General features: G+C 33.3%; 1 protein-coding gene across 1 annotated transcript; it reads left to right on the top strand.

Annotated features, from left to right (window-relative positions):
- The first annotated feature begins 43,144 nt into the window (after positions 1–43,144).
- On the top strand, positions 43,145–58,329 carry LOC118183886 (TWiK family of potassium channels protein 18-like). Its single transcript, XM_035353495.2, has 3 exons — positions 43,145–44,283; positions 52,532–52,749; positions 55,997–58,329. Exons 1-3 carry the CDS (start codon positions 43,746–43,748, stop codon positions 56,861–56,863), a joined length of 1,623 nt encoding a protein of 540 aa, XP_035209386.1. The 5' UTR covers positions 43,145–43,745; the 3' UTR covers positions 56,864–58,329.
- Positions 58,330–72,089: the final 13,760 nt, after the last annotated feature.

Here is a 72,089-nt window from a genome sequence, read left to right as displayed (position 1 = left end):
CTGAAAAGAAATGTAAAAAGAAAACAAAGTTGTTTAAATTGTGCGCGTAATAAATTTAGTAATGTTGCAGGATAATCCACACCTTTCACAGCCAACGAAATACATGCTAGAATGCATTTCAGACAGTGTTCCTGGTCTGTGCACAGAAGTAAAGAAGTGTTTCAGTGTTACTTTAGTACTTTAACAGTGTATAGCTTTCTTTGGAATTTTTACTTTTTTTTCCCCTTGTCTTCTTTTTGAAAAGGCTAAGTAAATATACATTTTTTACGAACAGATGTAATTTTTATCGCTAAAAGCACTAATTTTTTTAAAAGATAATTATTCTTACAACTGATTCCAGCATAAAACAAAAGTTTAAAGAACTACCGTTCGAATAAGTTTGTCAGAAGAATAGTGAAATCTATCAAAACGAGCTATTCATATTTTTACTTCGTTTACATAGTTTCATACTTGTGTTATAAGGCTTAGAAGGTGCCACGAAGGCATGCCTTCTCAGCGTTCTTTCGTGGTGTAGTGGTCTGCACGCTGGACGCGTATTCCAGAGGTCCGTGGTTCCATTCCCGGCGAGGGCACTGCTCATTTTTCAGGTCTCCTACTTCGAAATAACTTAATGTCTCCACAGTGCAAGGAAGGTTTTGCACATTACTCTGCAACAAAATCCATGTAAAGAAATCAACTTGAATCGTCATTCAGGTTTCTAACATCCTGCCTGACATTAAAAGAATTTATAATAAGATGACCTTAACACATTGAAGTCATTTACAACTAAAAGTGTTTTAATTTTTTTTATATTATTCCTTTCATTTATTTAGTTTTATGTGCCATTTTTTGTAAAATTTATAGTTTCACCTTTTGGTGTGAGAATTTATAGAGTTTCACCTTTTGGTGTGAGAATTTATAGAGTTTCACCTTTTGGTGTGAGAATTTATAGAGTTTCACCTTTTGGTGTGAGAATTTATAGAGTCTCACTTTTTTTTTTTTTTTTTTTTTTTTTTTTTGGCTAAGCCTAGGCTCTGGAAAAACCAAGAGTATTGACGCTATATCTTATAAGGAAACAGAGAACTTAAGAAGAGTGTAAAAACCCCTTTGTTAAGTACTCATGTAGTTAACAGAAAGCACTCCTTGTGCTTGCGAAATCAGCCAACATTTATGGCGTGATTCTAAAAATAGAATTTCAAATTAAAACTAAATTAAGACGCATGTTAACTAAAGGCTATGCATAAATGATTAACGCGCAAGTTATGTATCTCACGTGACACCGGCGTGACAAGCATACCGGTGTGACAATATATAACTACACTTATGTCATACACCGGCGTGACAAGCACTGTTTGCAAGAATAAGGCAACACAGATTAAAGAAGACACATTACTGTTATAAAATTTCAACCAGTAACATGGCCTTTAGCGGGCGGAACACGCTCTGTTTAAGCAAACTAAAACCTCACTTTAAATACTCTCTTTTTCTATCTCATCTGAATACGCGCGAACTAAAATTAGCATTCCAGCAGGAAAACGGAAAGAGAGAATGGCAGTAAAGATACTTAACATAAAATAACTGGTGGGATGAAATATATAAGTACTTTACTGTCCTAAAATCTAAATATGTTTCGTTTTTAGATATGATGTAAAACTTGGAATAAATTTTAATTGTATTTATCGCCCTGACCCTGTGTTATGTTTTCATTTGACATATGCCTGTGCATTATTTATTACAACTAAAAATCCCGAAATTATTTTAGTGTTCCTTAAAATGTTTAAAATTTAAAAAAAGTGTTCCGGGATGAGAAAAGTTTTGGAAACACTGATTCAGCTTATTATATCAAATATTTTACGACTAATTTATTGAAGTAGAGTTTTTCCATACTGTGATGCGAAAGCATACGAGCAGAGGCAATTCGCAATACTGAATTCTGGGAACATTTCTAAGCTTTCTTACCCACAGAGAATTGAGAGCTAAACTAACACATCTGAGAACATGTTTATTTGTTAAATACCAGGTAATTCTAAATTTCTGAAAATTATGTTTTTCCCATTCTTTATTTTCTCGGCTTCATTTACATTTATACTGTAGTTTATTAAACTGCACATTTCTTCCTAGAGCAAACCGAGGTTCGAATCCTTCGAACGGGCTGGCTGCGTGGGCGTTTTCGTGGTTTTCCCCATGTGTAATGTGTATACGAGCCAGTATTCCTTGGAACGTCCTCCACGAAGGCATCCCTCCCCTTAGGCAGATAGCCCTCGAAGCTTTGCCATAATCACACACACACACTTCCCGGAGAAAAACCAGCTTTTTTAAGTTATCATTTGGAAAAATTGAAAAGTTCTGTTATTTAAATACTGATAATTGGTTTACTTTATTTAGGTGCTGAAAATGAATGTCTCGTGTCTATTAGTTTTTAAGACTTTGCAGTAGAACGATTTCAGGTTATTAGCGTCCACTTACCATACAAAAGTCTAATGTGGACACCGTATGACTTCCTCGTATTGGCTTGTTCAATTATACACTTTTTTTTACTGGGGCAGTAAACTAACATTAAATATTGTTTGGTATTACAACAATAAATTGATATTAAATATTGTTAGATATTTCTTGCTCGTACTGTTGATTACAATAAAGCAGGTGGTGCATAACTAGATCTTATTACATCCCCATATAACGTTTCACAGCTACTCGTTTTTGAGTAATGTGAGATATATACATACATATATTCATATGTACGTACGTAGAGAAGTCACGAGAAAATTCCTTTTGAATTCATTTCAAATCCGTTTTGGAAAAAAGAGTCCTTTATTTCGGCGGTACGTACAAAAGTGACGAAAAAAAAATCGTCCAAATGAATTCGGATGCATATTTCCGTTTCACTTGTGATACCTAAAATTTTTCTCAATTTCAATACTTCCTTAACATTGTGCAAGGACGTAAAATGAAGATACAGTCTCCTTTCCGCAAGCCTTCGTGGTGTAACGGTAGCACACTCGGCGCGTATCCGAGAAGTCCAGGTTCGAGACCCGGTGACAGCATTGCTCATTTTTCATGTCTCCTGCTACAAAATAACCTAATGACTCTACAAGCTCTTTGAAACATAACAGCGTATACTCAGCCAAAATTTCAGAGTACTTTAAAATAATATAAATAATAGTAAAAATTAATATAACCAATAAAAAGATAGTAAGCTTAATAGTAAACATTCACTACAGTAACAAAAAGCAATACATAGAATAATTCATAATTCCGTAAATCATTTTAAAAATATTAAGCAAATAAATTACAGACGTATTTATTTGCCTTCAAATAATATATTGAAGTATTGAATTAAGCGCCTCACCTCATTTCACAATTGCTCAAAATATATACACCTTCCTTTATTCAATAGACATCTATGCAATAATCCATTTTACCTCCCGCCCCTTACCGGCATGCCAGTAGAGTGGTGTCATATTCTTCAGCGTGCCAGTGTGCTGGTCATGTGCTATAGCTTTGATGATCATGCATGCTGACACGCACACCACAGCCGACCGGAGGCATAACATTGGTCAAAAAGGTTGCGAAGAATCCTGAAGCCTGCAAACAATGCTCATTATTATTAAATACTCTGATCTTAAAAGTTATGTAAATAAGTGAGCTACAACGATATTTTATTCTCCTTACATTGGTAAATTAGAGTTTCCTGAACTTTAAAATCACTTTAATTTTATTTATTTCACTTTTCACCTCTTTAAGGGAAAACTACTACTGTACGCAGAAAAGAGATCTTTGTTACTCATTTTCAACAAGTGAGAAAAGTTAGATTAACACTCAGAATTAAAATGAAAGCATCTGATAAGAATCTGGAAAACTCAGTTACACTTAAAATGACTTTACCGATATCCGAAATCTCAAAAGCTTATGAAAAGTGCTAAACAACAGATCTAACACTTAACTCCAAAATCCCTCCATGCCTTTAGATATAATTTTCATTTTGAAGCGAAAATGAATGAAACTTCCCACTCAAGCTTGACTCTGGGAAATAATTTACCAAGTTATAACGACTAAGAAAATGGTGCCTTGGTAGGAAAATGTAATTATGGAAACTCTGAATCTCTGTTGGGACTGGAGTCGCAGCAGCTACACTTTCTGCTTCGGCTTTGCATTAATTAGAACCTAATAATGTTTCACCGCCAGTGTTAGTCGAAACATAATTGTACAGTTTATGTAATGTGCCTCTAGCGTATATAATTCTCCAAGTGCTTCAGGTTATAGATTTTGATACGCAGGTATGGTATAAGTCGCGCAAAATACGTATAAATATTGTTTTGTAAATGCCAACTGAGAATTAAGAAAAATGTTAGATAGCAGAGTTACCAACTTTCTTACTAGTTTTAATGCTTGATTTGATCTTTGCTTTGAGTAGCTTAATAGCAAGGTTTACTGTTATGTAATAGATGTAGCCAATTTCCTGTATTGGCGAGGGCTAATTTAAGATGAAAGTTGAGGGCACGGGAAGCTTAATACGCACTTTACTTAATAATATAGGAATACGTCTCGATTTAATAAACGAGGATTTTTTTTTCAAGATATTATTTATGCTTGGTTTAAATTACCTTTGTAAATAATTTTGCTGAGAAAAGAAAAAGACTAGTTATAAAATTAAGCACAAATCCGAATGTAAGAAATTCGAAATTCCCCTTTGAACACATTTCTTAGTAAAATATTTTTGTTCTTAGAAGTAATAAAATTTAATGATAGCAATCTAAAAGTTCATTCGAAGCAACAAATTCATCAAAATCTGTATTGAATATTTATGATGATGTTTTCCACAAGTCTTGAAGAAATTTATTCATTTATTAAATTTTTCCGGCAAATTCATCAAAGTAAGTTTATTGAATTATTATGATGATATTATTGAAGTCCTAAAATTTATTATCAGTCCGTTTCTTTTCAATGTGCTTAGTCCCTTTGCTATAAAAACGTATAGTCACACACTTTTCACACAAATTAGTCACACTCAAAATACACTTTTCTTGCTAATATCAGTCATTTCGGAATGCACTCCTCTTAGCACTAGTTTACAAAATTCCGTACAGAGCTTATCCTGTCGACTTTAATTGGGCATTTATGATTTAAAAGTTACACTGAGCGTCATTAATAAAACCTGAAAGTCCTTTGACGAAAGCAATAATAACAGTTGCAAATTTTCTAAAGAACATAAGTCGGACATTCTGGTATATATCATTTACTGAAGAAAAAGTGAAGTTAAAAAAAATCAAGTTACCGAGGTTATGTATTTTCTTTTATTTTAAAAATAGATGTACTATCATTTACGTTTTCAGCGGCCGAGCGGTAAAGTCGCTGAACACTGGTAGTTTGGTTCGAATCCCGCGAACGGGCTGGCTGCATGGGCATTTTCGTGGTTTTCCCCATGTGTATACGAGCCAGTTTCCCTTAGAAAGTCCTCCACAAAGGCATCCCTCCCCTTAGGTAGATAGCCCTCGTGTGCTTTGCCATAATTAAATACACACATTTACTTTTTACTTTTGAGCTACTCAAGAAGAATATACATGAAAGCAATTTACGGCAAGCGTGTTTTAATTTAATATATTTGAGCCTATATTTTCGCCCTCCGCTTCCTATTGTTTTTAACTTTTGGCATTAAGTTTGCTTTAAATATGCGTCTGCTACTTTTCGAATACTGCTACTTTTACTTCTTTACTTTAAATAAGAATCTTCTACTTTTAAATTGTTAAAAGGTAAAACGCTGGAGTGCTATACACTGGAGTCGTGAACTTACATGGGAATTAGAGTAATAAAAAACTTTTTAAATAGCTTTCTGTAACTTTATATTTGCTTCCGAAATACCTTTTTTTTTACTCAGTTTTTTTTTTTACTCAGATACTATTTTTCCTTATGAAAAAGTACTTTAGCCACATGTCAAGGGTAACATGTGTCGTTTATCACATATCATCGATTTTTAAAGCGAATCATGCGAAGAAATTTGTTCATAAGATGACAATCCACCAGAAAAGGTTTCTTAAAAAAATTATTTTGGTCTTCTGCGGAAGCTTCTGCGTTAAAGGGTTTATATTCCATAGTGATGTTTTCTCATATTCTTAGAAATATCAGGCATTTCCAAAAGTAACTTCCTACTGGAGAAGGTCGCCATGAGAAGTTTCGCTATATTTGTAACTTTATTAAAATTATTTTTAAAAAGTTCGTATTAGTTGGTTAATATGCAGCAATTAATCTTTTCGGGTTAACAAATGTTCACTAGGAAAGACATCTTGTAGAGGATTATTTAATTTTTAAATTATGCTAATAAATCCGCTCAATGTTTTATTACGTTATCATATCTGTCTATAAGAAGTGTATATGTTCATTTAAAAAATGTTTTCGAAAATATAATATTTTCACAAAAATCCCTTTTTATTACTGGAAAAATTTTATTTCCATTATGTATGCATGTATGCTGAAAACTAATATATTTTATAGTGGCGCAGGGTGTAAAATGATGAATGGAAAAATTCTCTTAAGCGCGACTGAAAATATTAAATTCATTATATATAGGTAGACCTTTATTATATAGGTATTTAGTCAGAAGGTAGACATCTAACGTTGAAAAAAGAAATAAAACTGTTATTAAATATTTATTGAAAATATCGATTTAAAACATCAATTTACCATCATGTTTATAAGCATTCCATTTTAACAGTTTATTATTTATGTTAAATAGCATTGCTTGAAATTAGTGTCGACTGACTAGAGTCACGCTAATTATCACAATTTTAACGCAGTTTACCGTAAAGACTGTATCGTAAAGTTTACCGCAGTTTACCGCATAGCATGTTCGATGGCTTTCTGTCTTGCTAATAGCGACATAATTCATATTTTGTTCTTAAAGAAAAATCGAAGAAAGAAGGTACTCTAAACAGAAATAAAAATGCATAAAAACAGTAATACACATTGATTTTAGTGTCTGACTTAAGGAGGAAAACTGTAATTGCACATAAATTCTTAAACTTCCTGTTCTTCAAAAAAAAAATCTTCTGAAAACTACTGAGTTACTTCTATTACGTATGTGTCTTTATTTTACTTAAAGAAATGTGTATAAGGATATTTAAACATGTGCCATGTGCAGCGTAATTATACGTCTTTCGGAGTCACTTGTTTTCGGGGGGGGGGGAACTCTTTAAGTGTAAATGTCTTATTTTTTCTCTGCGCGGTAAGAGGACATATTAAACACATCTCCTTTGCTTCATTTTATTTGCTTATTTTCCCCCAAGAAATATTTATCATCGGGAACCATTTATGCGTCGTTATGTATTTAAAGCTACAGATGTTAAAAAGTTTAATAAAATTATCACAAATTAAAGTGATAAAAGTATATCTGTATTCTCTGCTTGTGGTAAGGGGCACTGAATAACAGTGTGTTCTGAGGGGACTGAATAACAGTGTGTTCTGAGGGGACTGAATAACAGTGTGTTCTGAGGGGACTGAATAACAATGTGTTCCTTATGTGCTTAAGGCTTTGAAGCTCGTAGATGATTAAAACGGAATACAGAAAATAAAGAAAAGAAAAAGGAAAAAGAAACCTGGAAACAAAAATTCACAATAATAATCGGAAAAATTCTGCCTCTATTTGAAAGTAATGGAAACGTAATCAATGCATTTTTGGAACACGAAACTATCTCAACAATCTAGTTGCAAATTACGGACAAAGGTATAATTTTTATCTTTTATTATTATTATTATTCAATTTAATGTGGAACTCCAACACGAATTGTTTATTAAACTTCAGACATTATCTTATTATGTGCAATTGTAGTAAGAGTTTATGTAGTTTATTCACATGTTCACTTTACAGCGGCTAGTCAGTATTAAGAAATAGAACTATTTTAATGCTATTAAAATAACAGAATTAAATTTAAAAAATACCAGTTGCAATGTAGTTATATTATAAACTCCTTTATGAAACAAATCTTTGATTATAAGAATTTTTATTCACAGGTGCTTTCCAAGAATTAAGATTTCAAAAAGAGTACATTCATCTAACCTGAGCAGGACTTTAACAGCTAATCTTCAATTACAACATCTTATCAGGTGATCCGAAGTACAAACAGCGGACGTTAATTTAGAGTTTAAAGTATGACATAACGGCTCGCAGATTGAAGATGTCACGTAAAAATATTTGAAATGCTGTTTAGACATCAGAATTGATCACTGAATAATTTTCAAAATGAAACACTTTTATTAGCTTGAAACAGAAACCGGGAACATTCGCTACATCTGCCTTTTCTTAAAAAAATTCCAGAGAAAATGCATACTATTGATAAGCTATGCTATGCGAAAAATGCTTGCTACTGATATTTAAAATTTTTATTATTCTTTAAACTTCTGTTCCTACCAAATTAGACCTTTAGTTATCAAGTTGCTGTTTTTATATTTATTTTCTTTTCAACCGGATGCGGACATATTCTCCCTAATCCGTGCTTTATCTCATTATATCAACTTAAGTGTTCTTCTTTGATGGATCGATCATAGTCTTTCAAAAAACTCTATCACAGTTTTTCATTCTGATAATGTTTGTCAGACCAAATTGTTAGCGTAATCTTTACAGACCAAATTGTTATCATAATCTATTCATTTACATCAGTTAAGTGATAAGAGATTAGCTAATAGAGGATTCATCGACTTTCTTGCATGTGATGGAAGTTCTTTTTAATTCGAGACGAAAGCTGAGCCTTTGCTCACACGCTACCAGCTGCATGGATGAAAATATATAAAAAGAGTTTTTATGACTAATAAAATGCCTGTTTTTAGTTTTTCTGTAACAACTGTGTTTATGATCGATGTTTTTTTTTTTTTGAAAACTGTGTTTATTTTATAGAGTTTGTCTTTTTAGGTAGCGCAAACTTGACTAAAACTCTTGTAAAAACTAGTGGCGCATTATCGCTATTTCTAATAAGTACCTCAGAAACAGAGAAAGAGTATAAAGGACCCTTTTATTAACTCAAATTAATTTTGACAGCCTAAAAAACTCGTGATTAGAAAAGCCAAGAGTTATGTCTTAAATCAAAGATAATGAATTAACTAAAACTAAGAAAATACTAAGTTAGCCTAATAGCTTCACAATTGGAATAACGCGCCAGCTAGCTCTGACCTAAGATTGGCATAATAAGCCTAATGGGAAGAATTCAACGTTGCAGAATACTATTCATACAGTATTCATCTCGAGTCTAAGACTGTGAATATACTGCAGCTGATCGTATCTCCATTTTCGACTGTCTTAGTTCTCAACAACGCATCTGCAACTTTATTTCATTCTTAGGATACTTTGATACTTTGGCTGTGTACTGGTTTTCAGCAGGAAATTAGTTATCCCAGCACTAACCAGTTCCGTAAAAAATCCCATGCGGAGCTTGATGTATGCAGAAATGCAGCGATGTTCTTCAGGAGAGGTAGATATGAGAAGGTAAAAAGGAATTGAAGCACCTAAAAAAGCTTCGGTGATGAAAAGCCAGACTTTAAATGCCGGGGAAAGAAGGTGAGGTGCAGATCGCATGTTGGCTGGTCACATGATGTGAAACGACGAATCTAGAACATGTGTGGTGAAACTCGTCAACTACTTTGTGAAAGGAAGACAAAAGATGCAAAACACAGTAAAATAGGAATAAATGAACATATTCACATTGTATGCAGGCATGGAAACTGTGATGAGTAAACAGATATAAAGTGATATAAGGCTGTTTGGTTGCCTGGTCAATCAGCTATGGCCGCAAAGTATAGAGCTTCACAAATCAGAAAACAAATTATAAACAAGCAAAATATTTACATACTACGAAACCTCAAAATGCTCGTAAAATTACGCTCCATATGATGGAATAGTTAGGGAGTCGTCCTGGGCATCTTGAAGAAGGAAACAATCTTCCTTCAGTGTGAGTTTCAAAGCAGGCGTTCTGCTTTCTCATTGGTCCGTTTCGTTAGTGTGCAGTATATGCACAGCGAATGGCCACAGGAATCTTCAGCTAATACCTCATAATTTAGGATATCTGCAAAATTTGCAGGATTGTAATTTATGGTGCGATTATGTAATTATTGTTGACATAATCGTGTACAGTCTGTCCGTTGAGATTTGATATGTTGCAACCTTAATTGCAGTACTTTGCGTGTTGACGTCACCTCCTGAAATGGTAGGAGAGTCCGTATCTATTATTCATCCAGATTTTGGGCGGTGAGTCGATTATCAGGCTTGTTGCAGACCGCACAGAAAGTAACAGGGCCAAGATTTGGCCGTTTAACTAACCCTTGATGGCCTCAAAATCATACGAATTTAAATAAATTCTAAAATACGATTCTAGTGTCCGTTTCACATAGTAAGTGCTCCACCACCTCGGTGGTGAAGCCTATCGCATCGATAAAGGATGTAGTTGGCGAGCTTCAACATGCGAGTGGGATTAGCAGAGGGCTGCAATGCAGATCGGGTAACTACCCCTCTTACACCTATGAATTCTTGGCTGAAGAGTCTGCTGGTTATGCAGAAGGCATGGACTTAGCTATATCAGAAATCATAGCCACGGCAGTAATCAACTTCCCGATGACGGCGTTGGTTTCATCGAGTTTTGACTTAAACTCCTCTAGTTGAGGGAAGACAGGTGTAATATTTTGCGATTTGCTATTATTTATAACTCAGTCATCATAGGTTTCTCCTTTATTAACTAAAGATGAGTGTTGTTTAGGGTAGTAGAAAAAGTCCTTAGTGCTGGCAGTGTGTTTCAAACCACAGTGACAGGAGCGTCGGACTCGTCTTTAAGTTTTGTACAGACCCTCGATTCATGGCTTAAACCTCATTTAACACATTGAGGAGCGTATCTACACTGGTTTTGTGCATATAAGAAGTTTTGGCATTGGAAGCACTGCGTGATTCCGCGCCTACCCTAGTTAAGTTTGATCTAAATACGAAGACGCATCAGGTAGTTTACAGTTGTAGTAACTAAGCTTTGACTTATCTGTCTTAGGAAGGAGAAGTAAGAACAGCGGCATTGGAAGGATTTTGGGACTTTTCGACGAATCATTTGAACTATCTTGTTAATATGGTGTCCCTCGGCGGTCAAAACCTCTTCGATATCACTAAGATCGTTGTTAACAGATAAACTTCTGATGACACCCTTGATGTTTTTATCCGTAGTGAGCTGCTAGAAGTGAAATTTAATCTACTTACTGTGAATCAGAGCAGTAACTTTTCGGTATACATCAATATTTAATAGTTTCACATGAAATTCGAGGTCAGATTTTATCTGGGATTTAAACTCTAGAATTGTCAAGGATTTTAGTCAGATCTTTCCAGGAGTAAGCTGAATCTTTGATTACCAGGAGTAGGAGTTTAAAGCCCCGCCTTGGGTAACTATGTCACCATCACGTACATCCTCATTTGATGGAGGTCTTTCTTGGGGCACGGCCTGATCAGGGATGGCCGAAAGGTTCAGCAGGCGGAATGCTATCCTGTATTTTTCGTCCTTGCGGGGTTAAGACAGAGTACAATTCTCTAGGAATTGCTGATAATTTCTGCTGTGTTGCAACTTTCGATAGGTTCGTTTTCTTCGTCACGAAAGGCGGCAAATCTATTTCCCCTACGACGTTTGTTCCGAACAAGTTCGAAGTCCTTTTTATAGGAATCCTCATTTTTTCTGTAATCAATTACGTTTGGAGAGACTCGAGTGCACGATTACGGGAACATCTTGTGTGAGGCATCTCGTCCGCAATAAGCTTAAAGAACTGTGTTGCACGCAGAAGTATGAGATCGTCTTGTTCAAGCGTACTGTTATCCTGACGAACCTTGAGCAGCCAATTCAAATCAATATCCAGTTCGTGCAAAGGCACTGAAGATGGAGAGAATCTGCTGTCACTGTGAAAGGTAGGCTATATTGCCCACAAGGATCTTTTACAGTACCCAGAACACAGGGTTTAGAGGGTACAAACCTTCTATAATGCAGGTAAAAATAAAAATTAGTGTGTAAACAACAGCTATCCAAAGATGCAGAGCGAGCGGAGTTAGGCATCTTCACGTTCAGAAGCTAACTCCAAAAGAGCCGGTCCAAAGTCTTTCGACCTCCACACAAAGCGAGGTAAATTATATTCTCGGAATTTTATATCAAGCGAGTCATTCTTACCATTAAATGTTTTGCATCTTTTAACTGCTTCAAAGCCGTAAGATATGTGAGTATCGCAACCAGATTCGGAATATTACTTTAGAATTTCGAAAAAGTTTTCATTTGGAAGATTATTTTTTGCTCTATCGGTAAGATGAAGATAGAAAAATCTGTGCTATATATTTGTAAACAAGATATATGAGAATAATTCAACTCTAAATAAATAAATAAATAAATAAATTTTCAAATTTGAGAAAATTCCTGTTGAATATTGTGTTTGAAACAGGTGTGTGTGAAATACTGCGCGAATTTCGAGTCGATAAAAGAGGTTAAAGAATTAATTTCATGACGTGATTCCAAACAAACAGAGAAAATAATTAAACAAAACAGTCTAAATATACCATTTTCGCAATATAGAATTTTATCAGGTAGAGGAAGAGAAAGGGTTCGTTATAGAAATAATACATATGATTTTTGCCTTGGGAAAGCTTATCATAACCTCCGCAAAAGAATAATATTCCAAAACGTTTGGATTTCTAACTTAAACATTATTCGTATTAGAATTTGCTTTACTTGCGTCTTCTGAAACAAATATAATAATGACTTCTAAGTGTCATGAGGTAAGAGCAATTTATTATTTAGTATATTAAAAATATACTAAAAATATATTAAAAATATACTAAATAATAAACCAATAACTATAGCAACAAAGTATGCTGTTAGATTAACACTGAATATCATGAGATTTCACAGGAAAACAGTTTATACTATGTCCTGATTTATTAGAAAATAGCAGCAAATTTTTATTGTTAGCAGTTTTCAGAGAAATTAATTAAGAATTTTAAAATTCAACATGCAATACCATGAAGAAAACTGAATAGTTAATTGATTATGGTAAAATGTGTGAACTACTTCTGTCTCAGAATAAACGCCTTTGTGGAGAAATCGCTAGGGATAAATTTACTTGTATTCATGTTACAAGTGAGAGAAAGGCCAATCAGTCTGCTAAGTATATATTTCCGAGTAAACTACCGTTGTTCGCTTACGATCAAACTTTCATTTTGTATTAATAACATACTGTGATTTTTCAAAAGTTACTATATGTAGCACATATAACTATATACTATACAAAACACATATAAAATTTTTCATTTGTCTTTATATATAAATGGTTTCAATAAAAATTTATAAATATGTATTCTTAAAATTAGATTAACAAATCCTAAAACATTTAAATACAAAATCTTCTTATTGATCTCTTTAGTTGTTTTCCCAATATTATATTATCTTAACTGAAATGAAGTGTGCAGTTTTATCATCATAGCAATACATTTTGCTGACTTTTGCATAAAATGATAATTTTTCTTCCTTGTTAAACACATAAAAATGAGTTATTTTACTTCATATGAAATGTCTCACATATGATGAGATATCTGTGTTCTGTGAGTGCTTTCATGAAAAAATACAAAATGTATCATACATTAAAAAAATTCAAAAACTGGAATTAAAAAATTTATTCGCACGTATCCTTATTTCACACATCCAAACTTTCAGTAGTTTAATTTTAAAATCAGATTGTATTTATCATCAGACAAATTCCCTAGAACTTTGCTATTTCTGAAAACAAGACTTCATGTCATGCTTTCTACACTGCATTTGCATAGTATAAGTATATAATTCACAGGATCCCAACTTTAATTTGAAGCAATTTATTTCCTCAAGCTTTTCTTTATCGGAAGCCTTTTATGTTTGAATGATGAGAGCTCATCATTAATTATTTGTTAAACTATCTCACAATGTAATTATTCTCACTGTAATCAAAATGTTGTTATCTTTGTTAAACAATGTAATTATCCTCTGCCATAAACACCACATCGTTTATAATAAATTTACCACATATTAGGGCAGTAAGAAATGTAAGTTCATGTTAACACGCAAGACGCACTTCATAATTAATAGTTTTTTAACGCAGAAATCGTAATCCGTTGTTGAAAATAAAATGAAAACGGACAATATGAAAGTCTACACACGCATTCGAAAAGTGCGAAAGCGCTGTCTAGCTGAAGAGCAATGATGTCATCGAAAAACATATCATGCCGAGGAAAGATTTAACTTTCCGATCACAGCGCGGTATTATTTGTTTAAATGAGAACTATCCAGGCCGTATATATACGTCCGAAAATATTTTCACTAACATTTCTAAATAATTATATGCGGGCTTTTCGGAGCTAACCTAAGGACGATTGGAAGGTTAGACTCTTTCTAACTTTTTATATTATTTTTGGAGAACACAGATATCTCATCACATGTGAGACATTTCATATGACATCCTTTTTATGTGTTATGTTTAATTTACATTATACATTCTGTATTTATTTAAGAGACTGAAACCAGTAAGAGATTATATGAGTTGGGAAATTCGTATTTTCCCTTGTATCTGCGCAGTGTTGGAAACGAAGAGATGTGCAACCATACTCAATCCCGTGTAGAAGCAATCCCTGCGTTTTTTTGTCCTGGATATCGTAGTTGTTATCTGTGTGGTTATCTTCGTGGTTGAAACTGTGGCGCTTTCTATCGTGGCGTGACGCTGTGATGCACGTAATGCTAATGTGGTTGTAGCTGTCGAAGACAGGAACGGCAGTAACTGTCGAAATGCGAGATTGAAGTCATAGCAATATCTACTCTGAAGCAAAGCATGGAAAAGTAATCAAGTAGCTGACAACCTAATGTAATGCCAACTAGACCCGAAAGATAACAAAGTTATTATGTCAGATTATCACCTGTATATCTCATCTTTCTTTTTCCATATATCATAGGTTGGTATGCCTTTTTCATCTATCTTGCTAAGCGTGAGGAGAGTACTGAGTAAAACCTATTGGTTTCACGGATATTCAGTGTTCTCCTTGGAACACAAAATCCTACTACGTAACCACTCTCAGCATCCCCCAAAATAAGAACAAAACATTTCTCAGAATCATAAACAACTTTAATCGCTGTACGAGAACAACGCATAAGAATATTAAATGAGAATAAACTATTACGCCTAATTTTGCTACCGATAATAACTGTGAAGTAAGAATTTGGTAAGGAATATCATTTGAGGAAAAAAATTAAATTATTGTAACTGTAATTTTTATCGAATGATTTGCAAATAAATTCAAGAAATAAAAACTGATAGAAATAAACACTCACATATCGAGATTCAATGGGCAAAACTTGGCATCTCGGAAATTTAGGACTAAATCTGTCCTTGGAAGATACAGATTTTGAAGTTTTTTTAAACGCAATATCATCTCAAGAAATAATGAGGAAACATTTTCCATCCAGAGGTATTATTACCTGTTCTATACGTGATATAATAGTTCTATATGTACTATAACAGCTAATTCGCATACGCAAGACAAAAAACGTAATTTAGTAATCTCTATATGCTAGATGTGACAGCTTTGACGAAAAGAATACTTCAAGATATGATGCCTTACGATTATGCGTGTATGAAGGAAAGATATTCGTTAAGACCAGAGAAAAGATTAAAGCACACCAGAAATTTAAAAGGTCAAACAGATAATAAAGAGTTTGTTGATTATCTAAGTAAAGGACTTTCATTAAAACGCAGTTTCACTAGTGTGCTGTCAGCTAGTTTGTATAAAATAATAGTCAATGAAAGTCATAACGACAGCACTTTATCGTCAGTGATATGTAAGGTGGAAGAAAATTACAAAACTGGAAGAAAATTACATATCGTAAAGAAGGTACTAAAAGTTATTTGAACAAGGAAAGGAGAACTGATAAGAAAATTATCTGCTTAATGTATTTTAAACCAAGCTTTAGAGTTGAAACACAAAAGGAAATTGAAAACGTAATCTTAAAAATGTAAAGAAAGATTGAAATACCCAAAGTATAAAAAAAGTGAAATCACAGCTACATCAAAGAGCAAAAGTAGCCTATACTGGAGCAAAAGTTGAACATTTTCACAAGATATATGAAAGAAAATATTAAATTAGAAATTGGGAAAATACCTGACAGAGGAGTCATATGACATGTAATAAAATCGTATAGTGAAGGAAATGGAAGCCAGAAAGACCTTAAAATTTGAAGGCGGCTTATTAATTGCGTCCTATTAATTGAGATCAATTGAAATTTTTGGAAGAAATCAAAGTATGAATTTAAAAAATTTTTATGTTCTTCAGAAATGTTTGAAAATGAAGTGTCTATTAATAAATGGATAAAATAATATTAAGATAATAACTGATGAAACTGAAGATCATAAATTTAAAGTGATAATGAACTTTTAACAGCTCACTACGCAAAACAAATTTTACAATATAACTAATTCCTTAAATAATTACTCAGAACCTCAGTATTTAAAGTAAAACCATTATCATGTAATAAATGACTTAAAATATTAGGGCACTTAAATTAAAAGCATATATCACTTATGAAAATAATGCAGTATACGTATTTCACATGGAGATTTTTAAATTAGATCCATTTGAATCTCGCATACATGCCAAATGTTCCTGAAAGCCCTCAAAGAAATTCCAGTAAATGCATCCATTTGGCTAACCTATTACTGATATGGTAGAGGCAGTTTATGAATATTTAACAGGAGATGCTAACTATACATTAACAGAAGTGAATGATATCTCTAGAAAATTTTCTGTAGAATTTTAAAGACAAATGCTGACCTATTTGGAGCTTTCGAAGCATTCATTAAAGCAAATGAAATTAAAGACGTGAAAAGATAAGTAAATAAAATCAGATAATGGAAAAATTTCTAAATCTTGACAAATCAATATTTAAAAGAGAAATTTATGAAACGCCAAGTAGTCCAAAAATATACATCTCAATTAAGTGGAGTTTGTGAAAGAATGAACAGATCCTTCATTGAATGCAACAGAGGATTCATTGAATAAATGTAAATTTACTGGATGAATACTTATCATTAGATTTTGGGCGGAAGCTATGGAACTTATATTAAAAACAGAACAATGCTAAAGACTTTGTAATAAGAAATAATAGGAACACACCTGATAATATTTGGATGCTTTGTTTACTACTTGGTTCCATCCAAAATAGGAACAAATACCAATTGTCACAAAATGTAGTGTATTTCCAGTAACAGAAAAGCACGCAAAAATTTTATCCGAATGAGTAACTATGTGAACATGAATTTAAGGAAGTGAAATTCCTAGAAAACAGGTACAGAAATGTGCTACTTCAAAGCAAAGATAGAAAACAATGTAAAGTCCAATTTGTTTCAAAATTTCCGGAAAACAATATTCTGCATTAAAAATTGAATAAAATGATGCAAATTACGCAAATAATATGCAAAAACAAGGTGCGTGAAACTTAAAAAAAGGGAGGATAAAAACTTTTTATATTTTAGGCTAGTTGTGAGAAATAAGTGCTGTTACGAATCTTTAAATTGTCAAAATTAAGAATGAATGAATGTGAAATGAATAATGTTAAAAAATTTAACTTCTTGTGGAACTGTACATTACTCACTGCAAAAATAAAAATAAAAGTTGCAAATATTTAATTGATGAATAACGAAAATAAGTATATGGTAAGAAACCATAAGTAAAAATATTGGTATTAGGGAAGTTTAGGAAGTGTGCAAATTTGTATAACTACCTAAAGATGTAAAATCAGTTACCCTGAAACACATTCTTGAAATACAAACTGATCCACAGTCTAATCAAGAAACTTAACAAAAAAGCATATTAGTTTCAATCTTCACAAAAATTTGGTAAAACCTTATGATCAAACTTATTCTCCAGTTATGAAGAATGATGGCTTCAAAATATTTCTAGCTTACGTGTTATGCAAAAATGATGAAATGCACTACTATGAACTGAAAAATAGACTTTTTTTGCTAAATTAACTGAAAAGATTTATATAGAAACTGACTGGTATTAGTAAAGCAAAATTGGTAAGAAATTTATTTGTTAATTCAATCAAGCTCTTTATACTAGATGAGTAAAATAAGTTGCCAGAGCATGGAATGAAGCATTCAGAAATTATCTTCCATAAAAGAATTTAAAATTTTTAAACCTGGTAAATACTTATTTTATTATAAGGATTGAAGTAAACCCTTATTAGTGTTTCGTGTAGATGATATGCTCAAAACAGTTTAGAATTTAAAAGGTATAAAATTTCTATGTAAACACTAGGAATAAAAATGATTGAAGAAAGAGGATAACTCTTAAACAAATTTTACAAATGTTCTACATTTATCAAATGTTAGAAGAACTTGGCATAAAAAAAATTTTAAATAATTTCCTGCCCTTAGATATTAAAACAGACTTAGAATAGTTCCAGAATTCAAAAGAGAACATAATTAACTGGAACTGATAATATATTTATTTGGTCACAATAACAATAAATATTTAGATTTTATGTAGTCACAACTTTAAATAGATACCAAAATCTGACAGAAATTTATATTGGAACCGAAAAAAGAATTATTAGTTGTTCTAAGACTATTAAGCAATTAGATCTAAAGTTCTGTAAAGGAAAAATAGAATTAAAATTCTGTGTTGGTGTCTTTTGGAAATGTGGTAAATGTGAGAAAAACGTCAGTTGTAAGGGTAAATGTAATGGCATATTAATTTGGTAATAAGATAATCAAAATCTCTTTCTAATGCATATTCATTAGTAAGTGATTCTAAGAAATATAGTTTTGAACTTTTGGGGGGACGAGAAAAGTGATATTTTTCTACAGTGTTCCACTGAAGCGACACCCAATGAATTTTGAAAAATCAGTAGTTTTTCCAAACTACCAGTCCGATATTATCTTGTTATAAACATTTCTTTTCTAAATGAGTTTTCAATCTAAAATATCTTATGTTACTGATATAGAATACAAAAGAACCATAACAGATTCATTTTTACTGTATCCAGAGATAGTTTAAATTATTTTATTAATAATATTTGTCATATATCCTGATATATCATGAGTTTTATTATAGTCTTAAATATGGGATCTCATTTCATTAGTAAATGAAAACGACATTTCTTATGAAATTACATTAGTCTCACATCCTGTTTTACAAAGTGAATCAACATTAAAAGAATTCAAATTTAATTTTGATGCATCATTCTTTATATTCCTTGTGAAATTGATTTCCGAACGTATACAGGGTTTTATGATAATTGACAAGTTATTTAATTATTTTATCTATACGTTCACTTCTATGTTTGTCGGCTCGCACCATGATGGAGATCGGCAGATATGCTCAAGTTCAAAGTACCTGAGTTCGAAAGACTGCCTCTGGCAGCTATCGCTGGCCGTCATTCTCTTACAACTTCTCTGCAGATGAACTGCAGAAATCGGCTTTACTAGCCGTGATTTCTTCGTGATAGACTTGTAAGGATCCTAAGTTTTACTAACGTTTATTTTATTTTAAAACTGTACTATCACTTCTTATTTTCTACTTCCGGCCAGAATTAAATGCTTTAACTTGTTTATGCAAATTGTCTTGCTAGCGCCCAAGTATTTAAGTTGTGGCTTTTTGCCAAGAGTTGGAGAGAGAGAAGGAGATTTGGGAAGCAAGCCGCTTGCCACTTCAGTTTTACGAGTTTTCACTCGGTTGCTGGTTGCCTTTAAGGCCAGAGGTTTAACCCTCTTGATATTTGTAAACGCATTGTAGTTTCAGCAGCTCGGCGTACTATATACGTACCCTTTTAAATAAAGGCCAGTCTTAGTGCTAGGCATTTGTATACTAATTCAAAGTTAGCTTTTAGTTAGAGTTTTAGTTAGTAGTTTATATTCTTACTTTCAGACCACAAGTGGTTGGTCTTTGTATCCCTAAGTTCGGGAGGAGTACTTGTAAAAGTATAGAAAATAAAGGGTTTCGTATACCCTTCCTGCTTGTGTCGTCTGTTACACGCAAATCTTGAACATAGCTTGAGTAAGCTCCCTGTTCCTATTCAGGACACATCATGTTTCCGAAGCAAATCAAGAGAAACACAAGTCCTGACAGACTGAGGGCCTGAGTCAAGACTTAGCAGGCACGTTTTACTTTGTATTTTATATTTTTATTTTACTTAATTTCTCACAAGCTACGCAGATTTATTTCCTATTATTGTTTACGCAGTGTAACTGTCAGGCTGACGAGTAAATAAAAAATATTTTTTTAGATTTTCTGAGTTTGTGTTATTCTACTTAGAAGATGGAATGATAAGAGGTCTGACCGTCATTACGATTCTAGGAGTTAACATTTAGAGTAGTAAGGAAGCGTACAAGTAAAAGCTTTAAAAATAGCATTTCTTTATATCGGGTTTTAGTGACGGGTTAGTTGAAAATATACGACAAATTTAATCGAAAATTACATTTCCGTTAAAAAGTAATTCAATTTGAGACATAACATAGTTGAATTCGATTACTTCTATTAAACATAAGTAATTTTCAATTACTTAGTAATTACCTGAGTAAAATACTTGAAATTCTTTCCCGTGTCTAAAGATTTAGCATTCTAAAATTGATTTATTAATACTTCTTAAGGTTTTCGTCTAATTTTTTATTTTTCAATTTATTAGTTAAAATATTTGCATAAAGCCCTAAATTTATTCCCTTTTAGAAAAATATCTCATCCTGGGAGATCCTAGCCATGTTTTCTTCTCTTAAAGCACCGAAAAAAAAATATTTTATACATTTAGATATTGATGCAAGAACTATTACGACACATGATTCTTTATAAATTTTCCTCCATTTTCAAGGGTAAAACAAAAAAATGTTTTACTTCATAAATGCAAAAGAAATTATTTTGTTTTGACTGATGCTTTTGTTTTGTACACATTTTATCTACTAAGCATGATTGAAGTGCCTTAGAACATTGTTCACATTATGCATAAAAAACAGAATCTAAAAGATATAAAAAGATCAAAGAAACGAAATCCCGACGTGATTGCGAGACTTTTCTATTTTCATCTTGCGAAATATTATCCTTAGAAAAAAAATGAAAAGAATTCATGGAAGAAGAGTTGAAATTCAAAAGCTGAAAGCTATGAAAAAAATAAGGTTGTTAAATTCTGTCTTTCTGGTTTACATTCTGTTCTGCCCTGTGTTTCTTCTCTCTTCATTTTTACTTTTCTCGTAAGCCGTCATATTAGAGGAACAGCTCCACTGCTTTACTCTTTCCATTTATATCCCAGTTTCGTCCTAAGTCTTGCACTATATTACTCCCATTTCCTTGCTTTAGCTCGAATCCTTCTGTCGCTTTCTGCTATTTTAATATCCCCATACCGAATCCCTACTTTTCAATAACATGCAAGTTCGCACTATCGCAGAAAGAGCTTTCGCTATTACTTATTCGTCTACCCTTAGGTTGTCTGATGTCGGCAACGGACGACAAAAAAGTAGTGAGTTGCCTGTAAAGGTACCAGACCGAAATGGAATGAACCGCATCGAAGATTGAAGGTGCTGCGCCAACATCTGTTAGGTTACAAGTTTCTAGAACTTTTACTCGGTTACTTCTTATATTAAATTTGATACAAATAAAAGTAATATTTTTCGAAACGTTTGCTCAACCGACCGAATAAGCGAAACAATCGACAGTTATTGAAACAATTTTTGTGTGATTTATCTTTGCTTGAACATGTCTCTTCTATTTTTTAATGTTAGTAATGTTATTACTTCATGAACGGTCAAAATATTTTCTTTCGAAAATATATATATAATTCGTAAGTAAAAATAATTATGATTAATTTAAAATGCCTAAAACATGTGCTAAAGCTGCTAAGTAATAAATCGATAATTTAATATTAGAAAAGGTATTTATATATCATATCTAAGGAAAATAAATTAAATTAAAGCTATGAATTCTTAGAAAAAACTTAAGTAAATATTTTTAAGTAACTTTCCAAGTTAGTATCCTAAGTTATCTAGATCTATTTTAGTAAAAATTATTTAAAATCTGTAAAGAAAATCCTTTGACCATAAAAATTCCAAATATTAAATTCAAAATCCAAAGTACTGTAAAAGTAGCTATTGTTATTGATCGCAGATTAATTGACTTGTCAAGGGGAAAAAACAACCTAATATCAATTAACAATAACCAAATTAATGAGACTGTTTCGTCTTTTTTCTAATAAGGATCAAGTTAGTTATTTTGCTAGAGTTAGTTTATATGTTAAGAACAATACTCAATTATTAGAAATATATTGGTCTACTTAAGCCAAAAAATTTTTATCATAAAAAATCTAAAATAAAAATGAGGAAGAAATTCTTATATATACAGTTTGAAAAGAAATAAGATGCATTTAATTTAAAAATTCCTACGGTTAAGCTGCAGAGTATTGAATTAAAAGCAAAAACTAAAAATTGTTTAATTTTTTAAAAAGTTTTTAAAGGATTATCCTATCTGAGGAAAACGTGTAGGGCAGTAAAATTGTCTCAAGTTAATTGGAATTGAAAAAAGGAAAGCCGGAGAAGGAATTTTGTTTTTCTTATCGGGCAATTAAAGGAAGAAAATATATTAAGTGAAGTAACAAATAAAAAATAAAAGCTATTATTTTCCTTATGTTTAATGCTACAAATAGAACTTTTCAAGGGGTTGGTATTTAAAGCATTAAAGTGGGACTATTAATAAGTGCCGAACATACGTTTCATTCATCCTGCGATTATGCCACTCAAGCCGTTGTTAACTGATAGTTCTCAAATGCAAAGTAATATTTCTAATAGTCTCATAATGCCACGAGGAGCTAGCACATTATATTCATATATATATAAAATATACAAGAAGAAAGAAATTTAGAGCCAAATCCATAAAGGCATGAAAGAAATGAAATTACGTAAAAACAAATAAAATCCAAATTTTCCCATAAATATGTAAAACTCAACTAATATTCATCGAACCAGTAGAAATACAGAGAAAAGAAATACAAAAATAGCAAAAAACAATTAGGTAGAGTAAAGCAATTAAAATCGGATTCAATGTTATCAAGAGGAGGTAGATTAGACTTAATTGAGCAACTCTTCCCTTGGAAAACCACTGCATGTCTGTTAATCCAGAATTAGCTGATGAACCATTCTAAATTATTTAATTTTAATAGTTCATCAGCTAATTTTGTATTAACAGAAAATCGGATAAGAAACAGAAAATCAAAAAAATGGGGTAAGAAACAGAAAATCCATAAATAGGGTAAGAAACAGAAAATCCGAAAATCGGGTAGGTAAGTAGAATATCATTGAAGAAAAGTGAGAACATACTAACAGGTTATTGAATCAGAGTAAAGGAAGTAAGGAGATATTTTCAATGGTATACAGTTTAGAAGGGGACTTAAAATAAAATATGGGAAATTGAGAAAAAAGAATATCTAAAATTAAGTTAATGCGTTGGAACTTTATGGTAGTTGATATCGTAGTCAAATAACAGAACTGAAGTGGTATTTATGTTAACATTTTCAGAAATGTTTCTGAGGGCTTCCTTATGAAAGTTTCAATAGTTTGGGTATTATAAGGAGAGCTGAGAATAGAGTTATATGATTTGTTTCGTAAATAAAATATTTTCTTGATATCAAAATTAGACAGTATGAGGTTTTTCAAAGATTAATATGACAATTACTGATGCCGATGTTAACTTATGTTAGTAGAAGTACTGTTCACTTTCAAGAAGAATGATCGTCTTAGGAAGACCATGACAAAATTTTCTGAATGCCACGCGAACAGATTTCCTTTTTATAATAATCTGGAATCTTTTTGCATAACAGAGACAAATTTGAATATTTTGCGCTTCAGTCATTCTGAAATATTTATGCTTGTGCAATGTCATATTTGTGCGCAAAACATTTGAGTGTGTTAAATCTAAATTATCAGTGATTCTTACTAGTTCCAGAAAACAAAATCTATTTTCAGGAGCAAAGGATTTTAAAACAGATTCGTTGAGATTTGTAAAATACTTCTAGTCCGATTTTTAAGGAAATAGATTAGAAATAATGGATAATTCCTAGAATAGCCATTATTTCTAATCTATCCTAATTTATTTTAAGCTCAAGATTTCTGTATGGATAAAATATTTTCTCAAAAATAATCCGTGAATCTGAAAATGTTTTCGGCTAGCCGGGTTCGGTGCATGGTAAATATATCGCATCTATTTGATGGGTATTTACGGATCGTCTGGTTGCAATATCCATTTGATCGGAATCATCTGGATACTATGACTTCAGTAACAGTTATCTATACAGCATTTTCAGCGATAATTAGCTATATTCAAAAATTACAGGAAAACAATATTTCATGGTGATAGTATTATCATAGTGAAAGTATTTTTCAGACGAAATCCACGACTGTCTGCTGATTTAAAATATAACACAAATGAGCTCAACTTGATCAAAAAGAGAAAGTTTATCAAATACCGTCGTCTGCGAGACCAACTCATTAGTTAATATTCTGCCTTGCAAAATATAATATAGTATTCTACCTGGCAAAAATGATAATTTTCTAATAATTTGCTAATATAAATTGCACATGAATGCCAGTGGAACTGTAGCGTACGTTCAACATATGTATAAATACAATGATGGCCTACAGTTTGTGAATATTTTCCGAACTTGCAATGTGTACTTTATGCAACCTCTTTCTCATCATCAAATGAAAAGGACCGATTCCACAAGATAGAAAAGCACATGTTGATGTGTTCAATATGCAAGCTATTCTGGAGGTCAAATAATTTTTAGGTTGAGTCTAAAAGTAGCTGAATTTAAGCATTTCGAAGTAGACTTCACGTTGCAGATTCATGCGCTACTACTCGCTGCGCAATACTAAAATTTTACGGTAATTAGGATAAGTTTAAGAGAAAGAAGGAAACGCAGAGCTTTAAAAGAGTATTCATCTTAAATGCAGAGACTTAGCTGAATGGGCGATGACGTATTTTTTCACATGTTTTACAGAAGAACGTGTCATCAGCCGGCATCAGTAATGTGTGGCTTCCGCCATTCCCAGACCTCAGCCCATGCGATTTTGGCGTTTGGAAGCATTTGAAACATCTGATAAGCCGTGACAATCTAAGAACTTTACCTGATCTTAAAACCATCATTTTAGCCCACGCGCTTAACATTTCCCAACACACACTTCGGTCAACATTGGGACATGCCATCTTGCGATTTCAGATAGTAGCTGGAAATAATGACCATCATGCGGAACATGATCGTTGTAATAAATTAAAATTGTAAAACTATTTTAAAAGTGTTGCTAAATGTGTAATTTATTAATACTATGCCCTCTGGTGGCGACATTTGTAACAATTTGTTTTTCGCTGAAAGCTGAAAAACATTCAAATCCCTTAATTTTTCGCCACAAAATTTTAGAATTTTCTGATGACTAGTTCCGTTTGTAAGCCGCTTTGAAATAGGGTTCTTTAATGCTTGACACCCTGTAGATAGAAAAATCTCGAAAAATCATCCTTTCAAAAACGTCCTTAGATATAAAATATACTTCGCTGTTAGGAGTATTTCATACAAGTAAATTCTCACCTCCGGCAGAATCCCGCGAAATATTTCGCTAAATAGAGATATTTATGAATAGAGTAATCGTTAAATAAAGGTTTTACCGTATCAAAGAACAATATTATTAGTGTCACATGGTGAAAGAACTTCTTATTGTGATCAATAGAACAAAAATTATGTAGTTTTGTTTCTGGTTAAAATTTTGTTTTCACCGTTGAAATATGTTTTATAAAGGCTAGCCTAAAAACGGAAGACATGTAGATTGTTAATTTCATTTTTCTCGGTATTCTTTTAAAAGTATATGAGAATTTAATTTTCCTCAAAATAAAAATAACTTAATCGAAAAGAAACAAGCGAGCAGAGAACAGAACCTCAGACAGACCTATGATGTCTAAGATCCTCAGACCAACTAAAGACAAACTCGCATTAACCATTCTGCCGCTGCGGATTTGAGTGTTTAATAAATTCATGTAATATACACATAGCGCAGAACTTTAGATTTGAATTTCTCACTTACATTTTTAGAGGCTCACGTTAAGCATTGCTTTCAAATTCTTTCGTAATTCTAAGAAGTTTCAAGGAAATTGGAGAATCCACGTCATGAACTTTCCTTGTCAGAAATTGATTCCCTATGGACCGAAAAAGGACTAGCATTTAAGGTCTTTGCAAGAAATGTGACTGGATGAAGCATGCTGTAAGATGTCACTGATTTTATATCACAATTCGTTTAGCTTATCTACTTTAAATTAATAGTACACATGTATTTTTTAAATAATATTGCTCGTTATTCCCACACTTTCTATGAGAAAGACTTACGAAACTCTTCCTTAAAACATAAAAAAATTATGGGATTCCTCGGAATATGTTTTCAATCTTATTATCACCATAGTAAAAAAAAAGAAACAGTAAAAGAATAAAAGATAGGAAAAGCATTTAGTATCTACTGTTCAAGTTATAGAGTTCCTCATTTTTATCTTGTTAAATGAAATGTCGAGGAACCTAGTGAACTGGTAAGCGAATTATCGCTTAGTTCAAAGAACATAAAGGGTAAACTCAAGAAGGATTAATTACTCTTCATTCACTTAAAGCATTTAGTATCTACTCTTTCAGTTATAGAGTTCCTCACTTTTATCCTGTTAAATGAAATGTCGAGAAACCTAGTGAACTGGTAAGCGAATTATCGCTTAGTTCAAAGAACATAAAGGGTAAACTCAAGAAGGATTATTCATTCACTTAAATTCACTCTTCTTTTCACTCTTCATTCACATTCATTCACTCTTCATTCACATTCATTCACTCTTCATTCATATTCATTCACTCTTCATTCACTTAAAGCATTTAGTATCTACTGTTCAAGTTATAGAGTTCCTCACTTTTATCCTGTTAAATTAAATGTCGAGAAACCTAGTGAACTGGTAAGAGAATTATCGCTTAGTTCAAAGAACAGAAAGGCTAAACTCAAGAAGGATTATTCATTCACTTAAATTCACTCTTCATTCACATTCATTCACTTAAATTCACTCTTCATTCACATTCATTCACTTAAATTCACTCTTCATTCACATTCATTCACTTAAATTCACTTAAAGCATATAGTATCTACTGTTCTAGTTATAGAGTTCCTCACTTTTATCCTGTTAAAGGAAATGTCGAGAACTGGTAAGAACTAGTGAACTGGTAAGCTAATTATCGTTTAGTTCAAAGAACAGAAAGGGTAAACTCAAGAAGGGTTAATTACTCTTCCTTCACTTAAAATAACGTTAACAGTCGGCTCCTTTCTTCGGGCGTACAGCAAAGCCTCCACTTAGGCTTAAACTCAAAAAGTAAGAAATAATAACTAACTAATGACTAACTACGAGATTTAGCCAAAGCTAACACAGCTCTAATGTAGTTGGCCCATAATTTTAAACTAGCCGGCGAACTATCAAAAGACACGTAATAATACGGCCGAGCGTAACAACAGCTTAGACAGACATAACCCAAAGGCAAACGCGCGCTACTCAGGAATCCCCTCTCTCTCTTTCTCTAAGTCGGTTGAACTTGACTTTAATACTATTCTCTTTCTCATTTGCATTCAACGCATTTCTGAAACTCCACTTGGGCTTTTTTAAAACTCCACTGGTAGGTAGTTGTAAGTTGAAACGATATATGACAGGGAACGTGAAATAAATTTAAATAACTGCTATAAAATTAAAATATACTTTGGAAGGTAAACAATATCAATACAAAATTTAATTATTTTTTGTAAACCTATTTGGATACTTAAAAATAAGTTCAATGAATTGGAAAAGAAAGTGAAAAACTTCTCTAAATCTATAAGAAGTTCTAAGAACTAAGACATGCTGTTAGAAATATAAAAAAATGAAGGTAAAATGAGTAAGGTAAATGTAAAAGTGCTACTTGTAAAATGATACGAATATCGAAATTCTTCAATAAAATTGTCAAAATGACAATAAAATTCGTCTTTAACTAAATAGAGTATCTGCTCTTTTTAAGTAATAATTCGCTGTAACCATATTTGAATTCGGGACATTTTAATTCGAATAATGTACGTCAAAGAATGTATTTCTCTTGCATGAACTCACATTTGTGGAAGAATGTAATCCGATGATTCAAACTCTAAGCCCCTTTATGCATAGAAATGAAAATGCCCGTTACGTTTTTAAAGATGTACACAAATATTAAAAAAAGCGTTCAAAAATGTTTGAAAATGCAGAACTCTTATCAAAATAAGCATTGTGAGACCAAAAATACTCCAGCTATAATGTGTAAAAAGCATCGATGAAGAGATCTTTCGTGGAACATAAAATAGAGAAGGAAGAAAAATGTTTAAAAAAAAAAGAAAAGAAACTAAAGTTATATCCGTTCGTGAACAAAGGACTTTCAGAATCTTGTTATTCACCCAATAAAAATTGGCTGTACTTTTTTCAGTAATGCTGCATTTTCTCCGAATCGTAATATAAAGCGACTTCTTTGTAATTTCCTTTCAGATAAAAGAACAAAGTTACTATGCCATGTGCACGATCATAAACATCCTTCTTATTTCCTTGAATCTCTATATTTACGGAGAGCTTTAGTAAAAAAGAAATATTTTAAAACTGAAAAACCTGTATATAAATACAAGTATTTAGAGAACATGATTAATAAATGCCTTAATTTCTTGTCAGCTCACGCGCTTGAATATCTAAGGATATTTTTTAAAAATTCTTCAGTACAGAAAACAACCTTCCAGAAAAGTACATAACGTAAAAAGTTATCAGTTTTACACCGCGACAGAATAAATTTTTGTCTTGTTTATGTTACCTGTTTTTAAGACGTCGCAATAAAATGCTATGTGAGGTCGAATTTCGTATTTCAGATATCTTTATCTCAAAATACTTTCGTTTGGTATTTTATGTATCATGGCAAGAAATGAAAACAATCTTCCTCAAATTTAAGGGCGGGAAAAACTTTTCCCCTTCTTTTTAGTTTTACTAAGTTTAAACGACTTAATTTGCAAGGTTTAGTCTACTTAAGTACGAAACGTAAAGAGGAAAGTTAACAATAGTTCAACTTGTTAAGCATTTAACGCCGCAGCTAAATCAGGAGTTTTGTATTTCATTCACAGCCAATGTAAAATCTTTATAATTTAACAATAAAATTTTAAACATAAACTATTTCAAAACTTCATTATTGCATTAAGATACGATAAATATTCTAATTATATGTATTCTCTATTAAGGAACCGGATTTCCAAGAAAAGTTGATGAAACTTACAATCAAACTTATGTAACTTAATTTTAATTTCAAAATACACTGGTGTACAAAAATTAAGAAAGAGACGGTTTTTTCAGTATAACGTTGTGCAAAAACGCTTTTCAAATCAACACAAATAATATCATAAGATCCCTAAGACGTAAGAACATGGACAATATAAGCAAAACTTCCCAAAAAAAGAAATCAAAAGGATAAAAAGAACTTCATAGAAAAAGTAGCATGGAACACAATGGCGACAGAAGGCCGAAACATCCATGTTACAGGTGTCCAGCAAAAAACATCCAGCGTTTAGTAGAGGATATGACCTTCCCTGACTGCTGTGCAGGTTTCGCCTCGACTGTCAATGTTGAGTATAAAGCTGTCAATGAGTGGTTTAGGCATCGCTGCTCACTTCTCTTATAGCGCCAATCGCAGTTCCAGAATCGTTACTGGCAATAAGTTACGTGCTGTCACATGTCACACTAGAACGTTTCAGGCATGCTAAATGGAATTTAGATCCGGAGACCTTGCCGGAGGCGTTCAATATCCTCACTCTCCAACGGCTCTTCGGCAACAACTGTGCGATTAGGTGGAACGTTGTCGTTCATGAAGAGGAACCGAGGACCCATAACACCTCTGAAAAGACGCAGGTAAGGAAGGAGAACCTCATTACAATAGCGGGCGCCGGTTACTGAAACTCCTCGGAAGATGGGAGGCTACCCAAGCATGATGCCTCCCCAAAGAACTCGGCAAACCGGTCTCTTTCGATGATGTAGGAGAAGTTATTTCGTGTTCTCTGCTCTCTCAAGATGTGCATGCGTCTAGAATCGTTACTCAAAATACATCTGCTCTCATCCATAAAGGGTACTCGATACCATTAATTATCTATCCAATTCTTGTGTTCCCTGCGCCAGAGAAAACGCCTTCTCCCGATGAGCAGACTTTAAGAGTATACACAGTGCAGGTCATCGTATAAACAGACCACTATTGTTCAGCCTCTTGGCTACGGGAAAATACGATATCCGTCGTCCAATCGCCTGTTCCATGTGTCTTGAGATTTCTCCAGTTGTCTACCGCCTGCTCCTTCTTGCTTGTAGGGCAATGTGCCGTCTGCTGCTGTTGTCGTCTGCTGCTGTGGCTGTTCGTGGACGACCACTACTGAACCGTCAGACAGCTGTTCTTGTAGTATGAAATGCTCACAAAGTAGTGAAACCCTGCTGTGAACAATCCTAAACTCCGTAGCCACATTTCGACTTTCCTCAATCTTTAAGATAATTCGACTTCAGGTAAAATCATTCAGATGTCGCTTAACAGATTGATTGTTCGGGATTTCACAATGAGGCAGTAACTCGAAGTCATTTAAACTGATGTACCTCATGCAACATCTTCACAGAAATGCTGAGCTCACACCACCAGCAATCTTTATCGCCCTCCAATACTCCCCCATTACGTCTTAGCTGCATATATGTGCATGTGCTCATCATGTCGATTGGTCTTTCAGTCCGTTCTGCCTCTTCGTTCCGCTGATAAGCTAATTTTTCACCTTCTTCCTTAGTTTTTGCCCGCACCAGTGTACTTTTGTGCCGCTACAAGGAGTTTATATTCTTCTTTACACAGCATTATATATCTCACTTCAGAACTTGTCCACTTTTATATTATAGATCCCTTTGAAAATCAAAAATTCTGCTAAGGATATTTTCTACACAAAGCAAGAAAACACGATTACTTAAAATAAGTGTAAGAGGCGAGAGACACTATTTTTTTCTCGTTTGTTATTTCTTTATTCGATGCCAAATATGATATACTACCTTCTAAAAGTATGACTTACTTTACATTGCTTTTTATTAATATTTTTCTTTCATACTCATCATATTTATATTGCATGAATATGCTTCACTTTATGTTATTTCTTACAATAGATTAGCTCCCAAATCTGTGCAGCCATAAATATACACCTAATTCTGTTTCTGTACGATACGTTCCTGTAGAATATACATACGTTCCTGAAGAATACGTATTAAAAAAAATTGTGTAAAAATAAAAAAAGTTTTATGTATGCAAGAAAAGAAAACCCACAAGGAGCGGCGATTTGTTCTGTTATTACGCGAGCTGTGTAAAGTTGTTAAGTTCTAATAAAATGGTTTAAACCTTCTTCCAAGTTCGCATTACTTAACTGGAAGATGCAGAAAAGGGGGACAAACTGCCTGGCTATCTTGACAGAGTTATAATTTTTAAGTACTTAGGTATCGTACACTATCGCCCAGTGTGAATAATTAAGCATGCATGGAGGTAGTGTTTAATTTAGTTTAACCTCTACAAGGCTGTAAGTTGGTGGAGTGCCAGCAAGGTTTCAGATGCACTGAAGCTGGACATTAGTTTTTATGGTAAATTTTCTCTAGTTAGTTTTGTAGAAGACCTAGAAAACCAATTCCTTTTGTATCCACTGAGCGAGAAACGTTAGGCTGCCATAGCAATGTCTATTTTGAAGAACTAGACCTTGGTTTAGTTCAAAGAAATCGGAAAACATTTATTAGGTGAACTCAAAGGCGAGACGTGTAAGTTTGGTGTTTTTAAGGTCGCGTTAGTTAAAGCAGTCCCCTAGTAAGAGATGAGGATCGGTTGAAGTCTGTGCGCTTTGGAACATATCATGAAACAGACAGCATTTGGGCTTCCAAAAGTGGAAATAATGAAATTCCTACTGCACGGAAAACAGCCTGATGTAAAGTCATGCAGTTCATTATTCTAGGTTGCCACTTCATGTGCAGGATTTCCTCTAACAGATGAATCCCAGTACGCTGGAAGAATTTTTAATGTAAGCTGTGATACATGAAAACCGTAGAGTGGCCGAAAATAGCTGCACGCGGAAATATGGTGGTATGTTCTTCGGTAACAACAGCAGCAGTTTTGGCGGAAGAAATAATGTAAAGGTCAGTGGAAGAACTAGGGATGGGTACCGGCAGATTTTTCAACTGGCCGAGAAAAGAAATTGGCGATCGCAAAGTGTGATTGAGAAAGGACTTTAACAGAAAGAGGTAAGCGGGTTGTAGAACACAATAAGTCCTTTAAATTAGGAAAGAGTACAGATGTTCAGAAAGTTCCGCCACTTCCCGATAAGCATTCAAATACAAATGAACACGGTGTTATTGAGAAATATCCAGTTCCTCCATATGCAAGTAATTTTAAATGAAATTCCGTCAGTAGTGTTGTTGGATAAAAGGCTGTAGAAGAGTTTTGTTTTTTTTTTTTTTTTTTTGCAAGAATGTTTTTAAGAAGCATTTTAGGTGGTACAGATTGTTTGATTTTGTAAAGAGGGCGTACGGCCAGCATTGTGAGCTTTTAAGCAGTGGCATACAGGTTAAAAATTAAAGACATCGCGTACTCTCTTGTATGCTCAGGAATTAGATGACAAATGTGACATTAGGTTTGCATTTTTTTAAGTCAGTAGGAGCGCCAATTGATTTGCATGCAGATACTGTGCAGCCTGAGTTGAAGGGGAATCAAAGAAAGGTATATAGAATTACCAGCCCTGGACCTGAAAGACCTGCCGTCAGACGAAATATAAATACTCCAGAAAATGGTAAGAAATTGTTCGGCGTTGTTCGATCGAACCCCAGGCTTATCACACATAGTCATTCACGACACAGGTAAAGAGAATAATTTCTCTTATGGAACAAACTCCTGACTTTATGATAAACACTGTTACATACTACACCTACTACAGAAATACTACCTACTTATGCGGACATTAACTATGCATATTACACTTAATTACACAGATATTAGATGCTAATGCACGCGCAGGTACTTGATACTACACAGATACTAAATACTTATGCAGACATTACACAGATATACAGATACTAACTACATAAACAGCATACAAATGCATAATCAATTCACTGGAGCACACTAATTAGCGTGAATATTTTTTTATTTCTTACGTCACGCAAAAAACTTCTAAATTTATTCAGGAACAGTCGAAATGAATATTTCTGTTGCAATATGATACCCGAAATTCTTTGCGATTAGAATTTTTCCTTTAGTTCGTACAAGGAAGTAAAAACGTTTTCCCCAAAAATGGAAAGTATGGATAAAATACTAGTCACAAATTAAGTAAACGCATATAGTAATTTAAAGTCATTTTTCTGAAGTATACTTATCTATTATCTAACGGTGAATTAAAACCGCAACCTGTTGCGCAAACGAACTAACGTATGTAATAATTTTTAAATAACCCTCTCATATGCTTTAGATATTAAAATAAAACATATAACATTATAACAAGATTGAAAAACAAGATTTTTCAGTTAAAAAATCATAATGCAAAGGTTAAACAACAGGTTTAAAACAATAAATATTTTATTATATTCATTGTAAAGGTTAGTTCTACAATTTTAAAAACTTTTAGAGACGTTTGCGGCCACCCTTTTAAATTGACCAAAAACATAAAAATATCGGCTTTCTGTATTTTTGTTTCTAAGAGATTTTTAAAAACTTGCATATCTTCTCAAAGCCAAGACACTCAAATCTGAATTTTCTGTCCAGAGATAAGATTGAGAAATACTGCGAAAATATTTCACCAGTGATAAAGTATTCATATTAATCTGCCAACTCACACGCTTTACGAAAATGTAAACGAATTCATGCAATCTTCATTTCCATAAGATGTTTAAATCCTTCCTTTTGATAAATTCAGCATTAAACAATAAAGTTTCCCATTGTCTTTTACAGATGTTGCGTAAATGAATCTTATATCTGTGTTTGTTTTATGCTTGAGTTCGTATTTTCGAAATCTTTGCAGACTTAGTCCTTGATTCTTTGTTACTAGGGTAAGAATGCAACTACCGTAATGTAATATACGAATGTGCTGCAACCCTTCTGGCCAATAATAATTGGTCACATGGTTAACGCAGCACACCCAAAACAGATTAAACAAAAATACAGTTATACACAATGAGAGGGCTGGGCAAAGAGGCTGCTGTGGGTAATGTAGGGAATGGGTTCGATATTGAAGCATCAAAAAGTATGATTATTGTTAAAATCAAGAATTTCTATTTTAATTTCTGGAAAGAGAAATGGAACATTTAGTGAAAAAGGAAAGACTATTTGTTGATTTGAAGTTTCTAAAAATATAAGAAGACCATGTGATTTTGATTACAATCAATTAATTACTGGACACGGGCGCTTCCCGGCGTACCTGAAAAGATTTAATTAGTAAAATAATAGTCTTTGTAGCTTTTGTAGTGCTGAAGACAATGCAAGATATTTCATCGAAGACCGCGCATTATTGCGACATGTTAAGGGAAAACATGGTAACATAAAGGAATTCTGTTGCCGCAGAAAACAGTTTAGATTTTGACAGGATTTAATTAACTTTATAAATGGCAATAGAACAATATTGGGAATTCTGGTTTGAATAACAACTACCGTATTTCCTCGCGTATTTTTTCCCCTTTTTTCACTAATTTTCTCGCCCAAAAATCGAACGGAAAAAATTATGCGAGTAATGTAATTTCAGAAAGACGTGGTTACAGTAAGTATCACAAGAGTGTTTCTTTAAAAGAAACCTACATTCCATTACCGCAGAATATATAGCAAAATTAAGATTACTATATGTAATAAGATATTTTCATTTCTACTTCCTTTAACTTGAATTTGGCCCGTTCTTATCGTTGTCTCTGCTACTCTTTAAGCCTAAAATCATCCGTAAATAATTAGCGAGGGTGAATGTGCAGTTGACTCAGCGAAATCGTAGACAATGCCGATTCTTGTTTACTTCGATGATTGGTAGGTTCTAGTATTAAGTTAGCATAAAATTTAATATTTAGAAGGGAAAGTTTCGGCATGATCTTCGCAGGTAGTTTGATGGGATCTTTGTAATTAAGACGAAAGTAATCACTAAATGGCCGAATCCATTTTAAAATTTAGGGAAGGTTGAATTTAAGAAGAAATATATGCGAATATTTTTTAATTCTCAGAACTTAGTGCAAAAACGCTGGGGAGAATAAGCCAGGAAATAGAGTACTTCTGCATTAAAAATTTTGCGGTAATTTTTTACGTAATTTAATTTAAATTCTGGGAAGTTGGCCCTCATAAACTTCAGAGTGATTATCTTGAGCTGAAAAACTGCTTTGTTCAAAAGCTTTGTCACAACTCTTCATAGTAGAGATGTATGTTTAAGTCATTCTCTGAAATTTACATGTGACGGCAAAATAAAGTATTGAACCAAATCCGAAGAAAAAATAACTTACACGCAGGATGTAATTTACTGTGAAAGATATAAAAAGAAGACAAAAATACGACGTTTGTTTAGCGGGTTAATTAATCATAATAAAATAGGTGAAGGCTATTGACCTCTAAGAAGAGTGTTGTTTAAAATGAAAGTAAATCTATATCGTCTAAAATCTGCCTCTACTTTTTTACCGTTTTGAATCGACATTACTAAGTCTTGTTTCTATATTCTTTAAAATTACATTTCTAGGACAAAAACTTAATAATATGTAAAGAAACAAAGACCTTTAAATTTCGTTAAAAATATCTTTGCTTGCATACTGTTTTAAATTTAAATTAGTAGAGCAAAGCCTTTCATAAGAAACAAACGAACGTCAGTTTTCATCTGATAAAATAAAAGATTTAAAAAAATTTTAAAAAGTTGTGTTGAGATAGGGTCGATTCTTGGACAATCTATCAGTTATTAGGTCCCAAACTTGAAGTAAATTTGACCTATTACCTTGAAGTAAAATTGCTCTTCACATCCTGTTTAAGTAATTAAATAATGCCTTTGCTATGTCTATTAGAGGAAACATATAAGCAGTCGTGAGTATTTCATTATAATATGCTTTAAAGTCAGTTTTATTTTGCCAAGCAACTGCTACAAATTAGCATTAACGTAAGGCATCATTAAAATACCTACACTCCTTCGATTGGTTCGGTTTGTTTAATTATGGCAAAGCATTCGAAGTCTCTATGCCTAAAGGGTTAGGTTAGGTTATTTAATTACGGCAAAGCCTCTAGGGATATCTGCCCAAGGAATGCCTTCGTGGAGGATTTTCTAAGGGAAACTGGATCGTATACACCTGCCTAAAGGGAGAAATGCCTTCGTGGACGACTTTCTAAGGGAAACTGGCTCGTAATCACATTACACATTGTAAGGTATTTCTCCCTCTTTGCTAGCGTTCTTCGTGGGTAGTGGTTCTGCACCTTGGGCCGGTATTCCTTTCCACATACATACTTGTACAGTTATATCTAACTTCCCAGGATATTATGTTTTTATATAAGAATGTTACGACTTAGATATACCTTTTTATATGTTAATATATCTATACATTCCAATTAAAGTGTTATATAATTAACGTGCTCCATATGACGGTAGTTTTAAGGTAATGATTGTATACAGCTTGTATGTGACCTACAAAATGATTATATAATACTTAAATCTGTAACTCCAAGGATATATTTTGCTCTACGAGTATGCATGTGAAACAGCCTGTCTATATCAAGATATATACAATGCCCGAGAACATGCATTTCTTTTTCTCGCGGGCCCACTATCAATGGATAACTAAAAATACTGAACACTCGTAGTACTAGCCGGCTTCAAATACCGGCGAATAGGCTGGCTGCGTAGGAGGTTTTGTAGTTTCTTTATGTGTAACGTAAATATGAGCCCATTTTCACTTAAAAAGTTTTTCACGAAGTCCTTAAAAAGTCCTTCTTTGATTGCTTTGCCAAGATAATCCTTGGTTGCTTTGCCATGATAATCCTTGGTTGCTTTGCCATGATAATCCTTGGTTGCTTTGCCATGATAATCCTTGGTTGCTTTGCCTAAAATAACCTAATCTAGTCATCTCTGACACTGTTTTCTATACCAAAGATTAGACACTTAAATCAATGCATCTCCTGAAATCGTTGATCAAGCCCTTTTGTGCTTTAACATTTGCTCATTTGTGCTTTAAACAGTGCAGCATCCTGATGGAAATATAAACACGCAAACATCGAGGCTACTTTCAGTAAAAGCCGCTATTTGCATGCAGACATCTTCCTGCCACGTATTAAAAAACATACCAGAAAAGAATGCTAAATTTAGTAATACTGCCTCTCAGCATTCAGTTACTATTATTAGATTCAGTTACTAGATTACTAGATTTACCAGAAAAAGAATGCTAAATTTAGTAATACTGCCTCTCAGCATTCAGTTACTATTATTAGATTCAGTTACTAGATTACTAGATTTACCAGAAAAAGAATGCTAAATTTAGCAATACTGCCTCTCAGCATTCAGTTACTATTATTAGATTCAGTTACTAGATTACTAGATTCAGTTACTTATTAAAAAGAATGTCGTTGACATTCAATTGAAAGAATGTCTAAGTCGAATTTTACAAATCATTGTTATTCCTTAATAAATATTTTTCCGCGTTTTTCCTTACACAAAGGAATATTAAATGGCAATTTTATGCTTTAGGATTTTTATAGTATTATTTATAATAACTTTAAGCATCGAAGTGAATTTCAGTATTCATTCTACAACTTGGAAGTTTTTATCAGTGTCTGCACAAAAGATATTTATAGAAGCAACTAATGTCAGTGTGACATAACATCTTTCTTATCAAAAATTCAGATAACGATAATTTATAATCATGATTTGGAAATGAAATGCTTCGCTCATTCTTCCCTTTTCCTGGGAACATAGATCGTTGTTGTGATTTAAAGTTTTCCCGGCTTTTATTATTATTATTATTTTAGTATTTTATAAGTCTAACTACGAATTTATCATTTGAATTGCAAGGAAACAAAATGAAGGTAGTTGGAAAAGGACAGCTCCAAATTAATATAGTTTATGCTTTTTTAACAAGTAAAACTCCAAATTATCTCCTTGCTGTTTAAGTCTTCTATTCGATCCAAGAGATCTATCTATCCAAGATGCCGAGCTCTTGTTCCTCAAGCATTTTGTAGCAAATAGCCAAATCTATCGATCTCAGCAGCCTCATTACGGAGAGTATTACCCAGGATGTAGCAACAGGTATAGACCGATATTGAACCCACGAGAAGTGGGAAATTACAAACACCAACAATTAAGCCTTTTACGGGATTCGAACCTCAACCTTGACTTCGGGGTAGTGTTTAGCCTCAGCTAACTACGATATCATCGAGCGGGATGAAGCTATTTTAAGTTAAAAGTGGTAAAGTGAACATCAAATCCCGCAAAAGACAAATGTAAGGTGTTAAAAAAAAAGGCAGCTACATTCATAGTTTCTTTAAATATTAATTGCAGACATGTATTTCTATGATCCTTAAACTCAGATAGAAAATTTTCAGAAAACAGTTTCAATGTTGTGAGTGGAAGGTTTTTAAAACTATAAAATCTAACATTTTATATGGCTCGTTACAGTAAAACTATTAAAACTTTCAATTAGTAATGTATTTATTTTACTTTAATAAGTTAATTATAGAGTTATATCTTTATGTGTAAAATTCTGAAAGATATTTATGACCAATAGTTTTATTCGGATAGTCTGAAAATTTAAAAGCGAGCGATATTGTATTTAGTACCGAATAATTTACCTCGAAAACATGGACATTTTGTAATTTTATTTATTTTTGTTGGGAAAATTTTTATCATTAGTGGGCACTGAAATTTGATTTAAGTCATTAAATTCGTTTTCCAGTACTATTTCCGCAAATTTTGCAGGTAGATATATATATATATATATTATAATTCAGATGGTTCAAAACTGATGAATGTTTTAATAATTGCTATTCCTTCCCCGTGACGACCAAAAGGATATCTAAAGTTTATATTTACAGAAGCTAATAACACTAATCGAACTGTTTTCATAAAATTATGTAATTTATTTTAGAAAATTTTTTAATTAGATTAGAACTCTGATATCATTATTTTATGACGCCTGTAGCTAAAGTCTGCATAAAGAGTGTGGTCTCTACAAAGGGATATTTTATTACTAATCGTATTAAAAAGAAGAGCATTCTGTACTAAGCATTTTTCTCCTGCTTATGCATTATCTCGAATCGAATTTATTTTGTACATGTGTTATAATTGCATTTTGGAAACTGTGAATCATGGTGCGGTACACACATTACCCGTTATCTTAAAAATTAATTGTCCCTTAATTACACTAATTTGCATAGGAAATTATATTTTACATGAGTGCCTTTACTTAAAATAACTATTTTTATTGGCAAAATTAATATTTTTCTAGGTCAAATTAACAGTTAAAATTTTAAATTGAATTAAAGTAATTCGATTACTCGGGCAGATAATTTTAAATTTTCAATCTGTTGAGCTTTCCCATACACAAATGTGCTAAAATCAATGCTAATTTTTCTCATTAATTCGAATATTCGCTTAGTCGGAATTTTTTTCGGCCTATGAATTTCAATTGCGTCTTCTGTAACAATACAAAAATATTTTCAGTACTTTTTCCGATATAGAAGAACATGAAACAAACAGTTTTCGCTCGAAAGGTACAAGAGTTGGACAAAAATATGGAAACACAGAAATAAAAACATATTGCTGTGACTAATACGGTGTAGGAAAAACCGTTGGCATTCGAAACAGCTTACAGTCTTCTCTGAATGGATAAATAGAGGTTTTGTATGCATTGCAAGGGAATCTTGTACCCTTCTTCCTGTAAAACGTTGGCAAGTTCAGTTACCGATGATGGCGGTGGATAGCGCTGACGCAGATTTCTCTCCAAAGCAGACCACAAAGGCTCCCTAATATTAATATCTGGTGATTGTGGTTGCCATGCTATATGTGAAAGTTCACCTTCATGCTCAGAAAAATACTCCTGGATGATGTAAGCTGAGTTAGCATGATCTCTGTCGTCTTGAAATACCGCATCACCACTGCGGAAAACATTTGTGCAATGGGGATGGACGTGATCAGCCAAAGTGGTTACATAATCCATGGCAGTAATGTGACCTTGCAGAGTAATGATGGGTCCCACGGATTACACCGATATGGCTGCCTAAACCCCCACCATGTTTCCTTTTCGGCAGCAAATAGTCTCTATCATACGTTTGGGACGACGTTCACCAAACGTAAACTCATCCAGAAGACGAAAACAGTGTGAAGCGAGACTCATCCGACCACATGACAGTTTTCCATAGTTCTACAGTCCAGGTTTTATGATTTTGGCACTACTTTCTCCTCTTACAAACATTTTGATCACTGATGAATGACTTTTGAAATTGCAGCTCACCCAGTACTAACCTGCTTGTGGAGCTCCCTTCGTACTGTTTAGGCGCTGATAGAGTTTGTGAGTGCGACATTCAGTTCAGTGGTCACTTTTGCGGTTGTAGTCCTCTTATTTTCATTACAATCCTCTTCAATGGTCATTTGTTATGATCACTCAAAGCACATTTTTATTTGCGGTACGATTTAGCGGATGCTGTTTTTTTCGGCTTCCCTGTATGAGTTAAAAATCTTAGATACTGTGCCTGTTGAAACAAGAAACACTTCAGCTACCTTGGTTACGGAAACACCCACCATAAGAGACCCACAATTTGTGCACGTTCGAATTCATTTAGCTCTGACATGATGCACTCACATCTGTCTCAATAATAAATGTCACTTGACATATTATGAAGGATGCACAGGTGACGTTAGTGAGCAAACACATCAGCGCCATCAACAGCTTTTGCAAGAATAAAAATTCCAAACATGCGTTTTACGAGGTTCGTCATCAGCTGATTTCGACTCCGATAAAATTTTCTAAGCATAAGAAATACTTCTGTATTCTTTTTTAATTTAAAAATACCAAAACATGACTAGTAGCGTTATTAAAACATTTTTGCTATGGTTAAGAAAATAAAGGACGGATAAGGATTTTGTGGAGGTGTATATTCTCATCTTTCTAGAAACTTAATTGTAATAAACATACAAAAATTTAGGGTCATCAAGATCAATCTGCAGTTTGAATTAACCAGATGATGGATTGTAAGGGGGCTCTATTATTAGGAGTGAGGTCATCAAGATCAAATCTGCAAAATGAATTTACCAGAAGATGGATTGTAAAGGTGCTATATTATTAGGATTGCGGCGAAATTAAAGTTGGTGTCTTCAGTAGTTCCATTCGTGATGAATACAGAACAATTAATTTAAGTGCTAGGAAACTATGTACTCAAACCTCAGTCATGGCAAGAATTTTACGAAATATCATATTTTCGATATTTTACTTTAGTGAAAACGAACTTAACTCTGCGTTTTTAGGTTTGGAGCAAAATTCTAGCCGTTCAGAACTTTGTCAAAAATCTCTTCGCCAGAATTTTCTCGAGTAAATTTTTACTGTAAAGGAGGATAAAAGAGGAATGTGAGGTAATACAAAAATGCAGGCATTTTAAATGCATGCACTAATCATGATCGCTGATATTCCTTTGAATACGATCATAGCCGTCCTGTTCTAAAGCCTCACACCAAGTTCCATGACGCCGTATCCAGTCATCGCGTTAACACAATGAATAACGGTTATGTAAAAGAATACAAAACAAGCTTCTGGTCCCCCAGCTTTCGTAATGGTATTATGGACATAAATAATTGGCTCCATTTAAAATGCTTTCAGATGGGGATCACAGTAGACCCCGTATCACTATGCATGAGCTTGCAAAGACCATAAGAATACACAAACACTACTGTAGTCAAGCAAATTCCAAAACTTAGCTTTAGCAGAATGAAAGTGTATCTGTCCACCAAAAACTGGCGTAAGGAAGTGTATTCTGTTTCCGTATTGTTCTAACCGATTCGCTGAGAGGTAGCTTAATTTCTTCGCCAAAAAAGAACGAGCCGCCAATTCAACAATGGAAATAAAGGTTTACCCGTTTAAAAAGATTTTATACACTTAGTGGGATTTTATGGTGCATCATTACCGTTCTCGCAAGGTAAATTCGCATCACAGCGTACCGTTGCAACTAGAGTTCTACAATGCTGTCCGATTCCTGCAAGATGTCATATGGCTGAAGTGACTGGTCACAGGGCTTCAGAGGACTGCGAAATTTGGCCTTATTGCTGCATAGTAACGTCCTTAGAGACCAGTGCATTTTCCCGTCACTGAAGGGCGATTCTGTAGGGTAGGTCTTTATCAACGAAGCAGAGGTGAATGACTGGGTGGCAGACTTTTCGCTTCTAAAAGGAGAAATTCGTTTTTACCAAGAAGGAATCCAAAATCAACCTGAACATTGAGAAGAGATTGTCAATACCTGGATGACAAGCTTTGCGATGATCAGCTTTTGGCTTCGTACAAAAATAAACGTTCAATAATTTTCCGAAGGCGGCCATATTTTTCCCAACAAATCGAACTCATTTAAGAAATTCTAGGAATGGTAATGAAGTGCATATTTTATGAGAGATGGATTTAATTTCGTTTTTAACATTTTAGTTTACGTATCTAAATGTTTTCATTAAAAATGTATCTTTCCATTAAATCACAAAGACAAAATTCAAAGCTAGTAATAAACTTACGAAGCTTATATTTTGTGAAATGAAATCATTTCTTTAGATTATAATTTTGCTAAAAATTATAACTGTAATTTACCTAAATGAATTAGTTTGTTACTGTACGCCGCATGCGAATTAAAAGCTACTAGCCATTACGAAGCTGTCAGGAATTTAACTGCAGGAGCAGACACTGTATTTTTAATCCCACGTGTTATTTGCAGTCAATCTAATCTAATCTTTAGCTTTCATTACTTCATCTTTTACTTCATTTTATTTCCCTTGGAGAAATTTAGACTTCGCACAGGATTTCCGACATCACCTATTATGGAGTCAAGTTCATCACGTCTGAATTCTTTGGCACTGTTTTACGGAGTTCAAACTTCTTCCTTAATTTAACACAAGATATTCTCGAAGCATTTAACTTTCCCACTGTTATCTTAATGGGAGTTAATAAAGTTTTATAGCAGTGTTGCGCTAAAATTCTAATGCATATAAGACTGTTATCCTAATGTTTGATACATACTCTAAGGTAAAAGAATTTCTTTTACATCGCATAGTAGCGTTCCGATTTGTTTTTGGCTTCGGTTTTTTCCCCTTTCTTTTCTACTACATCTTTTGAAAGAAATAGTTTTAGTGGTTGTTTACTCAATTTATTCTTATTCACTAAGTTCAATTCAATTAGCATTTTACAGTTTGTTCTTTCAGTTTAGCTAAATGCTTCACCTAAGAAAGAAACGATGAAAAATCATTCCGTAAAAATTTCATCCTGTTGCGATAAATTTCACTTCACTGGAAATGCAGATTCCATGAAGCTTGCTTATTTTTGCCAGCTCCCTACAAACAGAACATTAAAGGCTACTTAATGAAGTATTGTTTTCGATACAACTTATCGAGTACTTCATTTCAGCTATATATTTAAACTCATACATCTTTAAAATCATCCTCTTGACGAGTCTTTTTTTCTTGCTTTCATTGAGAAAAGAATGAGACCTTATGGGATTTCCAGAAGTTCCCTTACTATCAATAGCATATGGAAAGTAAGAGGTAGACGACCCACTTTACGACGAACTTGTAAAGTTTACATACCACGAGATCTTCGAGACTTGGACACTCTGCGTTTACCAGCTACTTACGAAGAGGATCATTTTCTTGTGCAAAAACTTAAAACGTTCACGAAACATAAATTGCATCATTTTATATTAGTTGTAGTCATCGCCTGTTACTTGTACGCTGGAGCGTTGCTCTTTCAGTTCTTGGATACCAAATGCGAAGTCGAAAATTCTGGAATGAATGTTAGCGCCCACAGGGAAATACTTTTAAGGCAGATCTATAATGTATCGGTTGCAATGATAGAAGAAGAAAGTGATTGGATGAAAACTCTGAAAACAGCTATAGAGCTACATGAATCCAGAGTCCTACGGTACAGCAGCGAAAAAAGTGTCGTTGAAGAAGCAGGCACTCGTAGAATATTGAGCATACGAACATGCATATTCTTCTGTTTTACTGTAATTACTACCATAGGTAAGTGATAATTTATTTTATTTTATTAATGAAAGAATGTTAGTTGTTTCTCCAAAGTAATATTTATAATGTTTACTCTTAGAAAATATATTGCTTTCATGTGTTTCATAGAAACATAAGAAGTGACAGATCAAATCTAATATAAGATGAATTTTAATCTTTCCTATGCGTCTAAACATAAAATCTCCAACTTTAGAAAAGCAAATATATTATACAGAACTAGAACTACATAATATGTGATTTTTCTATGAATGTAATACACTTGAGATGTCTTAGCGCTTGGGTTGCATGCCTACAAATTTAATACTAAGAAAAAATGTTAATTGTTTTTTAACTAAATGATGTAGTAAAATCCTTCCTAACTATTTTAAGCTATACCTAAGCACTAAATCATCACTTTCAGCTTCAGAAGTACAAAAAGGAAACAAGTTGCACGCTTCAATATCCTCTTCTTTCTGCTCATGCTCAACCATAAAAGAAGTGTACTTATTATAGAGCTGGCATGGCAACACTGCGGCTCGCTAGGTGCTTGAGGCTCCTTGGCCTCTGAAATGCGACTCTGTTGCAAGAAACAGCAGTGTTACTTATGAAAAATAGCTGTATTTTGAAACATATTTTATGTAATATTTCTTCCCCAATTAATAATATAATCAGTTTCTAACTTTATATTATATTTTCAGTAACTTAATCCATTTCAAATTAATTTCTTCTTACGCTCACAAATTAGCTAGTTAATAGTTTATAATATTGAAGAAAGGTTTGCTTTTAGCTTAGTCAGTTCCTTCAAATTGCAAGAATAAATATATGGAATAAGGATGAATTCAGAAATTTCAATGCGTTAGTATCTATTTTAAGACCCAAAAATATTCTCGTTATTATCACAGCTTAAATAAAAATGGAACCCAGTTCTCAGCATCTCAACGTTTAGACAAGGAGTAGCTCTGCTAAATCATTTTTCTCTACCAGTCAGTCATTTGCTGCGTTTTGAAGCTGATAAAGAAGTGACACTTAATAAAAATATGTGCTCAGTATATATTTAAAAGAAGAACGAGAGAGAGAGAGAGATCCCTTTCCACCCTCTCTTTCTGTTCGCCGCATTCGTTAGAAGATGAAATGAAGCCCCAAAACAGTTATCCGATTCAACATTAAATCGAATAACAGGTGCGTTACTTTCCGCATTTCAAAGATTATCGTAGGAAGTCCACGCAAAATGTAAAAGTGGCAAATTAGATGAAGCATTTAAAAATATTTATTTCAATAGCTACAACAGGATGGTTGGTAAATTCAATATTTCACATCAGATGGAGCCTGACTGTCGTTTATCAGGGCACGCCAACTACACACTGGGTAACTAAAATTTCTTAGCTCTTCCAAGAAATGCTTCATTATGAAGAACTCGAAGCAATATTAGCTATGTCTGATAGGCAGGTTGTATATCTTCTGTCAGACGACTATCAATAGATTCGTAATTGTCAATATAAAAAAAATTTTACCCGTGATAAATTCTTGAAAATTGAAAGTAGGGCACATTTTAAAAATTTGAGATTACTTGTCATATGTCCAGAAAACTGCTAGTCCAATTTGTGAAATGGTGTTAAGCCGAAGAATTATCAGCAAATATTTTTATCTGTACATTCCCTGCTTCCATATGTGGGATTTAAGGGATCTGAAAGGAAATGTGTTTAGCCTTCAAATTTTTCAGTTAATACAGCATTTCTAACGCTATCGAGAGCAATGATGACACACTGTTTAACAGAGTTTCCAAAACAAGCTGACACGTACTCAGAAGTTATTTGAGGCCCAAAGAAGGCATTTTCAAGGTTTCTTTTATTGAAAAATATATGCTCCAAAACATGTCTTCTAACATACATTTCGTATTTCATATCGCAGTACATTTATCGGCTCGCGCAGTCCTTAAATCTTAGCGAGCATAGTCTGATGATTCGTGCAGTCATCGCAAAATACTTCGCTACTGACATAAAATACACTATACATCGGAGGAAAGCCAATTTATAATGATTCATATTGTACTTCGCCTTTGTGAAACATTACATAAATCACTTTCTTGTAAGTATATATGTATATTTACATTTCCTGGTGGTTAATAAAAAAATAGTCTAAAAGTAAGATTTTCTTTGCGTTTAATACTGCAATTGCATTTAATAGTTTGCTTAAATACACAGTTCGAAAACTGTATACTTAAATAGAAATGAAATATACGCTCCAAAACATGTCTTCTAACATACATTTCTTATTTCATATCGCAGTACATTTATCGGTTCGCGCAGTCCTTAAATCTTAGCGAGCATAGTCTGATGATTCGTGCAGTCATCGCAAAATACTTCGCTACTGACATAAAATACACTATACATCGGAGGACAGCTACTTTTTAATGATTCATATTGTACTTTGCTTTTGCGAAACATTACATAAATCACTTTCTTGTAAGTATATATGTATATTTACATTTCCTGGTGGTTAATAAAACAATAGTCTAAAAGTAAGATTTTCTTTGCATTTAATACTGAAATTGCATTTAATAGTTTGCTTAAATACACAGTTGGAAAACTGTATACTTAAATAGAAATGAAACAAAAATTCAAGTATAACAGAATCAAATAGATTGGAAGTATGTCATATACACACTATGATCAATACCTTTGTTCAAGGGAAAATAAAAAGGAAGACATTCTTCATTATTTCGTTGAGGCTTACAAATGTCAGCATCGTTTTAATAAATTATTAATGACAAATTCTGCAAAGGTTTTCTGCCTTTGGGGAATGACTTACGTGCCGTACTTTCAAGCAGAAACTAGTTTTTTATTCATGTGGTACGTGGAAAAGCCACAAAACTCCCATGCTGGTTGTATTATAATTTATTAAGCCTGTTTGCAAATAAGAGGGAAATGTTCATGGCAACGATAAGTTTCTTAAAGAAACTACCGTTCCTGACTAATATAAACAAAAATTACTGAATATAAATTATTAAATAACTTTGCTCTTTGACTAATAATCTATGCTCATCCTTCAAGCAACATTTTGAAGTTTTAATTTCTCAGGAAGTTGAGATATCCCATAAGACTTAAGGTAAAAAGAAAGCAGCCAACTCTTTTTGCATACTAAAATGAAAACAAAACCCAATAAGTATCTCATTTTCCATTACACTTCATTAGTTGCTGATGCAGATGATACTAGAACATTTCATGCCATGCATTTCTGATGATGTCAGAATCATGCTTTTGAGGAAACCAACGAATAAAATCAGAATATATATATATATATATATATATTTATATTTATATATATATGATTAATTTCTCTCGCTCGCTCTCTCTCTCTATATATATATGATAAATATATATATATATATATATATATATATATATATGTATGTATGATTCATATGCTGATGACGACAGAAGTGACATACATTTTACAATTTATATATATAATGCTTTAGGTGTTGAATGATGACATAGATGGCATATATTTGAAAATATATATATATACACCTTGTGTGTGTAATGATGATTTAAACAACTTTAACCTGGAGTAAAAACTACTCCTTTGCTTGAATAGCTACATTAGTACTTTTTATATTTTTCTAATTAATTTAGACGGAGAAGAAAGAAGCAGCGGTAGCAAGCTGGCAAGGCAGAGAGAAAGAATGCAACTCTTCAAATGAGGGTTTGCTTAAAACTGATTCGTTTATAGGTTCACTTCGTTTTGATTGGTTGTTTGAGTTTCAGGTCGCAAAATTTAAAATTATTATTGGCTAAAGTGTTATGTAAATCCTTCAGCATAGATACACGTCTTATTTTGATACTTCATCTTTCATTTATACTCCATCATTATGAGAGGGATTAATTTTAAAATGACAGCTTAGAGGGATTTATTATAAGCAGTAATTATTTTTAGGCTTGAAAACGGAAGTAGCCAAATTAAAAGAAAAGAGATACCTTGTATGCGAATGTTGAAAAGTAATACCGCTAATTTTAATTAGTCTTAATTAAACGTGAAGTTTGTGTTGATAAGATATCATTAACGAATTGCAGTCTGCTGTGGTTAGAAAAATGAGATATATATAATATAATGTATTTCACCCGCCTTCTTAACGAGCCTTCGTGGTGTAGTGGTCTGCACGCTCAGCGCGTAATTGAGAGGTAGGCGGTTTGATTCCCGGCGAAGGCTTGCATATTTTTCATCTTTTCTGCTTCCAAAAATTACCTAATGTATCTACAGTAAGTCAGATCTCGCGAACGGGCTGGCTGCATGGGTGTTTTCGTGGTTTTTTCCATGTGTAACGTGTATACGAGCCAGTTTCCCTTAGAAAGTCCTCCACGAAAGCATCTCTCCCCTTAGGCAGATAGCCCTAGTGTGCTTTGCCATAATCAAATACACCAACACCAACTACAGTAAGTCAGCGAATTTGTAATTTTAGACTAGTTGAGTGGTTTTAAAACGCTGCCCTAATACTGAGTTTTTAAATATTCAGCTTGGAATGAGTTTTTGACAGCTGCCACAGAGCTAATTACTTTGATAAGGTACACTGCAGAGTGGAGAATTTTAAAATTTAAAAAAAAAAAATTAAAGTTCTTATTCATAGGCCTTTATTATCAAAACGGCACAAAATGCAAACTTAATAATATTCTTATATAAAATATTTACACACCAAAAAAATCAGTGTTTTTAATGGGAGGATGAGCCTGATGCTTTAAAAGAAAATGTTTATTATTTGCTTCAAATTAGTGAAGCTGAAGCTTAACCTCAAATCTCCTCTGTCAATGATTTCCAATCTGGTTCTTTCTTCTTTTTCCCGTTGAAACCCCTTTCCACGATGTATGAAGATGCAAAATTTATCAAAACCTTCCTTGCGATAATTCATAACGTAGGCTAAGTAACAGGTATGTCTCTATAAAGTCATAATTGTTGATATCCCTTTTTAAACTACGCTTTAAGTTGTTCGTGCTTTTTCCAGACAGTTCTTTTTGTAACATGACATCCGATTCTTCAATGTCTCCGCCTGGCTTCATAATCAACTGTGGTATTTCCATATTCAAAACATTACCAAACCTGTTTTTAAAGTCTGTGTGAAGGGCATTTAAATGCTGAATATAGGCCAAAATGTCATCACTCTGGCAGTTTGTCTGTGACAGACTAGGAAATTGGGAAAATTTCCGCCGTCCAATGTTTTGCTTCTTTAAGTTATAAGGTATTTCTTCGCCTTCTTAGCATGCCTTCGCGGTGTAATGGTCAGCACACTCGGCGCGTATTCGAGAGGTCCGTGGTTCGAGTTCCGGCAAAGGCATTGCTCATTTTTCCCGTCTCTTGCTTCGAAATAACTTAGTGTCTCTACAGTAGCGCCCGAGCTAAATAAGGTGTTGGATGCTGATTCTCCACCACCAGGATTTGGCGACTGGGTGCCCTAATTCCCAGTCGTGCACCCTTAAAAGGGTGAGTGTGTAAGATACTTCTCCCGCCTTCTTAGCAGGCATTCGGGGTGTAATAGTCAGCACACTCGACGAGTATTCGAAAGGTCCATAGTTCGAGTCCCGGCAAGGGCATAGCTGATTTTTCCCGTCTCTTGCTTCGAAATTACCAAATGTCTCTGCAAAGTTAATACTGTCAAAAAAAGCTGCAAAAATGAACTTGGTTTTTATTTAATTTAGATTGTCAACTTGTAACTGCAAATTAACCTCATTAAATTCAGTAAACAGATATGTTAAAAAAGCCATATCTGGTTTCTATTTGATTAAATGTTTTGAAATGTGATCTTTACCATCCAAAACACTTAAAATAATCTGAAAAAAAAATTTTCAAACAGAAGCCTTTTGACAACCAACGCATTTCAGAGTGAAGGAGTAATCGATGAACGTTCTCGTCATTTTCTTCGCACAACTATTTACATAACCTAGAATCCAATGCATTGTTCCGAATGCGTTTAGGACGAATTGAAGAGATTGATGCACTCTGCCATTAAAATTTTTAGGAATTAGAATAGACAGATGACGCAGTGAATTGCAAACACTATGGGTATATTTTGTTTTAAATGGTTTATAATAGCGCCCAAACATGGCAGGTGTTCCATCTACTGCTGCTGACATTATATTTGAAGGGGGAAAAAAAGATCGTTTTTTCTATGAAATAATCTCTTAAAACATTGAATATTGATTCCCCTTTAGTGTCTGTTGTGAAAATTCTCTCGAAGAGCTCTTCTTAACGGATGTCTTGGTCCGTAACATAATGAACGCATGTTAATAACAGTGCTTCATTACCAGACAGAGTTGACTCTCCAACCGAATGGAGAGATATCTCATTTGTAGATAATTACACAAAAAGCTTTCAGTATCATCACTCATTTCATCAGTTCGTTTCTGAACTATGTTGTTACTTAACGGAATCCGTTTGAGCATATCATATGCAGGTCTGTGCAGAGCAGTTTTTAAAGCCTCTTCAATGGCTGGCAAAATTAGCTGGCCTTAGATTGTATGCGGCTTTCCTGATTTTGCTATAAGAAGTGACATGTTACAAGACACCTGCAAACCATCATCGTCCCTTTTTGACATCGAATCGAACATATTGTCCAAAATGGGTACCATTTAAAGTTTACTTTCAGGGTTTGAAAGTAATTCAAATCTTTACCTGTTTTATCAGGGTTGATACTTTCCCAGATGATTCTCCAACTTGGATGGTTTCATACAGCCATTGCTTAAAAAGCATTGTAGAATAAAATTCACATGGGCAGGTGTTTGTCCGACAATGATGAAACTAAACCGAAATTCTAATAATCAACGCTATACTTCCTACATTTCCTTTTAGATTCGGCCCTGTTTAGTAGCAGTTATCTGTAGACAAAAATTAAGCTACTTAAAATATGATAAAACATAGCAATTTAAAACCGATTCCCATGCAAAACCTGATTTCAATCTTTCGTTAAGTATAAAGGGTGCCTTTTTAAAAGTTGGCTCATTATTTTTACCAGTTTGTTGTACTTCCTTAAATAAAGTTATTCTGAAAATTTGATTTTATACAAAAGTGTTTAAAAAAATTTAAATCCCACCTTGTGTCCACTTCAAAATGTCTTAATACGTTTAAAAGCAAAACGTAACTACTTGCTCGATCTAAACTGGGTTTTACTTGTTATAATTCAGTTGTGTTGATTATTAAAGAGGAGCACTTCTTTCGTCGTAGAACATAGACAATTCGCAGAGATGTCCTCTTTGTCATTTTTAGATGCAACCGCTTTAAATTTTAGAATTTCACGCGATTATAAACATGGTAGGCGTGTCTAAGCAATCAGAGTAACTACAAAAGGAATAATTTATTATATATATATAATTTACTGACTTTTTCTCAAAGTTCAAAGAAGATGACTTTGATGTATTTTAACTAGTATGTACCCAACTACTTATTTATAATTTTGAAAAATATTTGTCATCTTTCTTCTTCTCAAAATTCAGAAAACATCTCTTACACTAGTATTTATAACTGACGAATTGAACAAATCCGCGCAAGCAAAAGTGATGCAAATCTTCGCCGTCTTTACAAAGCTCTAGTACATGTCTAAACAAGCGGTACTACTGAGCGTATGCGTACAAAGCCTTGCCTCTGGTATCAAATGTGAAAATATTTACAATTTGCAAGTACTGTGGCCACAGAATGAATAGGTACCTGCTTACACAAGTTTATAAAATATGCTTAATTAATATACAATTAGTTAATTTAGTATATGCCTATTACATAAGTAAGTATTATGTAAGTATATTGGTAAAATCTGTTAGGTGCATTATGGCATCTACGGAATGTCTAAATTTTGGTAATAATCTACTTAAATGAGATCCAGTCTTGTAGACATCTAACATCTCATGCAACCCATTTTTCAATTTCGTTTGCATTAATCTATTCCAGATAGACGTAGACCCCTGGAGGGTCCATACAGATCCCTTTGGCTATCTATTGCTCTAAATTAGAATTGAACCATAAAGTAAAAAAAACACTCCATACGCTTGAATTAATGACCAACTCTTAAAAGGGGCTGGAAACAGGTTGCTAATTAAAACGGCAGAGTTATACACTTACAGGAAATTGCATTCCTAAGCTAAATTATTTTATTGCTACGGCTTTTGATCGTTGTTTTCACGCATGTAATAATCATATTTCTTTATTACTTAGGTTACGGGAATATCTCACCCTGTACGGATGATCGTTGTTTTCACGCATGTAATAATCATATTTCTTTATTACTTAGGTTATGGGAATATCTCACCCTGTACGGATACTTTTAGAGCGGTTACAACGCTTTATGCTGTGTTTGGTGTACCTCTGATGATTTTAGTTTTGGCTGATTTAGGGAAGTTGTTCACTAAAGGTATTAAGTTCATCGTACGTCATTTACAGAGATTTTACCAAACTGGTACTTTCAGACAATCAAATCAATCTGATATAACAGAAGACAAGCCTTTACAAGTACGTATACCGCTTTTTATATTTAATATTTATCTGTTACTGATATTTTAATTAATTCCTTAAATATATTCTAAATTAATTTTGCAGTGCGAATAGCTTCTAAGTAAAGGAGGGTAACTTGAAATATAACAATTCTTGAAAATATTTCTCTAGGAAAGGGAAACTTTACATTGCAAAAATTTGATTGTGTTGTTATTTTCTGAACTTTCTAATATTTTAAACAAAGTTTTTCTTCCTTTATATATTTAGTCTCCTAAGATTACAAATTAGAACAGTGATTTTGAGTTTATAAGAGTTTTTCAAACTTTCCAAGAATTAAGGGGGAGAAGTTTTTCGTTTATTAATGAAACCAAAAAAATAGAAAAATCCTCAGTTCCTTATGGAAAATTTATATGACTACTTTATTGAACAAAATACTAACAAATAGTCACAAAGCATTAGTCAAGATTTTATTGCAATTAACTCACGTATCGTTATAGCGATGTATATACTGGGGTTGGACAATGAAACTGAAACACCTGCATTTTATTGTGTTTATCATTATTAATACATCGTTAATGCACTGTAGACTCTCTTTTAAGACGCCAATAGCACTTTTTCTTGGAAATGACAGATACGAATCTTGTGTAATCGTTTAAAATATTTTATACATTCCTCTGACAAAACAGTGACTACTTAACTTCATGATGGAGGAGAAGAAAAATAATTTTCAACTCGGTCTCCTATGATAGTCAGACAGGTTCAGTGGTGTCGAGATGAGGGGATTCCGCCGCTACTTTTACGATTTGAACTGTCGAATTGTAATCCTGATTCTCAGCACGTTCTTGGAGATACATTTCTTGAAAAACTGGATGATCTTCGTCTTTTAGAATGCATTAAGTAATCCTTGACAGTAATGTTAACGTCAATACCAATCAGTATTCCTAGAGACTTCCACGATACTGAACCCACATCATCATCAATTTACCTCTGTGCTTCAATCTGGGCACGAGATAGTCGGATCAACGACTCTGAATGAGTTCTTTATTCATAAACTCTCCCAGAAGTCTGAAAGACAGTGAATATGTACTTATACAGTGTATTATATGTACTTACTTATACAATCTTTGAATAATAAAAATTTTGCATTTCCTTCAGACCAGGTTTTGCACTCCTAATACCCCCAAAATCAGTATCTAGCATGATTGCTATTAATCAAAGGCTTTGTTGTAGCTGACGGTTCTGTATATTAATCCTATGAAGCTCTCCAGAGACAATTTTTATATAAAAGGTGAATTCAAGAGAATGTTGAGTTTTGCAGTGTGTTTAGATCAGATCTTAAACAGGCTCTGTGTTAAAGAACAGCCTTTCACACTTCAGAATATGAGAGAGAAATGCTTAGGCATAAATTAAACAGTGTATAATCAAATTAGTCACATTTTAAGACTATCTTGCATTTTAAATAAATCTGTGATGAACTGCACAAGATAAAGTGGAAGAAAGGCAACTTACAGAAATACATCCACTATACATCCACCAGCAGTGGATATATTAGTCAGACTATGAGCAGTTAAGCCCAGCAATAATATAGCCTTTTGACAATACTTTTTTATTCAAACCCAATTCTGAACATGCTATGAAACCTCAGTCCGAGTAAATGTTCAGTTGTACGTTAGAAAATTTATAAAGAAGATTAACTAATATGGTTGCTTTTCATACACACTGGAACAAAGATTACTTGCTCGGTGTAATCAAGAAAGTTTGTACGTTGAATATTAAAGAAAGTTTTTTCGCGAACAGAGCTATTAGTCAATGGAATTGGCTCATGATTTCTAATAATTATTACTATCAGATCCTTAGAAAACCATTTATAAAGGCAAGGTTTGTATTTAGGATGATCGTATCTTAGTGTTATAAATGATAACGTAAGCTTCCCAAAACTTTCAAACCCTTAGTGCAAACGAATTTGAATTAAAATTTTTGTTGAATTATTTCATATATAAAAATAAAAATGTTCAGAAGAAAACTTTAAATTCACCGATTACTTCGTAATTTTTGTAGCATTCATTCCTATTTAATAAAAAATACATCTTTTGATAAGAAAATGGCCGTAGGCTACATTTGTATAATTTATTTAGCTATCCACTGACATTCAGTGGATCTAATCTAAATATATAGTAATAACTAAATAAGTCTTCTAATCTAAATGTATAGTAGCAAGAATTAATCTAAATTTTTAAGTTCAGAAATGAGGATTTTTTTAAATATCCACACAAAGGCGAAAAAGTATTTTTATAGCCAAAACTACCATAAACAAAAGACTCACTTGGCTTTTTAAATAGTTTCAATTAACAAAACACAATTAAGATAAAACATTACAATTAAGAGCGTTATAATTATACATTTAAGTTACAAAGTAAATCTCGGGGAACAACATGCTTAGTGTCTTGAGTCCAGTACATCGACTGACTGCTATAGTCTTTGTTGGCCGGTGTTTTGTCTCGGCGGCCGCTAGGTGGCGCTCGTTGAGCCGTGGGGTTACATTTTTGATTTGCTGTATACTGTTAGGAGTCATTAATAAATCCTGTCATTTAGAATTAAAGATGGCTACCAGTAAAGAAGTTCAAAATAAAAATATATTTTACAAACAAAAATTTCTTTCACTCCTTCAAGGCCAAGAGCAATCCAGTGAAAATGATAGAGAAAAAAAGATAAACTGTAATTTATCTGAGTAATGTGCGAACAAAAGTTACGAACTTTTAAAATCATATCGAAGAATGCTAAAGGTTGTGCTTGGCATAAAAGAAAAAAAGAATAAGTTTGTACTTTCTCAACACTTTTTTTGTTTAATTTCCATTACAGAACAAATTTTACAACAGTGGCTGATGCAAGTTATTAAAATAGATTAAAATCTTTAGATGTTTCCATTCTCAAAATTTTAAATATATAGTTTAAGAGCCTGAAATGTGGTTCAAGGAATCTAATTCTAATTTATTTTATAAATACCAATTCCCCAATTTTAAAATGTTTTAAAATGTAACCAAAATTAGGTGCAAGTTTATTTACATAAATGATTTTAAATACACAGATTCTGTTTATTGAGCTACATTATTATATTATGATCATATGTGAATTACTGAGCTTATATTATTATTTTCAAGACATCTTTATAAATTTACATTAAAGTGATACACCATGAATTTAGATTATATGCGGATATAAATTGATTTACTTGTGATTAATCAGATGTTTTTTCATTTTATTTCAGTATATGACTGTATCATGGAGAACAGTAAAGCAAGATAAGATACCAGATAAAACTAAAGACGACATTTCTATTCAAAACCTTGCATCCGAATATCATTACAACCAAGTGACAACATTAACAATTCACAATGATGATTTATATAAAAATCTTGATTTCATGAACCCAGATGAGAAGAATCATAAGCATGTGGAAGTTGAGGATGACTTCACTCTGCCAGTTAGTCTGGCAGTGGCCCTAGTCTTAATATATATGGTTGTAGGAGGTTTCTTATTTGCTCTATGGGAGAAATGGACGTTTTTCGAGGCATTTTATTTCGTTTTTATTTCAATGACAACTATAGGATTTGGAGATTATGTTCCAACTCAAGAGGAATATATGATGGGTGCTTTTGCGTATCTTGTGCTCGGCTTGATGTTAACTTCAATGTGCATCAATGTGATACAGGAGAAACTTACTGCAACATTTCAAAAAGCCAGGGTGAGGATAGGAAATAACACTGTTTTAAATGTAAATGCTTTACTTCAAGATGAAGGTCATAAGTCAAGAACTCCGAAATCAAACACATGTGATCCGCAGAAGTGTTATGCTTTCAAAATGGCTCTTCATAAAGATAGTTTTAGTAGCATAGAACAAAACTCACTTTCCCATATGCGCCCATCAAGGACACAAGTAAACATATTAGAAAAACTCTCTGAAAATGATACAAAAAGTGATTCTGGGAAAGAAATTCAGTTAAAAGTTCCTGTTCTAAACAGATTTACATTTTATGATTCTCCTTATAATACAATACAAGATGAAAATGATACGACAAAAAGTGCAGATATTATGTTGAAACTTCCTAACTCAAATTTTTCTGCAAATATATAAAATATATGTTAAACCCCACTATACACATCTTATCTCTCTAGACATAACACGAACACAAATTTTAAAAGCAAGTTATTTATTATTTGATTACTATTCATTATTATTTGACTATTATTACTTTTTAACTATTATTCATATATTTCGCAATGTGGAACCAATTAAGTTTCTAATAATATATGCAACCAAGATTCAGTATAAAATATAACTTTTATTCTGTAAGAAATATTTTCGGAAAAATAATTCTAAGACAGTATTATTAGATAACAACATTCTAAAATAAAAAAATATCAAACTACTAATAATTTATTGCAGAATTCTAATATTTTCCCCCCTCTCAATATGTGCATTAGTAGAAGGAATTTTAATATTTAATCATTCTACATAAGGAGAAAAGTAAATTATAATGAAATACTACATTAGTTTAATGATACTGAAACTAATGAGAGATTATTAAAACCAAAATTAAGAAAAAGAGTAAACGTTATACAAACGCTTTTGTAAGTATGCAAGTAAACGCACTCAGAATAAATTTAGTGTGAGCCTAGAAACACTATAGAAAGAAAGTATCTTCAAGTACAAATTATTAAGTTTTTATATAAATGAAAAAAAGGCTATCTTTATATATTTAAAGCATGAAAAAATATGATGAGAATGGGTCAAAACAAGAAAACTGGAATGAAAATAAACGGAAATATGCAGTTAATTAGAGAGGGAAAAGTCCAAATACATCAGTTACGGAGATAACATAAAATCTTAATTGGATACCTTTAAAAGAAAAATTTCATAAAAACTGCATAGCATGTGATAATAAGCATCTTGTTTCTATTATGATTTGAAGTTTCATGTCGCTGATAGAACTAACATAGTTTATGTAATCGAAAGTTAAATTGTAACGTTTCTTCAAAACGTTTTAGAATATTTATAAATTTAATTGGTTTTATATTGTGCCCTATTTCATTAATTAGAAATAAAATTTTTGTATATAAATATAATATTTATCAGATAATAATAAACTCACATGTACAATTTTTGTCCCTATTGATTGCCTTATTGATTTTTTAGCAGAGGGTAGTACGTTACATCAAGACTAGTTGTTGGTTTCGTGATAACTAATATCATTTAATCACTATCTGCTAAATGAAAACATTTAAATATTTTTAGGTTTCAAAAGTTATAATAAATATTTTAATTGTGAATTTGATGTATGGCTTAATCTGCAGTATAACTTATAGAAATAATTCTATTATTATTATTAGTCTTAAAAATGATTGTTAATGAAATATATTTTATTTATTCTGTGTCAATGAGCATTAATTTTCAAAATTTCTTTCATCTTTCTTCATGAATTCATAATTTAGCAGCTAATGCAGCAGAAATATCATTCACTAAATATTGAAAGATAATCTTGCTATCAGTTTTAAATTTTATTCATTTTAATTCCCCAGTACTAATAACTGCCGCTTAAGGATACGTTTCAGATTCTTTGGAAAACCTCGAAAGTATTAATTTTACTTACACTGATAACAAAATTTCAAAGTATAAAAAAGATATGCAAATAAAATTTTCAAACCAAAAGTTAAGGATTCAATAATTTTCTGAAATAGCTCTCAAAAAATGCTTTGTTACTGTTAATAAATTTACCTTTCAAGCTTATCTGAACAGCATTTAATCACAGTATATTTGTTTGATCTTAACGCCATGTAAGTGATACACTTTAGGTGAATTACATCAAGTGTAATTCAGTAAAATGTATCACTTTTAGAGACATTGGGTATTTTTTTTTGGAAGCAGGAAAGATAAAAAATGATAACGCCTTCGCCAGGAATCGAACCACGGACCTATGGAATACGCGCCGAGCGTGCAGACCACTACACCATGAAAGCACGCTAAGAAGGCGGGAGAAATACCTTATATTCTCCTCCTTTTAAAGGGCGACTGGGGTAGGGGACCCAAACGCCAAATCCTGGGTGTGGAGAATCATAATCCACCACCCTTTTTTAGTTCAGGCGCCACTGTAGAGACATTACGTTATTTCGAAGCAGGAGTCGTGAAAAATGAGCAACGTCTTCGCCGGGAATCGAACCACGGACTTCTGGAATACGCGCCCGACGTGCAGACCACTACATCACGAAGGCACACTAAGAAGGAGGGAGAAATACTTTATACACTTACAGAATAATAGCATGCTTTTTGCAAAAATCTAAATTTTTATGGAAAACTGTTCGTAACTTTTATGAAGTTAATCAGTTTGAGGGTCATTCTTTCTTAAGTTGCTAATTTTAGAGAACTTCAAATTTGCAACATTTATAACTAGTGGTACTGTCGTAACACCTACATCCACTGATTCCCAATAAGACCAAAGAATGACCGTAACATAGCAAAATATAGTAATTCAAACACTTTCAGTATTGCTGCCTTTCTCACAAGTATCACAATGGTAAACACTTGAATATACCACTTCAAAATGATCACCCTTCATAATTAAACGTTTATGTCTTGCTTGAATGCTATAAATATACTAGCCGCAGAATCCTGTCACAGATTCAAAAGTATTTGACTCATCTTTCTTCATTTTCGAGCCTTTATGTCTCAGTCAAATTCGTTTCTTTCTGCTTCAAATATTATTTTAGTCCCATTACAGCCACTTTATTATATATTTTACTTTTTAAAAAATTAAAAAAAAAAAAAAAAAAAGACTGATTTTTATTCTGACATCCCTTGAAATTGAATACTGACTGTACTGCACGGTATAGAAATTACATATGTTTGCCACTCGTCTTATTCAGATTACGTTAAAATGTCAGAATCTCTTTCTTTGATAAGTGTACAAGGCAGATAGAATATGTGTTAATGTACAGTATTTTTCGTTATTTTATTTCGTAGTACAATGTATTTTATTTTATGTAAGAAATATTTTATAGTGCCTATTTTATCAATTAAACTTGAGCGTTATTTACTGTTTTACAGTAATAAATGTTAGCTCTGTATGTAGGCATTTTACATTAACATTCTTAAGTGATAAATCTTGGATATACAAGATTACGTACATCTTGGTATCAAATATTTGCCAATGGCAATAAACGTCAATTAATCGGTACCAATAATAGTACAGCTATTCGATCTTTGCCTTTTTTTCTCTCGTTCTGCATTATTGCGCGTTTTTCCTCACTTTTCGAAACAAAAAGATTAATGATTTTCCTGGTAAAAGGAAAACAAAAAAAAAAAAAAAAAAAAGAGAGATTCATCTCAGCATACGAAGTTTCAGACCGATGTAAACCACATTGCATAAAACAGTTTTCCTTCTTCTCAGCGGAAGCAATATTCTTTGATATCAGTTTTCTATAAAACTTCTTTAAAAAATAACCCGTGCCGTTCATTTAATTGTTCAAATCCAACCGTTACTTACTAAAACTTACTAGCTTCTAAACACTTTTGCTTTTTGGAATTCACATTCCCATTTTTAAGATGATTTCCGTTAGGTACACACTTTTGGCTCTAGCGCTGTTGAATTATTTCAGAAAGTTCTCCTTTCCTATGCGTCGTTCAAAAATAAATAAATAAATAAATACATTGGTCCGCAAAATGAAGAGAATTTCCAAATTATGTCTATTTCAACAAAACGTATTAAACCAAAGGTACTAATTATGCCAGAGAACAGCTGTTCAATTATTCAGAATCGAATGCGTAAGCGTACACGTATGTGTCTGTTGAGGTGTAATTGTGGAGGCGATATAAGCGCACGAGTGGTTTTCAGCTATTTGTGCGCCCGGTACTCCTTCACGGCTTTCACGGTGTTTCTCGCAGAAATTCGTAAATTTTATGATGTGTCAAGTAAAATAAGCAGCCACGAACGTATGGATGACGGAATGAGATGGAGAATTGGAGGTAGATCGGAGGCTAACAAGTCAGAAGCGCAGGTGGATACAGAGCTCAATGTAGCCCCCCAACGTCGTCTGAAATTTACAGAAACAGTTTCCGAACACTGGATCTATATCGGAAAGACCCGGACAAGGTCGACAAAGATCCACAATGACTAATGAGGATCGTTATTTGGCACTTTCAGTGAGGTGACGCGGACTGCTACAGGTTCACAGCTGCCACGTGAGCTGTATGCGGCCACTGAAACCCGAGTTTCAAGCTCTACAGTTGCCCGAAAGCTTTATGACAGAGGACTACATGCCAGAAGACCCACTGTTTGTGTCCCACTTACTGACGCCCACAAGAGAGTGCGTTTAGCATTGTTCAGACAACATGCGCCTTGGACTTCAATGGAGCAGCGTTCTTTTAACAGATGAGTGGAGATTCAGCCTAGACACTGACTTTGGCGTACTTGTATCTGTAGAGAGCCTGGAACACAGTGCCAAACCTACCTTATCACGAAGAAGAACCATTACGGTGCTGCAGGAGTAATAATTTGAGTATGCTTTATTTTCAACGGTCAGGCACAATCCTGAATGTACTTGACGAAGGCTTCCTAACTGCTGTGAGGTATCTAACATCCACGAATGCATTTTTGCTGACATTTTCGCGAAGAAGTTTTATTTGCTTATCCTTTTCCCGAGATTCGCTATGGAGCTCTAGATTTGAGATTACTCTTTGAGAAACGACAAGGAAATAAAACTTTTCATTATCTGCTTCACACCCGAAGGCCAGTTCCTAGAACAATGGATAACCGCAACTCAGAAGTAATGAATGTTCCTTTGCCTGGCAATAGAATTATCTTAGCGTTCTTCGTTCTCTCGGTTAGCTTATTTGAATATGGCAAAGAACACGACAGCTATCTGACTAAGGGAAAAGATGACTTCCTAAAGGACTTTCAAAGGATAATTGGCTCGTATTCATGTTACACACGGGGAAAACCACAAAAACTAATCATCCCAACCCCAGCTCCCCTAAATTCTAGTCCGAGTCTTACTACAGTGAAACTTTGATTAACAAACGCCCTGGAGCAGGAACAAATCCAAACGAAAAATGTTTGAATGAAGAAAGATGTCTCGAGATACGAAAACGTAAGCTGGCAGCAAATGATACTCTAAAGTGTAGCTAATGCAGAGAAGGAAATTTTTTCAGAAGGGGGCAGAATGAAGATCTTCCCAGTTATTTGATCCACGAAATTTGGGCAAAATTGGATAAGGTACAAATGTTTATAGAACATTATGATCCACATAAAGTCGCATCTTAAATATTTGTAGTGACAATCCGATGCCTTGCTTTAGGAAAATATAGACAAAAATAAATAAAAATGGAGAAATTTTTAATGGGACAAAGGCTTAGTGATTCTCAAGTAGAAGCGAGGTGCTGTTCAGAAAAAGAGAAAAAAAAGGGGGGGAAACAGATAAACAACAGTAACTCCCTGCTAATTTTTTTTACGGAATGAGACTTTTTCCCTTTCAAACAATAATAATATTTTGCACATTCGGCTTCTTCATGGGTTTTTTCCGAAGAGATGCGGTAAAATTTAATTCAGGTTTTCCTATTTTTTATATGTTTGTTATTGTGTTAACAAATTACTGTGTATATCTCAATATTGTGCATATGTTAGATTTAATGAATTCCACTATTTTTGAATTACGAAATCTTTTATAAGCAATCATTCAGAATCCAAGATCGCATCAGTTAATTTTAAATTGGGAAAAATTGTTTCGGTTTACGAATATTTCGGATGACGAACTATCTTCAGGAACCAAGGTTTCAGTTCATGAGCCAAGGTTTCACTGAACCAATACTAAGCAATCTTAACCACACGGCCACTGGTGGGGCTTCTTCTTTCTCTCGAAATTTGCAAATACTATTTAAATTTTCTGTTATGTGTCTAACTTTGCATTTTCACGTTCTTGTAAACGTGTACTGTTTGTTGTACAAGTAAGTTCATGCCTACATACATTTGTGCCTGAGATTGTTTTGACTTTGCGAGCCTTGTGCTATACTTTGTGGGTTTTGAATCCAGTAAAATAAATAAATGTTTCTAAAAAAAAAAGGCAACGGAATGTTATCTCTTTGAAAATCCGTCAAGAGACAGGAAAAATCTAGAAGCAATTTCTTATCCTACCTATAAGGGAGGTCTTCTAACCTTGAACTCTCAATTTTTCTGATAAAAATATTATGTGAATCTACTCATCTATAAATACGTAATCATAAAATAATTATCTGCTAACATTCTATAGATAAACAGTTAAAGTATCGTATCAAAATAAAGAGATTTGGCGATACAGCATTATTTGGCAACACTCAAAATCTTCAAAAATTCAGTTTTGAAAATTTGGAAAGTCGTCAAAGTCCTTGCAACAAAACTATAAAAAACATATGAAGAGATAACAAGCGAAAGCTATATATTTGGGCTGTCAACACAAAGCATGTGTAAAATAAAAATTTAAACACAATTGATGATAATTTAATATTTCAAAAATTAAGTCAGAATACAAGAAAATCTGGAAATCATTTTATTGGGGAAAGATGTATGATACTATAGTTATTTTATTGCTAAACAGACAGTACATACTTTGCGTGATAATAAATACGATGAATACTGATTGCATGTATAATGCAGATGAGGTGCAGTAAATAATGATCAAAGCTGTAATCCATTTTATATCAATTGCAATTATCAAACTAAATCGAATTACAAGCTTCCGAAACGGATGAACCAGTGGCAGAAAGGTAAAACCATTGATCACTGGTAGTTCGACTTGTTAATGGATTGACGGCAGAGGAGTTTTTGTGGGTTTCCCCATGGCTAACAAGAATACAAGTCATTTACCAATTTCGAATAAATCTGTTTTTATGAGACATTGCATGTATCTGTCTCTAGGGAAATTGTATTCTTCATCTTTATTTTTCTTTTTTCTTTAAACCAGTGGTTCCAAACCTGTTTTGGGCCATGCGCCCCTTTCAGCACTGCTAGAAAATCATTCCTGTCCTCTTTTCCAAAATTCGAAAAATACAAACATACATTTATTTAGATTAAGGTTTCTTTTAACGTGTTTTATAAACTGCACAGAAAAAGTTTAGAAAATACAGATAAACACCACAACTTGAATAAAAGTAATTTTTATATTCCTAAACAAACTAAATACTTAACAGCTAAACAAAAGGCTGGCCTCATTCTCTTTACCCCTAAAACTATGAAATTCGGCCTGGTTGAGAGCCCCTGAATTAAACTATTATATCCCGTATTACGAACTCTCACCTCCTAAAATAAAGCTTGGATTCCCACAGCTCTGATGAGGCAACATGAGAGGACTATCTGGTGTTGATGATTAATGGCATGTGCAGTTTAGGGGGGAAAGTTTAGAACAAAAAAGAAATGTTTTCTTTCTGGGGAATGAATAATTTTGCTGACACGGCCACTTTAAATGTCACTTGATAGCCTCTTCAGCAAGCAATTCAACACTGATTTAATAGCCAGTATATATTATGTGGAAGTAAACAGAAATTGCAATAAATATTAATAAAATAAATAAAAAATATATCTGAGCAGGTAAAAGGGGGAAGGACTTACTATCCGCGTCCACTGCATACACTTAAAAATTTTTATATGATGTCTTTAAATAAAAGCACTTCAAACTAATCAGGATGTATGTCCATATCGATTTTTAAAAGTTTTGTTTTAAAATAATGCGGGGTCTCTTTTTATGCTTTTCCCTGCTGCAACTTAAATGGTTGCCCTTTAAGAATAAAAATCCGATTGAAAGGCAGAGGAAAATAAAATCTTAATCCGTAAGGCTTACTTACATACACACATACATAAATACAGAGGTGTGTCTATCAAGGAGGAAAAAAAATCAAGCACTGTATTTGTTTTCAACACATTTTCAAATAAATATTTGGTGTAGCATTCATAATTACTATGTACTAAATTTATTTGATGTTATTTTATAGTTTTGCTGTAGCAAATAAATTAAAACCATTTGCATTCGTAATACTCTTTGCATATCTCATATAAACCAAAATTAACATGTATACAAATTTAAGGTCAACGATGTTTCAATTTCTTATTTTGGGCGGGGAGAATTACTCGGTGAGCTTGCAAATTAGATAAGAATAAGCTCAACAGATGGCGCCACATTTAAGAAACTCCAACAAATTAAGACTACGACAGCCAAAATATTCGTTACGAATTGATAGAAACAATTCTAAACATAGCATTGCTTTAAAAAAAAAAAAAAAAAGCTTAAATAATACCATAATTTGAATAAAACTGGTCTAAACTCGTTCTGAAGCTTCATTGAAAGCAGAGACCAATGGTTGAATTCAATAAATATAACGGAGACTGGGATGTAATGTATTCGTGCATACCATCATTTCCCTTACGAAAAAAATTTTTCCTAAGGACTGTTCAATAACTAAGCAGTTTACTGCGTTCATACTAAGCAATATCTCTTGATAACTATATTTTCCAGACAGAAGTGGTAGAAAATTCTTGTCAGGTGATTGAAAAATTATCCCGATACTCTGAATCCGAATTCCAAGGATTGGTAAAATTAAGAGAGAAAATGTTTGGGTTCCAGACACTCTGTCATAAGAAGCAAAGCTAATCGTTCAGTCACCCGCAATTTGTTATAACAGCACAACGCAAAACCATTTCTTGAACATGTGGTGACTGGAGATGATAAATGGGTCCTTTATGTTGGGTTGTTGTCTGTTGTGACTCATCCAACTTGCCTGACAGGTGGATCCTTTATTACCCTAAATGAAAAAGACAATGACTCCTAATCAATCCCCTCTAGCAACCCCCAAAGCCATGCTTACGCATTAGAAAAGTACTGCTGTTTGCTTTGCATTTCACTTGGGCATAATCCATTTTGAGATGCTAGAGCCAGGTCAGATCATGACCTTATTGTTAGCAATCATTCGAGGAAACCAAGTTTTGTGCGAAAAGTATTCAGCTCTTATTAATAAAATGGTGCTATTCTGTAACATGATAATGCCAAACACACTTTATTAAAAAGATTCTAAACAAAATAATTATTAAATAATTAGGATGGAAGGTGTTACCAGGACCATTTCATTCGCCTACCATCGCGTCCTGTGATTACTGTTTATTCAGGCTGTTACAGTACTTCTGAAGTGCGAAAAAATTTTGAAACGTGGAAAGAAGTCAAAAATGGATTTCCTTTTTTTTTTTTTTTTTTTTAAATCCAGAACCATCTTTGTTCTACAGATCCAGAGTTAAAAACTGTCCAATAAATGTAAAAAAAAAACAATGATAATAAGGGTGATTACATCATTTACGCAAAATAAAAGTATATTATAAAATTATTTGTTTTAGTTTGATGGAAAAAAAAACACAAACATCGCTTTTCGGCCCCCCCCCTTATGTTAATAAATGTCAAACTAGTAGCAGTTCCCCTTATGTCAAAGCTTAATTTCTAAAATGCGAAAACCCTATGAAGGAATGACAATAACCGTGGAAGGTGGTAAAATAGTAAGTAAAATAAGTAATTAAAATTAAATAGGATATTAGGAGATGCATAAATAACAATAAATTTAATTAAATTAAATAAACATGCAATGAATGTAAATAATTAAAATAAAATAAACATGTCGATTTTTTTCCCCTTTCAAATACGATCTCTCGATTTACATCTCGAACATTTCTTCCTTCTTAAACATACTAGTTATCTGACAATGCAAACTAGTCCCTGGGAAATTGAAACATACATTTGTTAAGCTACTTTAGAAATAATCTGAGCAGATAACTAGTTATTGGGTATTTGGGAGGAAATTCAAATTTATTAAATCAAAAGCGTTCCTGGCTGAGTATAACATATTTTGTCAACAACAACAAAAAATAATAAATAAATAAAAATTTAAAAAAAAGAAAGAAAGACTAAATAAGCATGTAGAGCTTTTATTTTTGCAACAGGCAATGTAATTAACTACCAGTCGGCCCCTCAAGCAGACAAGTTCATTAAAAAAAAAAAAAAAAAAAAAACAATTAGTGCTCACCAACGCTATTTTCAAGCTAGAGTAGACATTATCAACATTAGTCTCAGTTAATGCTAAATGAAATATTCCCTGAATCAGGACTTAATTTCCAAAAGTGCCAGAGCCCTATGGAAGACCATTAGGAAAGAGGAGCAAGAGTAAATAAATGAATAAAATGATAATTTAATAATTTAAAAAATTGAATAGTTAATGATTATCAAATTAATTAATAATTATTTAATTGTTGTGACTATTTATGTTAACAATTAATATTAATTAGTTATGATTTAATTGATAATTATTATTTAATTCATAATTAATTTATTATTATTCATTAAAATAATTGAATAAAGTTATTAAATGATTAAAATTAAATAAAATGCAAACAGATAAACTACTACTTAATAAGCGATTTTTAATGTAATTTTGCTGTTAAAAATAAAATTTTCGAGATCAAATTTCTATTGAAGTTATTGTTCAGTTACATAACACCGCCGAAGCCTTCTAATTTAGAGCTCCAGTGCACTCCGGCTAGAATTAGAATTTATCCCAAAAACTAAGAAGTACCGGCACAATTTAAGCTCTGCCCTGAATAACAGATAACTTGACACTGCGATTAAATTTTCCAAGGAAATTCCAAAGTTTATCCTGTTGTAGCTTGCTACACTCGACCTTCATGTGGAAAGTCGAAGGACCTAACCAATAACATTTTGTACGATCTTCAAACGGCCACTTTCCTTGTTTTTCGGAGGATTAATGAAGAAATGTAGGATATTTAAGTCCTAAAATCTATTCGTTAAACAGCCAGAATTTTAGGAAGAGTTTATAATGTCTAGAATGTGCACCAACTGGAATTAACAATTTCTTAAAAAAACTGAAAAGCACTGCAACCGGGCTTCAGTTGAATTTAAGAACTGCTACTAGTTTGATCCAAGCTAACTGGATAGGGGATTCCATAATTTCACCGACGTAGAAAAGAAACAGAAGCCATATTTTCTGATAACGTCTTTCAAAAAGGTAGCCTCTCTAAAAGCATGGCCTCTGCGAGTTCTGGCGTAATCAGAAAAGATATTTTTCTTTTAAGAGGTGAAAAGTTCTGATCATTAACATGGCATGCATTTACCCTGTCACAAAAACTTATTTTTTTCATTTTGCTTACCTATTTTTTTTTTCACAATTAACACAAGAAATTTAAGTATTAGATTATTTTATTATGGTAAAAACAACTAAGACTAGTCGACTACGAAGAGGAATGCCCTCTTCAAGGATTTCCCAAAGGAAATCAGCTTAATTACATTAGGCAAGGAGAAAACTGCTAAAAGTACCCATGCAGGCAGCTCGCTCAATAGTATTCGATACCTAGTTGAACACCCATTGTAGTCAGTCACCTGTTGGCCAAAATTTGTATTTCTTGTTGAATTTTTGGATGTACATTTATCAATAATGTTTAAATGCATAATAAAATAATTACACGTAATAAAATCAGTGTATTTAAATGTTAACAATTACTAAGATTTAATATGCAATATTAGCATATATACACTTAGTTCAGAATACCTCTCAACTAAGTGTAATAAGACATTTTTATAAAAAGTTCTGTTTTTAATAATATACCACAAAATCTGATAAACATCACTTCAAACAAATTATGAGGTGTAAATTGCATTAGTAATTTACATGTCATAGTATGTCTGTGGAAATTACACATTCAAACGGAGTATAGGAAGACTGAATTTGCAGAAAAGATTTACAAAGCTTACTTCGGAACGCAACTAACGAAAAAAAGCGACTTCACTGCTTCTTCTACAAGAACTTTAAAACCTATTTTCTTACATACAAGAGACACATCAGTAGCTGAGTGGATACAATCACTAAACACTGGTAATTCGACCAGGGATGAAAATCTCAGAATAGCTTTGATGCATGGGACTTTCGAGATCTTTTCCATGTGATTTTACTTTCGAGACCTTTTCCATGTGAGGTGTAAATCCCCCCCGGGGGTCGACGTAGAGAATTCTGCGAAGCTACTGGCTAGGATCTGTACCTAGGCAGTCTCGGCCACGGGGGTATAAAATTTATGAACTTGGTGGTTCTGAAGGCTCTGGGAAAGGTCACTTATTGGCCGGCCTCGGAGTCTGGCACGTCCTAGCGCGGCGTGGTGCTAGTAACCCGTGGGGATTTCCCCCGGGGTCGCTGGGTAATGTCCCGCCGCGACGGGCTCGCCCGAGCGACTGGCAGGAGCAATTGACGACCGGTGCTGCCTGGTGACGTATCCAGGTGGTGCGCGGCTCTGCTAGAGGGTAATAGTGGAGGTTGAACCTCCACGACGTGCCCGAAGGCAGAGTCGACCTGTAGTGAGCTAAGTTCTCGGAACGGGGAAGCCCAAAACCTGTGAGGTGTAAATACAGACCAGTTTCCCTTAGAAAGTATTCCTTGAAAGCATCCCTTTCCTATGCAGAGAGCCTTCATGTTCTTTACCTTAAGAGTTAATCTTAAATTCACTCACACACACACAAAGAAAAAAAAAATCCAAATTCGATTTTTTCCATCTATTCAAGAGAATATACTAAAAAAACTCTAGAACACTATTAATAAAATATGCGAATATTATATTATTAGTGCAATATTAATGTAATATACTAACATGAGAAAAAGAAGGTTTATTTTAATTTTACGCATGTTGCTAATTCAACAACATGTCTACACAAAAAATGTTCAACTTCTGAACCGCAAACAAAACATTTTTAGCAGCATTTGATTAGAAAAAATTGCCCTAAACACTTATATCCCCAAACCGGCTGAATTTAAAAGCAATGGATTTGAGAAAACGCCCCCTCCCCTTTAATCTAAGCCAAAAAGAAAAAAAATTGATGCAATAATAGAAATTTTAAAAATGAGTTAATTTTTTATATTCCATAAGGTTTATTTCCTAATCTCTCAATAAGTAAATAATAAATAATAAACTTTTATAACATTCAAGAAATCTCTTCCCTGCATTATCAAAGAATAGTGATAAATTTTATTAGCTCTACTGACAAAACCGCATTCTGTGATTTATATACATCAGCCAGGATACAGCAATACCACTTTTCTCTTCTGTCCTGATATAAAAAAAAGCTAGCATTATTAAAGCAAATTGCTTATTATTAACACTTCTCATATAATATCTGTTTAAACCCAGATTATGAAAAAGTCTATGTTTTATTGCCATTAAACACTGCAAAAACTGAAACCGAATTTGCTTAAAATCAATTTATGACAATGATGGACTACACAGAAATATTTGAGATCTATAATATTATGTTTCAAATAGTATCTAAGAATAATCACTATCAAAATTTTGAAAAATTTGGAATTTTTAGGCAGAAGCATACAATATTTCTTCATATAAAATATAATTAAAACCTTTTTTAAATTGTAACATTGTACACTCATGATTACCTGTCTTCTCCTAACTCTACACTGTATATAGAAATGATCATAAAGGTAAAGACCATGCATTTAAAAAAAAAAAAAAAAAAGATAGTACACTCTTCCATAGTGTGTTATGATACTTTCAATTTGCTAAGATCTCAACCATCTCAATTAAAATTCAGATTAAGTGCACAGTTTGGAAGACATACATAAAATTAAAAATACTGTATGGCATCTCTGCTTCGTAAAAATAGCAAATTTCTAATTCTGTATCAAGAGCACTCGCATTAAATAAATGATGTTTTACAAAATTTAATTAAAATTGCAGCACCAAATTTATATTAAACATAACTTAAGAATGAAACAGAAACACTATTTATGCAAAGGTACATCCTGATAAAGTACATTCTTCTTTATGAGGATATGATATATCATGATAAAGAGGATACTATATATATAATCAAGACAAGATATATCTGGTTCTCAACTTTCAAAATCCTAACAGTCAAAACATTCTATGATGGCTTTCCAATAAATAGGTGTCAAATTCCCAATAAAGTACATACTCGTATATTCCTATAATGATCGACATATTAAGTAGCATTTAATATCTAAATATACACAACAGCCTAACAGGCCAGTCGTATAAGCTTGGATATTGTGACACACATTCAGATACAGCCAATTGTATTGTAAAAGAAACATGATCCAGATATAACTGAACGGAGTAATGGTTTTACACTTTGGTTGCCAAAACAGACATGTAAAAAAAGGTAGAATTTTTGTCTGCATGGACCTAATGTATCCAAATAGATACAAACTAATTATGGCCTAGAAATAAACCATATAAATACACTCATGTCCATAAATTAAGGATAATGCAAAATCCGGCAAAGAAAGAGTTAGAAGCAAACCAAATTTGACTTATTTGTAAAGCTTATTTATTAAACAAAAGGTAAAGAGCAAAAAAAGATGCTATATGTTTGATATTATTTAAAAAAATTAGCGATTTTTTCTCCCTGGAGCAAATTACAAAAAACAACCTATTTACAAAAAACCAATATTATATGGTTGGTATGATTGTTAATACATTGTATGTCTCCCAGACGATGCAATACAGTCCGTACAACGCCTAGGCATGCTGAGTATCAAATTATCAATCTGATCTTAGGGGATATTACACCACTCAAAAAGCAATGATCTCCGAAGTTCCGGTAGACATGTAGGAGGAGCTTGACGGGCTGCAACTCGTCAGCCAACCATGTCCCACACGTGCTCAACTGGATTCAAGTCCGGTGAGAATGCTGGCCAGTCCTTATGGGTGATATCCTCCGAATGAAGGCACTCGCTCACGATGTTTGCACGGTGAGGACGGGTGTTGTCGTCCATAAACACAAATTGTGCGCCCATGGCGCCCCGAAACAAACGTACATGTTGTTCCAGAATGACATCCCGATAGATTTAGCTTGTCATGGTTCCAATTTGAACATGCAGGTCAGTTCTGGAACCCAGAATAATTCCACTCCAAACGAGGACTCCTGCACCACCGTAACGGTGTCGTTCAATGATGTTTTCTTGCTGGTAAAGGGTACTTGGAGCTCTCCATATGAAAGTCCGGCGAGAATCAGACTGCAAGCTAAACCTGGACTCGTCGGAAAACATCACACAAGCCCACTGTTGCGGTGTCCACAATGCATGCTCTCTACTCCAGGCTAACCGCAGGCGACAGTGAGTTGCAGTAAGTGGAACGCATCTGACAGGTCTAAGAGCATATAGACCAATCTGTCCTAAGCGTCTGTACACGGTCTGCCTTGAAATTGTCGTACCAGTGGCCGAAGAGAGCTGACAAGACAGGTCTGAGGCTGTGCTCCGCCTGTTTCTTTTG

This window comes from Stegodyphus dumicola, chromosome X1 (assembly GCF_044657685.1).
Source record: "Stegodyphus dumicola isolate Sdum_Otavi_A_Nest chromosome X1, ASM4465768v1".
Classification (NCBI taxonomy): Eukaryota; Metazoa; Arthropoda; class Arachnida; order Araneae; family Eresidae; genus Stegodyphus; species Stegodyphus dumicola.
This window is presented reverse-complemented; position numbering and strand designations above follow the sequence as displayed.

What these genes read in the sequence shown, in the direction of transcription:
- LOC118183886 (XM_035353495.2), top strand. Translation starts at nt 43,746, where the DNA reads ATGAGACCTTATGGGATTTCCAGAAGTTCCCTTACTATCAATAGCATA. An exon ending in TACTGTAATTACTACCATAG is followed by an intron (nt 44,284 to 52,531) that starts GTAAGTGATAAT and finishes TTTATTACTTAG; the next exon opens with GTTATGGGAATATCTCACCC. An exon ending in CAGAAGACAAGCCTTTACAA is followed by an intron (nt 52,750 to 55,996) that starts GTACGTATACCG and finishes ATTTTATTTCAG; the next exon opens with TATATGACTGTATCATGGAG.